This window comes from Oncorhynchus masou, chromosome 19 (genome assembly GCF_036934945.1).
Source record: "Oncorhynchus masou masou isolate Uvic2021 chromosome 19, UVic_Omas_1.1, whole genome shotgun sequence".
Lineage (NCBI taxonomy): Eukaryota > Metazoa > Chordata > Actinopteri > Salmoniformes > Salmonidae > Oncorhynchus > Oncorhynchus masou.
In genome coordinates, this window is record NC_088230.1 from 28991321 (window position 1) to 29063409 (window position 72089).

Sequence of the window (72089 nt, forward strand, 5' to 3'; positions counted from 1 at the left end):
GCAGGAACATGAGAAGGTTAATCCTCTTTAGAATGAAATGCTGTGTGGCAGTATTCTGTTTACAGGGGTGCCCCAGCGAGAACTGCAGAAATATTTTCGGGGGACACTTTCAAACAGTGCTGAGTGAGTGTGAGGCGAGACCGCTGTCGCAAATAACAGCTATGTCTTCCTCTCAGCTTCCCCACTGATCTACAAACACATTTTAACGAGTCTCTTTCCCCTGTAACACTGAATGAACAACAAGAAATACACTTCTATGCAATCCCTCAAAATATTCCAAATGCTAAAACACATCACCGATACTCCAGAACATCAACCCATTCCTCCGAGGCAAAAACATGAAGATGGTCGAAGATCAAATGCAGAGATTAAACATAGAACGTGGAGTAGAGAGCAGCAAGCTTCTTGTTGGCCCGTGTTGGACTGAAGCCAGGGATCCTCTTTGGTTCAACGAGATCAGACCAGCTGAGATGATCAAACAGAGAGGGATGCATTCATTCCGTGAGCTTCTAAGATTATGTCAGGAAAGTATCTCATTATGCCATCAAGCCACATGGCCTTAACTTGCCTGTGTGCTTTGATATCACCTGGGATAGTGTCATAGTGGAGAGGTATTGCTGTAAACGGATAGCCCTGGCTTATATCTGAGATGCCCCAGGAATGGCATGCCAGGCATTTATTTACTGGTAAACCAAAGCATGTTAGAGCCCTGTAATCAGACGCCTACTGTTTTGTCCTCTCCACAAAAAAAAGCTAATTTGATGACAGTGAGAGATAGAGTTTGTGGCCGTTAAATACACAGTCACGCTTTGCGTGTTCCAACATCCACAGCGAGCTGACGTCAACGTGACGTGTGCCTGACCGCATCCACACTCAGACACTCAGACACTCAGACACTCAGACACTCAGACACTCAGACACTCAGACACTCAGACACTCAGACACTCAGACACATGCTCAGACACTCAGACACTCAGACACTCAGACACTCAGACACTCAGACACATGCTCAGACACTCAGACACTCAGACACATGCTCAGACACTCAGACACTCAGACACTCAGACACTCAGACACTCAGACACTCAGACACATGCTCAGACACTCAGACACATGCTCAGACACTCAGACACTCAGACACTCAGACACTCAGACACATGCTCAGACACTCAGACACTCAGACACTCAGACACATGCTCAGACACTCAGACACTCAGACACTCAGACACTCAGACACATGCTCAGACACTCAGACACTCAGACACTCAGACACATGCTCAGACACTCAGACACATGCTCAGACACTCAGACACTCAGACACTCAGACACTCAGACACTCAGACACTCAGACACTCAGACACTCAGACACATGCTCAGACACTCAGACACTCAGACACTCAGACACTCAGACACATGCTCAGACACTCAGACACTCAGACACTCAGACACTCAGACACTCAGACACATGCTCAGACACTCAGACACTCAGACACATGCTCAGACACTCAGACACTCAGACACTCAGACACTCAGACACTCAGACACATGCTCAGACACTCAGACATACAATTAACTGTAAGGTCCCTCAGTTGAGCAGTGAATTTCAAACACAGATTCAACCATAGAGACCTGGGCGGTTTTCAAATGCCTCGCAAAGAAGGGCAGCAATTGGTAGATTGGTAAAAGAAGAAGAAAAAGCAGACACTGAATATCCCATTGAGCATGGCGGAGTTATTAATGACACTTTAGACGCTGTATCAATACAACCAGTCACTACAAAGATACAGTTGTAGTGGGCCGTAATACTTGACGTGTATACAGTAGGCTATATGTGATATTAGAAATACCTCATATGCGACCCGTAATAAGACTAAGCAATTAGTCTATTAAAATGTTTCTGACTTCACACAGATAATTAAAATACAGAGAATTGCCTATATCAAAAGCAGATATTTCATTAACATTGGACAATGAATGGATTCACATACAAAGCACAAAGCTTTAACAAGCCCTACAGGGCATTATTCCAAGCATATAGATCCTAAGGTTAACAGGTTAACTTACAGGACTAAGCTTTAACAAAGAGATACATTTTTTTTTTACCTTTATTTTACTAGGAAAGTCAGTTAAGAACAAATTCTTATTTTCAATGACGGCCTAGGAACAGTGGGTTAACTGCCTGTTCAGGGGCAGAAGGACAGATTTGTACCTTGTCAGCTCGGAGATTCGAACATGCAACCTTTCGGTTACTAGTCCAACGCGCTAACCACTAGGCTACCCTGCCGCCCCAGGGTAGCCTAGATGGTTACTAAGCCAGAGGTTTAGAAGCCTAGGAAATGAGAATTGATCATACAATCTTCAACCGTGGCTTGAAACAGGATAAGAGACAACGGAGGCATTTAATTCCATTTCTAACATTTAAAGGTGTAACCTTTCAACCTAAAGCCAACCACCATTGACCAATACAACGATACGTAATTTAGAGTTCACCCTGTCCAGATACAAGTAACCACAGAGATAATACACCCATATAGAGAGAATCAGAGTTATCCTCAGATATATTATCCATCTACGGTTTCTATCATCCTGTAACACAGACACATTTTGGCCCCTCAGAGGGGGAAGGGCTGACTAGTCCTTGGGCATTGTCCTTTGTTCCTGGACCATTTGCCATGCAGCGCCAGGTGACAGAAGGAAACCTCTCAGGGATTTCAACATCAGGCCAATGGGGACTTTAAAACAGTTACAGAGTTTAATGGCTGTGATAGTATAAAACTGAGGATGGATCAACAACATTGTAGTTACTCCACAATACTAACCTAGTTGACAGAGTGAAAAGAAGGAAGCCTGAAGAGAATTTAAAAAAATTCCAAACATGCATCCTGTTTGCAACCAGGCACTAAAGTAATACTGCAAAAAATGTGCTATTATCTTTTTGTCCTGAATACAAAGAGTTATGTTTGGGGCAAATCCAATACAACACATTACTGTCTACCACTCCATATTTTCAAGCATAGTGGTGGCTGCATCAGGTTATTGTAATTGTTAAGGACTGGGGAGTTTTTCAGGATAAAAAAGAAACTGAATGAAGCTAAGCAAAGGCAAACATGATTTATTTATTTTATTTAACCAGCCAAGTCAGTTAAGAACAAATTCTTATTTACAATGACGGCCTACCCCAGCCCAACCCGGACAACCCTGGCCAATTTGGCGTCATCCTATGGGACTCCCAATCACGGCCTGTTATGATACAGCCTGGAATAGAACCAGGGCCTGGAGTGACACCTCTAGCACTGTGATGCACAGTTCCTTAGATTGCTGCGCCTCCCGGGAGCCTGAGTGGCTCAGTCTGCTTTCAGCAGTACAATAACTTAAAGCACAAGGCCAAATCTACACTGGAGTTGCTTACCAAGAAGACAGTGAATGTTCCTGAGAGGCAGAGTTACAGTTTGACTTAAATCTACTTAAAAATCTATGGCTCAACCTGGAAATGATTGTCTAGCAATGATCAACAACCAATTTGACAGAGCTTGAAGAATTTTGAAAAGAACGATGGGCAAATGTTGCAGAATCCAGCTGTGGAAAGCTCTTAGGGACTTACCCAGAATGCTGTAATCCCTGCCTCTACAAAGTATTGACTCAGCGGTGTGAATACTTATATAAATAAGATATTTTTGTATTTCTTTCAAGACATTTGCAAAAAATCCTAAAAACATGTTTTCTCTTAGTCATTATGGGGTATTGTGTGTAGATGAGTGAAAAAACAATAATTTAATCCATTTTAAATTCAGGCTGTAACACAACAGCCTGAATGGTGGGTGGGGGGCAGTCAGCTTCTTTCCCCCAGATTGGATGGGGGGTGCCAGACAGCTTCTTTCCCCCAGATTGGTTGGGGGGGCCAGACAGCTCCTTTCCCCAAGATTGGACTTTAAACCAGCCAATTACTCGTTTCACACATAAGGACCATTGTGCAGGTCACACATTAATTTGGGAAATGAGCAGGAAAAGTGAAAGCCAGAGAGGGGGGGGGTATTGAAAGATGGAGCCCAGTCTCCTCAACAACTCCAAATTTAGCAGAGAGCAATAACCCTGAAATCTGTAGATACGGGGCTCCACCACCGCCCCCCTTTTATACATACGAAAAATCATCCAATTGGTTCTCCTTTGGCTTTGAAGGCTTTTTGATTGGCTGGGCTGGTCTTTGGTCTGACAGATGGAGGCTGGATTCTGACAGCTGTTGAATTCTCCTCTTATCCTCAATGTGTCTTGAATTTCTTTCTCTCCCCTCCTGTTTTTCTGTTTTAATGACTTAGTATTGTGTGTCTGAGAGAGTCTGTGTGTGTGTGCGTGTGCGTGTGCGTGTGCGTGTGCGTGTTTGTGTTTGTGTTTGTGTGTGTGTGTGTGTGTGTGTGTGTGTGTGTGTGTGTGCGTGCGTGCGTGCGTGCGTGCGTGCGTGCGTGCGTGTGTGTGTATCGCTAGTACATATAATTAGTGTTTAAGCCATTGCATGCTGTCACACTTTGCCAACACAAGGATCCCTTTTCCAGCTTTTCCCACCATTGCTATAACGATGGAAAGCAACAGAACAGAACAGTAAATATCTGCAAGCTTGTCTCATAGAACCGTTTCTGGAAATTAATATGACATTCATATAGGGAGAGAAAATTTGTAATGTTGCTATGCAATTAGAAAATTAATACGCAATGTTCAACTTTATATGTTTTGCAAAAACAATCAAATAGATATGTAGAAAAACTATTTTTTTTAAATCCTACATTTGGAAAATAAAAGCATAAATGAGCCAAACTAATTTTAGGAACAGGAAGCTTTAAGTCCGCAGCTCTCAAAAGACTAAGAAACTATTGAAAGCACTAGGAAAATGTGCAATTTAAAAGCAGGATCCATCCATGACCAATCAATCTGATCAATGCACTGCATCAATACAGCTCTCAGAGGAGGAACAAATAGATTGACCAATTACACTTTGAGATAAACAACTGAAGAAAAACTAAACAAATAACTTGAGAATGTTAATGTCTGAAATTGCTACCTACACTACATGGCCAAAAGTATGCGGACACCTGCTTGTTGAACATTTCATTCCAAAATCAGGGCTGGCTCCCAGTCGGCATTCCAATTCATCTTAAAGGTGTTCGATGGGGTTGAGATCAGGGCTCTGCGCTGGAAGTCAAGTTGCTCCACACCAATCTCGACAAACCATTTCTTTTTGGACCTTGCTTTATGCACGGGGGCACTGTCAGGCTGAAACAGGAAAGGGCCTTCCCGAAACTGTTGCCACAAAATCGGAAGCACAGAATTGTCTAGAATGTCATTGTATGCTGCAGCGTTAAGATTTCACTTCACTGGAACTAAGGGGCCTGAAAAACATCCCCAGACCATTATTCCTCATGCACCAAACTTTCCAGTTGGCACTATGCACTCGGGCAGGTAGCGTTTTCCAGGAATCTGCCAAACCCAGATTCGTCTGTCGGACTGCCAAGTGGTACAGCGTGATTCACCACTCCATAGAATGCGTTTCCACTGCTCCAGAGTCCAATGGTGACGAGCTTTACACCACTCCAGCCGACGCTTGACATTGCACATGGTGATCTTAGGCTTGAGTGCGGCTGCTCGGAAAATGGAAACCCATTTGGAAACCCATTTCATGAAGCTCCCGACCAACAGTTCTTGTGCTGACGTTGCTTCCAGAGGTAGATCAGAACTCTGTAGTGAGTGTTGCAACCGAGGATAGACCATTTGTAAGTATTGACATAATTGAAAAGCAGATGCCTGTCTTGTGTTCAACAAACTGCGATTGTTTATTGAAACCATTCTATACTAGACAACCTTCATCACTTTCTTCCCTGCAGTGAATTTCAAGCATTCTCAGAAACACATTTGTTCACCTGAAAGCAGTGCTCACACTCGACGGTGCACATCAAAACAAAAATTAAACTTCTGATTTGGGATGCGGGACGCGGGTGAAAACAGGGAGGAAGCCCTTTCCTGTTTTTATATTGCTCCTTTGTGGTGAGCCTGGGGGGCCTGAGATCACATGTTCTTCCCTCCTAAGAACAGTGTCATAATGTTTGATTATTTCAGAAACACCCTTTCTGAATTTAAAAGTTGTCATCTGGTTATGTGTAATAATAATAATTATTATAATAATATTATATTATAATAAATCTGTAATCTGATTACAATATTTTAGCTGGTAACATAAGTGAGTACAGTCACAGTTGTTTTGTAATTAGATTGCATGTAATCAGTCCCAACCCTGATTTTTAAAATAATTACAAACCATACACTATCTTCTGCAAAGTAAATAGTACGGTTAGATTATTTACAGGTAAACAAAAAACATGCATAAAGATTCCCCTTTGGGATCACAGTAGAAAAAGGAGAGTGCCAATAAACATGTCTAGATGCAATGAAAGACTTTGGTGGATAAGCTCCATAGAAGGCCAAGCATCTTGCTCTGATCTGTCTGTCTTATCTGCACTTACAATCAGCAGGAAGTGACAGAAAGACTGGCTGATCCTTTTTTCTGCCTAGGAGAGAGGGGTTAGCTGCCTGACTGCCTGCCCGCCCGCCCGCGTGCGTGCGTGCGTGCGTGCGTGCGTGCGGGCAGGGGAGCGTGACACAAGGAGACGAGGAGCCTGGTGAGCTGTAATGCAGCAGTGCAGGTGAGGTCTGACTCAACAGGAAGAGTCCTCAGGAAACCAGTGTGACCCTTCTGGAGCTGCTCAGGCTATCATAACAATAGTGCCATCGCCAACACTACAAATGTGTATGGCAAACAGCAGCCCTGTGGCCATTTAGGATCAGATCGGATCAAATCAACTAAAGCATGATTTGATCGGGTAAAGTCTTTTACAATTATAGTGAGATACAGTATTAAGAGTTTGAAAATAAACACGGCGCAAAGCACATTTGAGGTTCACAATTGCATGACAATTCAACTTCACATAATCAACATCCAGATTGTTACTTTTAGTGGTAAATTGTTATCATTGTGTGCCAGGCTTACACTAGCTAGGTCTATGGTAATCCATTCATACATAACATTTCACATATCAGCACAAGGAGAAATTCTTACGTCCTACTCTCTGGTGTCTTTGTTGGTCTGGGATCCTACAACCTGCAAAGGGAAAAAAATAGGTTTAGTGACTATTACAAATAGGTACAGGCCAAAATTATATATTTTATCTATTGGCATATGGTTTCCATGAACTATAAGGAGTACCACAGATGGAAACGGGTGATATTCGTAGAAAAACACACATCTTACCTAATGAGAAGCCGAGGTGCAGCCTTGTACCTCTTTGTAACAGAATAGCACAGTGGCCGTCTGTGTGCATGGCATTGGAGAGGGCTACATCCCAAATGGCTCACTATTCCCTTTAAAGTGCACTACTCTTGACCAGAGCCGTATAGGCCCCGGTCAAATGTAATGTATTATAAAAGGAATATAGTGGCATTTGGGACGTAGCCCAGGAGTGTCAGAATCAGAATCACCTATATTCGCCCAAGTACATTTGCACATACTCAGAATATTACTTGGTAATATGGTACTAGACAACATTTAGAGAAAGAATACAAACAGCGGAGTTTAAACAAAGTTAACATACATTATCTACAACTAGGTAAAGAGAGCATAGCGCTGTTAGAGAATGAGCAGATATACAGTTGATATACAGTGGGTACACAGTTGATATACAGTGGGTATACGGTTGATATACACCAGGTACACAGTTGATATACACCGGGTACACAGTTGATATACAGTGGGTATACAGTTGATATACAGCGGGTACACAGTTGATATACAGTGGGTATACGGTTGATATTAAGCGGGTACACAGTTGATATACACCGGGTACACAGTTGATATACAGCGGATACACAGTTGATATACAGTGGGTATACAGTTGATATACAGCGGGTACACAGTTGATATACAGTGGGTATACAGTTGATATACACCGGGTACACAGTTGATATACATCGGGTACACAGTTGATATACATCGGGTACACAGTTGATATACAGCGGATACACAGTTGATATACAGCGGGTATACAGTTGATATACACCGGGTACACAGTTGATATACAGTGGGTGTGTAATTACACAGTATCAGTACGAATATATCTAAATCCACAGAGAGATGAACAGAGTGCAATGCAGTATAGTGCAGCTAATTTTGTGTACAGTTCAGAGATGTCTTGATGCAGTGTGCAGCATAGATTGCATAGTCCTTTAGTCTCTAAGTACCAGATGGCCAATTGGGGAGGGCCACAGCCCAGGGAAAGAAACTGTTCAGGTGACGGGAGGTTTTGGTCATGATTGACGGGGTGGGAGGGGTCGGAAATGATCTTTCCTGCACTCTTCCTTGCCCAGTGTCCTTTTAACCCCCATCTGGAATTGTTCCTAACACATCCTCTGACATGGAGTCCATTTTCAGGAGATGGGTGGAGTTAATATGGGCAGTGCTATCAGGGATCCTTGGGACATCCCTACCCCATTGAAGTTGAAATATAAAATGGTTAAGTTAATGGTTAAGGCTAGGGTTAGGTATATGGTTACGATTAGGGTTAGGGTAGGATTAAGGTTAGAGTAGGGACATCCCAAGGAACCCGTATAGCACTGGCTGAGTTGGTACGTTTCCACTCAGCAAATTTAGGAGCACAGCCTAGCCTCCTTACAAGCTACTTGGGACCTGTTCAAAGTGTAGCTTCTATCATCCATTCTTAAAGGAAAATTCCACTAATAAATAGCGTTTGGTATTTGTACCATGAGTCTACTTTTTTTGCATGTCAACAAACAAGTTAAGATATAGAAATGTTTAAATATAATGAATTTACTGTGTTAAATGAGGCCTCACCTCCTGGCTACACTAGTGACCATATCCCCCGTGCATCCCGCAAAGGCGGAGGTGTTGCTAACATTTACGATAGCAAATATCAATTTACAAAAAAAAATATGCCGTTTTCGTCTTTTGAGCTTCTAGTCATGAAATCTATGCAGCCTACTCAATCACTTTTTATAGCTACTGTTTACAGGCCTCCTGGGCCATATACAGCGTTCCTCACTGAGTTCCCTGAATTCCTATCGTACCTTGTAGTCATAGCAGATAATATTCTAATCTTTGGTGACTTTAATATTCACATGGAAAAGTCCACAGACCCACTCCAAAAGGATTTCGGAGCCATCATCGTGGGTTTTGTCCAACATGTCTCTGGACCCACTCACTGTCACAGTCATACGCTGGACCTAGTTTTGTCCCATGGAATAAATGTTGTGGATCTTAATGTTTTTCCTCATAATCCTGGACTATCGGACCACCATTTTATTATTATTGTTTGCAATTGCAAAAAATAATCTGCTCAGACCCCAACCAAGGAACATCAAAAGTCGTGCTATAAATTCACAGACAACACAAAGATTCCTTGATGTCCTTCCAGATTCCCTCTGTCTACCCAAGGACGCCAGAGGACAAAAATCAGTTAACCACCTAACTGAGGAACTCAATTTAACCTTGCACAATACCCTAGATGCAGTTGCACCCCTAAAAACTAAAAACATTTCTCATAAGAAACTAGCTCCCTGGTACACAGAAAATACCCGAGCTCTGAAGCAAGCTTCCAGAAAATTGGAACGGAAATGGCGCCACACCAAACTGGAAGTCTTCCGACTAGCTTGGAAAGACAGTACCGTGCAGTTCCGAAGAGCCCTTACTGCTGCTTGGTCATCCTATTTTTCCAACTTAAAATAAGAACAATCCGAAATTCCTTTTTGATACTGTCGCAAAGCTAACTAAAAAGCAGCATTCCCCAAGAGAGGATGACTTTGACTTTAGCAGTGATAAATTCATGAACATTATGATTATTAGAAAGCAAATTACGGACTCCTCTTTAAATCTGCGTATTCCTTCAAAGCTCAGTTGTCCTGAGTCTGCACAACTCTGCCAGGACCTAGGATCAAGAGAGACGCTCAAGTGTTTTAGTACTATATCTCTTGACACAATGATGAAAATAATCATGGCCTCTAAACCTTCAAGCTGCATACTGGACCCTATTCCAACTAAACTACTGAAAGAGCTGCTTCCTGTGCTTGGTCCTCCTATGTTGAACATAATAAACGGCTCTCTATCCACCGGATGTGTACCAAACTCACTAAAAGTGGCAGTAATAAAGCATCTCTTGAAAAAGCCAAACCATGACCCAGAAAATATAAAAAGCTATCGGCCTATATCGAATCTTCCATTCCTCTCAAATTTTTTAGAAAAGGCTGTTGCGCAGCAACTCACTGCCTTTATGAAGACAAACAATGTATAGGAAATGCTTCAGTCTGGTTTTAGACCCGATCATAGCACTGAGACGGCACTTGTGAAGGTGGTAAATTACATTTTAATGGCATCGGACCGAGGCTCTGCATCTGTCCTCATGCTCCTAGACCTTAGTGCTGCTTTTGATACCATCGATCACCACATTCTTTTGGAGAGATTGGAAACCCAAATTGGTCTACACGGACAAGTTCTGGCCTGGTTTAGATCTTATCTGTCGGAAAGATATCAGTTTGTCTCTGTGAATGGTTTGTCCTCTGACAAATCAACTGTAAATTTCGGTGTTCCTCAAGGTTCCGTTTTAGGACCACTATTGTTTTCACTATATATTTTACCTCTTGGGGATGTTATTCGAAAACATAATGTTAACTTTCACTGCTATGCGGATGACACACAGCTGTACATTTCAATGAAACATGGTGAAGCCACAAAATTGCCCTTGCTAGAAGCATGTGTTTCAGACATAAGGAAGTGGATGGCTGCAAACTTTCTACTTTTAAACTCGGACAAAACAGAGATGGTTGTTCTAGGTCCCAAGAAACAAAGAGATCGTCTGTTGAATCTGACAATTAATCTTAATGGTTGTAGAGTCGTCTCAAATAAAACTGTGAAGGACCTCGGCGTTACTCTGGACCCTGATCTCTCTTTTGAAGAACATATCAAGACCATTTCAAGGACAGCTTTTTTCCATCTACGTAACATTGCAAAAATCAGAAACTTTCTGTCCAAAAATGATGCAGAAAAATTAATCTGTGCTTTTGTCACTTCTAGGTTAGACTACTGCAATGCTCTACTTTCCGGCTACCCGGATGAAGCACTAAATAAACTTCAGTTAGTGCTAAATACGGCTGCTAAAAGAATTGGATCATATTACTCCAGTGCTAGCCTCTCTACACTGGCTTCCTGTCTAAGCAAGGGCTGATTTCAAGGTTTTACTGCTAACCTACAAAGCATTACATGGGCTTGCTTCTACCTATCTCTCTGATTTGGTCCTGCCGTACATACCTACACGTACGCTACGGTCACAAGACGCAGGCCTCCTAATTGTCCCTAGAATTTCTAAGCAAACAGCTGGAGGCAGGGCTTTCTCCTATAGAGCTCCATTTTTATGGAACGGTCTACCTACCCATGTCAAAGACGCAAACTCGGTCTCAACCTTTAAGTCTTTACTGAAGACTCATCTCTTCAGTGGGTCATATGATTGAGTGTAGTCTGGCCCAGGAGTGGGAAGGTGAACGGAAAGGCTCTGGAGCAACGAACCGCCCTTGCTGTCTCTGCCTGGCCAGTTCCCCTCTTTCCACTGGGATTCTCTGCCTCTAACCCTATTACAGGGGCTGAGTCACTGGCTTACTGGGGCTCTCTCATGCCGTCCCTGGAAGGGGTGCGTCACCTGAGTGGGTTGATTCACTGATGTGGTCATCCTGTCTGGGTTGGCGCCCCCCCTTGGGTTGTGCCGTGGCGGAGATCTTTGTGGGCTATACTCAGACTTGTGTCAGGATGGTAAGTTGGTGGTTGAAGATATCCCTCTAGTGGTGTGGGGGCTGTGCTTTGGCAAAGTGGGTGACCCTGTCCGAGGGTGTCCTCGGATGGGGCCACAGGGCCACAGTGTCTCCTGACCCCTCCTGTCTCAGCCTCCAGTATTTATGCTGCAGTAGTTTATGTGTCGGGGGGCTAGGGTCAGTTTGTTATATCTGGAGTACTTCTCCTGTCCTATTCGGTGTCCTGTGTGAATCTAAGTGTGCGTTCTCTAATTCTCTCCTTCTCTCTTTCTTTCTCTCTCTCGGAGGACCTGAGCCCTAGGACCATGCCCCAGGACTACCTGACATGATGACTCCTTGCTGTCCCCAGTCCACCTGGCCGTGCTGCTGCTCCAGTTTCAACTGTTCTGCCCTATTATTATTCGACCATGCTGGTCATTTATGAACATTTGAACATCTTGGCCATGTTCTGTTATAATCTCCACCCGGCACAGCCAGAAGAGGACTGGCCACCCCACATATGCTCTCTCTAATTCTCTCTTTCTTTCTCTCTCTCGGAGGACCTGAGCCCTAGGACCATGCCCCAGGACTACCTGACATGATGACTCCTTGCTGTCCCCAGTCTACCAGACCGTGCTGCTGCTCCAGTTTCAACTGTTCTGCCCTATTATTATTCGACCATGCTGGTCATTTATGAACATTTGAACATCTTGGCCATGTTCTGTTATAATCTCCACCCGGCACAGCCAGAAGAGGACTGGCCACCCCACATATGCTCTCTCTAATTCTCTCTTTCTTTCTTTCTCTCGGAGGACCTGAGCCCTAGGACCATGCCCCAGGACTACCTGACATGATGACTCCTTGCTGTCCCCAGTCTACCAGACCGTGCTGCTGCTCCAGTTTCAACTGTTCTGCCTTATTATTATTCGACCATGCTGGTCATTTATGAACATTTGAACATCTTGGCCATGTTCTGTTATAATCTCCACGCGGCACAGCCAGAAGAGGACTGGGCACCCCACATAGCCTGGTTCCTCTCTAGGTTTCTTCCTAGGTTTTGGCCTTTCTAGGGAGTTTTTCCTAGCCACCGTGCTTCTACACCTGCATTGCTTGCTGTTTGGGGTTTTAGGCTGGGTTTCTGTACAGCACTTTGAGATATCAGCTGATGTACGAAGGGCTATATAAATACATTTGATTTGATATAGAAAGTGTCATAGTTTGATGCACATTTTTGGCACTGTCAACAGTGGACTAATGAAACAAATACCAAAAGACTGAGTGGACTTCCCTTTAAAACCTCTACAGGGACAGTTGAGCTAATGTAGGCTAATGCGACTAGCATGAGGTTGTAAGTAACAAGAACATTTCCCAGGATATAGACATATCTGATATTGGCAGAAATCTTAAATTCTTGTTAAGCTAACTGCACTGTTCAATTTACAGTAGCTATTACAGTGAAAGATACCATGCTATCATTTCAGGAGAATAAAAAGTTATGAACATGTATTAATTAAAGATGGCATCCCTTCAGCTACAGATAGACAAGTGGGTCCACTGTATGACACTAACACATTGACACAATATTAAATCCTGGACATTACTTTCCTCAGCAAGAAAACAAAAGAAAGTCACTTAAACAGACGGGGGAACTAACAAAGACTGACTGACCAACAACCAAAACTAAACAGGTGGGGTTTTAGGAGGGGTTCACTGAAAGTTACACAGCAACAACTGGGACCTTAAAGACACCCACCATGAGTGCCCACTAAATTTGCCTAGGCAAAGAAAAACACACAACAAACTTAGACAGAAAGCAAAAGGAAATCAGACAAAGGATTAGGGCGCGCCACTGCATTTTTTCATTGTTCCCCTCTAATCAAGGACTGATTTAGACCTGGGACACCAGATGGGTGCAATTCATTATCAGGTAGAACAGAAACCCAATAGGCTCCGGACCTCGTAGGGTCAGAGTTGAATACCCCTGCGAGTCGAGCCTATTAAATTTCCTCACAACTCATGACATTCCATTAGGCAGCCATTTTAACACAGCTACAATGAGACTTAATGGGAGTCGAGTCTGGGCCGTCTGCCGCCAGGACAAGGTTAGACGTGATACACAGTCATTGATTTACCATTTCTGCAGCGTTGTGAAGTGCAGCAGTGTCATGTCAATAAAGATAAATACCTGTCCTGAACCCGAAAGTGCTCCTCTTCTCTCCGCTCTCCTCTCGTTTCATCTGCTTGCCTTTCATTTCCTCTCATTTCATCTGCTCTCCTCTAGTTTCATCTCCTCTCTCGTTTCTTCTGCTCTCCTCTTGTTTCATCTCCTCTCCGCTCCTCTCGTTTCATCTCGCTCTCCTCTCGTTTCATCTGCTCTCTTTTCATTTCCTCTCATCTCTGCTCATCTCCTCTCTTTCATCTGCTCTCCTCTAGTTTCATCTCCTCTCTCGTTTCTTCTGCTCTCCTCTTGTTTCATCTCCTCTCCGCTCCTCTCGTTTCATCTCGCTCTCCTCTCGTTTCATCTGCTCTCCTTTCATTTCCTCTCATCTCTGTTCATCTCCTCTCTTTCATCTGCTCTCCTCTAGTTTCATCTGCTCTCCTCTTGTTTCATCTCCTCTCCGCTCCTCTCGTTTCATCTCGCTCTCCTCTCGTTTCATCTGCTCTCTTTTCATTTCCTCTCATCTCTGTTCATCTCCTCTCTTTCATCTGCTCTCCTCTAGTTTCATCTGCTCTCCTCTTGTTTCATCTCCTCTCCGCTCCTCTCGTTTCATCTCGCTCTCCTCTCGTTTCATCTGCTCTCTTCATTTCCTCTCATCTCTGCTCATCTCCTCTCTTTCATCTGCTCTCCTCTAGTTTCATCTCCTCTCTCGTTTCTTCTGCTCTCCTCTTGTTTCATCTCCTCTCCGCTCCTCTCGTTTCATCTCGCTCTCCTCTCGTTTCATCTGCTCTCCTTTCATTTCCTCTCATCTCTGTTCATCTCCTCTCTTTCATCTGCTCTCCTCTAGTTTCATCTGCTCTCCTCTTGTTTCATCTCCTCTCCGCTCCTCTCGTTTCATCTCGCTCTCCTCTCGTTTCATCTGCTCTTCTTTCATTTCTTCTCATTTCTGCTCATCTCCTCTCTTTCATCTGCTCTCCTCTAGTTTCATCTGCTCTCCTCTTGTTTCTTCTCCTCTCCACTCCTCTCATTTCATCTGCTCTCCTGTCGTTTCATCTCCACTCCACTCCTCTCGTTTCATCTGCTCTCCTCTCGTTTCATCTCCTCTCCGCTCCTCTCATTTCATTTTCTCTCCTCTCATTTCATCTCCGCTCCTCTCTTCTCGTTTCATCTCATTGCCGCTCCTCTCTTCTCATTTCATCTCATCGCCACTCTTCTCTTCTCATTTCATCTCATCGCCGCTCCTCTCTTCTCGTTTCATCTCATCGCCGCTCCTCTCTTCTCGTTTCATCTCATCGCCGCTCCTCTCTTCTCATTTCAACTCATCGCCGCTCCTCTCTTCTCATTTCATCTCATCGCCGCTCCTCTCCTCTTTGCTCATCTGCTTTCCTCTCCACTCCTCTCATTTAATCTCCCCTTTGATCTCCTTTGCTTTCATCTCCTCTCTGCTCCTCTCCTCTGTTCTCTGTTCATCTCTCCTACCCGCTCAGCTCTTCTCCTCCCCTCTCCACTCAAAACATTCACAGCTAGGGTTCCATATCCAAAGGCTTCAATCATTGTAGCCTTAAAAAAAACAATGTGAGCCTTGTGCATGTGATGTCTGTTTACCAGTAAAGATGTGTGTCCAGGCCCAATACAGTTCCTTGTACAGTGGGGAGAACAAGTATTTGATACACTGCCGATTTTGTAGGTTTCCAACTTACAAAGCATGTAGAGGTCTGTAATTTTTATCATAGGTACACTTCAACTGTGTGAGACAGAATCTAAAACAAAAATCCAGAAAATCACATTGTATGATTTTTAAGTAATTAATTTGCATTTTACGACCCGCAACAAGAAGAACAGACTTGCTTGGGCCAAGAAACACGAGCAATGGACATTGAGACCGATGGAAATCTGGAGACCGATGGATTTTTTTTTATTATTGGTTCCAACCGCTGTGTCTTTGTGAGATGCAGAGTAGGTGAAAGGATGATCTCCGCATGTGTGGTTCCCACAGTGAAGCATGGAGGAGGAGGTGTGATGGTGTGGGAGTGCTTTGCTGGTAACACTGTCAGTGATTTAGATTTAGAATTCAAGACACAGTTAACCAGCATGGATACCACAGCACTCTGTAGCGATACGCCATCCCATGTGGTTTTCACTTAGTGGGACTAGCATTTATTTTTCAACAGGACAATGACCCAACACACCTCCAGGCTGTGTAAGGGCTATTTGACCAAGAAGGAGAGTGATGAAGTGCTGCATCAGATGACCTGGTCTCCACAATCACCCAACCTCAACCCAATTGAGATGGTTTGGGATGAGTTGGACCGCAGAGTGAAGGAAAAGCAGCCAAAAAGGGCTCAGCATATGTGGGAACTCCTTCAAGACTGTTGGGAAAAGCATTCCAGGTGAAGCTGGTTGAGAGAATGCCAAGAGCTTACAAAGCTGTCATCAAGGCATTTTTTCAATTTAATTGTATTTAACTTTATTTAACTAGGCAAGTCAGTTAAGAACAAATTCTTATTTACAATGACAACCTACCAAAATGCAAAATGCCTCTTGCAGGGACAGGGGCTGGGAATTAAAATCAAAATAAATAAAATAAAAATATAGGACAAAACACACATCACGACAAGTGAGACAACACTACATAAAGAAAACAATATAGCATAACAGCAACACATGACAACACAGCATGGTAGCAACACAACATGACAACAACATGGTAACAATAGAACATGGCAGCAGCAAAACATGGTAGCAGCACAAACCAGGGTACAAACATTATTGGGCACAGACAACAGCAAAATGGGCAAGAAGGTAGAGACAACAATACATCACGCAAAGCAGCCACAACTGTCAGTAAGAGTGTCATTGATTGAGTCTTTGAATGTTAAGGTTTAGATAAAACTGTCCAGTTTGATTGTTTGTTGCAGCTCGTTCCAGTCGCTAGCTGCAGCGAACTGAAAAGACGAGCGACCTAGGGATGTGTATGCTTTAGGGACCTTTAACAGAATGTGACTGGCGTTGTATGTGTGTTGTATGTGGAGGATGTGGGCTGCAGTATATATCTCAGATAGGAGGAGTGAGGCCTAAGAGGGTTTTATAAATAAGAATCAACCAGCGGGTCTTGCGACGGGTATACAGAGATGACCAGTTTACAGAGGAGTATAGAGTGCAGTGGTGTGTCCTATAAGGAGTATTGGTGGCAAATCTGACGGTCGAATGGTAAAGAACATCTAGCCGGCTTGAGAGCACCGTTACCTGCCGATCTATAAATTACGTCTCCGTAATGTAGCAAGGCAAAGTGTGGCTACTTTGAAATATAAAATATATATTTTGATTTGTTTAACACTTTTTTGGTTACTACATGATTCCACATGTGTAATTTAACAGTTTTGATGTGTTCACTATTATTCTACAATGTAGAAATAGTATAAATAAAGAAAAACTCTTGAATGAGAAGGTGTGTCCAAACTTTTGACTGGTACTGTAAATATTTATTTATTCAAACCTCATGCGTCATCCATATGACGGTAATCCATCGCAGTGACAGAGAACTTTAACCCCTGTATTTGGGACTCAGTTTAAGTGGAGTGACTACATGGAGCCCTGTCAAAAGTCAGGTGGGTAAATGCAGGTCTTAGCTTTTCATCAGTGAGCTAGGCTCTGTCACAATGGGACTAAATTGTTTTAAATGCACAGCAATTAACTGGGCTGAGGTACTTGAGGAAAGCGGATGAGAAAGTGTGGTGTCTCTATTAAGAGCCTTTTGTATTGGGGATTTGTTTGGCGTGCCCCGGTCTTTAAAACTGGCCAACTTAGTAAAAACAAGGCTTATGGTAAATCGTACATGCCGGGTACAGTGCATACATCTGAAATGTAACCCTATTCTCTATGTAGTGCACTACGTTTGACTAGAGCCCAGGAAAAACTAGTGCACCATTATAGGGAATAGGGTGACATTTGGGATGAAGCCAGTCTCTAACTAGCCAGCCCGGCCACTCAGTCAGATGTGATTTGCTGGATTACCCAGTCTCTTAATTAAGAATTCAACATAACAAAGGTGGTTTAATGATTAATCCATTTTACACTACTTTGGTTTGGGATATTAAGGACAGAGAGCCTCAGACTGCTTCCCAAATTGTACCCTATCACTATAGAGTACACTACTTTTGTCCAGTGCACTTTATAAGAAATAAAGTGCAATTTGGGATGCATTCTCCCTCCACTTGAAGTGGAGCTCCTTTTAAAACATTTTGGGGACACACCTTTGACTGATATAGTTGCTTGAGGCTTGAATTTAACTACTAAAACATCCTGTTCTTGTGAATCCCCACCTGCATCCTAGCAGCAGGTGCCTCCATGAGTTATGGACATAATTTCAGGCTTGAGACAGACGACCCAGTTTGGTTTGATCACATGCAATCAGGGATTCTGTTAGCACATGTATGTATCACATAACCAACATTAAAGATGTCTGCTGTCTGGGGTGTCTCTATGTCTGTTCATCTGTCCCCTAAAGACCACCTTCACAGGCGTGGAAAACTGTTGGCCATGGCCCCTAGCTTATGGCAGGTACTCACTTGTGGCCCCTAGCTTATGGCAGGTACTCACTTGCTCCACTGTGCAGCACCTTGGCTTTGCTGGAGCAGCTTTGCCTGTTGTTTTCTTGTCAAGCTGAAGAATCTGTGGTAGAATAAGAAGATTACTTTATTGTTACTATGAGAAACGGATATGTTTTTGGGGGGGAATATCTCTGGTAGACATATGGATACAGTACAGACACATAAACATGGTAATGTGTGGCTCAGTTGGTAGACCTTGACACTTGCAGGGTTGTGGGTTCGATTCCCACGGGGGACAAGTACAAACAAATAAGAACATGTATGCACTCACTACTGTAAGTCACTCTGGATACATTTTTTTTAAAGAAGGAAGCCAATGAGAACCAAACCAAACATAAAGTGTGTCCTAAATTGCTCCCTATATAGTGCACTACTCTTGACCAGAGCCCATGGGCCACTATAAAGAGAATAGGATGCCATTTGGGATTCTGTTAAGGAGGGGGTCTGAGCTGGGGCCTGGGGTAAGAACTCCCAACTGTGGGATAAACTCCCTCAGAAACCGACCTGCAAATCTGCTTATTTCAGAGTTTTAGAGCTACATGGCAAAAGTTTACAACAACAACAACAAACCATACCTCATTTGAACTAAAACACATAGAGAAGATAGTGTTGGTATCACCAAGGTTTGTAAATTCAATTCCCCCAATGGCCACATAGTATGCTGAATATTTGCATATAACCATTAAAGCCAAATTAGTTCATAATAATAAAACCTCATTTGAACCAAACACAAGTGAGAAAGGAAAGAAAGGAAGATAGGTTTAGCAATATCAAGGGTTTATAAGTTTGATTCCCACCATGGGCCACATACAGTATGCTGAATATGTACATTTACTCTAAGTCCCTTTGGATAAATAACCACTCAAATCAAATTAGTTCCTAATACAATAAAAGTCTGCGCAATTAGTGATTTGTTTTGTTTTCCATGAACCTCTAAAAACCCTCGTAATGATCTGTCCTTTCTCCTTAAATGTTACTTCCTGACTTCAAAAGCAATTTAAATGAAATCACATTACAACAACAACAAAGTAATTTGATGGAAAAAGTGCCTATGAATAGCCTTGACATCCCTTAGAACAGTTGTAATGGTCATTCCTCAGCTCAACTTCTCTACAATGACTGCGTCTGAAATTACACCTACATAGTGCATAACTTCTGACCAGAGCCCTAGGGTGTTATTTGGTATTCGACCAGTGACAGAGTTAAGAGGAAGACCAAGGGGGCATATTTAACTGAGCCTTCTTGGATTTGTCTTAGATGTTTCTGACAGGCAGGGACATCTAAACCTGAGGAGATTGTGATATTACACAGATTATAAAATTATGAATTAAACACAGTGTAATAATCCAGACAAACATGCATTGCAGAGGAACCTCATTTCGGACCTTGGTTGGTCTGGATTCTGGAAGGCACATTGCGTGTCCCAAATGGCACCCTATTTCCTATATAGTACACTACTTTTGACCAGGACCCATAGGGCTCTGGGGCCTCAATTATAACCTTTGTGTATATTTTACACTAAATATCTGCATGTGCCTTTTCTGAAAAGACTGCACATGCGCAAACATATTGAGATTTATAAACTTGGCAAACATACGCATGTTTCCCATTATAAATCAAACCTGTCATAAAACTGTGCATCCGTGAACGAGCATCATAACTCTGCCTGAAAAACGGCCATCATTCTCCATTTATGGTGACAAAAACACCCTTATTTGCTGTATACTTCAGAAGTATTGGAATTATGCCAAGACAGTATCTAAAATAAATAACAATGGTGAACTTGTTCAAATGTCTTTGGAGGTGTTGGCAGAATGTTTTCTTTTGCAGTACCATTTGCTGTAAACTATCTGACCGCTTCTGAAATACAAAAACATTTGCAAATTGTTGTTGACCTATCAACAAATCATTTGAATTTGCATTTACTTTTTTTCCAAAGCTAAATATGCTACATTACCCACAAATTCTAAAGCATTGTCTACTCGTATACATTTTTTTTTACTAGAGTAGGCTATACTTACAGTGGTAGTCTACGCACTTCTATGCAAAATATCAACTGTCTGTTCACCTGTTCAATTCTACTGTATGTTATGAACCATCCTCCTGTTCTCAGAGGAAGGAGAACAAAAAGTAGAAATTATAATAGCCTATCTAATAGGCCCAATTAAATGAGAGATGCCATGGTCATTTGTTTTATGGCTACTTCGGGAATATGATCTCATCATGGCCATAAATGGTGATGAATTTATTCTGCAATCGTTATGATGTACCACCGCTAACTAGCGCGAACCACCGCTAACTAGCTAGCCATTTCACATCGGCTACACAAAGAAGGGCACCTATTGGTAGATTGGTAAAAATAAAAAGCAGAAATTGAATATCCCTTTGAATATACCTTTGAGCATGGTTAGTAAGTTATTCATTACACTTTGGATGGTGTATCAATAAACTCAGTCACTACAAAGATACAGGCGTCCTTCCTAACTCAGTCGCCAGAGAGGAAGGAAACCGCTCAGGGATTTCACCATGAGGCCAATGGTGACTTTAAAACAATTACAGAGTTGAATGGCTGTGATAGGAGAAAACTGAGGATGGATCAACAACATTGTAGTTACTCCACAATACTAACCTCATTGACAGAGTGAAAAGAAGGAGGCCTGTACAGAATACAAATATTAGAAAACATGCATCCTGTTTGCAACAAGGCACTTAAGTAATACAGCAAAAATGTGGCAAAGCAATTAGCTTTTTGTCCTGTTTGGGTCAAATCCAATACAACACATTACTGACTACCACTTTCCATGATTTCAAGCATTGTGGTGGCTGCATCATGTTATGGGTATCCGTGTAATCGTTAAGGACAGGTGAGTTTTCCTAGAGAAAAACCTGGTTCGGTCTGCTTTCCAACAGACACTGGGAGATTAATTCACCTTTCAGCAGGACTATAACCTAAAACACAAGGCTAAATCTACACTGGAGTTGTTAACCAAGAAGACAGTGAATGTTCCTGAGTGGCCGAGTTACAGTTTTGACTTAAATCTGTTTGAAAATCTTTGGTAAAAACCTGAAAATGGTTGTCTAGCAATGATCAACAACCAATTTGACAGACTTTTAAGAATTTTTTTGAGAATAGTGGGCAAATGTTTCACAATTCAGGTCTGGAAAGCTCTTAGAGACTTGCACAAAAATACCAACAGTTGTAATTGCTGCCAAAGGTGATTCAAACATGTATTGACATCTACTTATGTAATCAATATATATTAGTTATATATTTTTACAAATGTTATAATTTTTCTTCCACTTTGACTTTACAGAGTATTTACAGAGTATTTTTGATCGTTGTCAAAAAAAGGACAATTATATCCAGTTGAATCCCACTTTGTAACAAAACAAAATGTGGAAAAAGTCAAGGGTTGTGAACACTTCATGAAAGCACTGTATGTATGATGTATTATGTTAATAACCTGCGCTTTGGATCGGATCGCATAAAGAAAAATACTTGAAATAGCTTATCTATTTACTCAGCTACTGGGAAGATGGTCCAGTTAAATGAGAGATGGAATGAACGGTAGCCTATCCTAACTTATTGTAGGCCTATAGGCTAATTCGCAAGTATGAAACCATCACAGTCAGAAAAGGTGAGGAATTTATTTTGCAATGATCATGGAAATGAAATAAATATAGGAAATAGATGCATATTTCTAATTATTTTAGAATGCAAAGATAAAATAAATTGATTTTAGCTGCTCTTATGATAAATGATTGTATCTTATCATATTTAGCTACCCGTTTATTGTTATGAATAAGTGTCATCATATATTTAGCTACCTGTTTTATTGTTATGAATAAGAGTGTTATCAAATATTTAGCTACCTGTTTTATTGTTATGAATAAGAGTCATCATATATTTAGCTACCTGTTTTATTGTTATGAATAAGAGTGTCATCACAAGGCTACTACTTGGCAATTGCTTTCATGCAATGCAATACATCAACCACTAGAAACAGTATGTACGCATGGTCTAAAGTTTGCGGGAGGATATGCACATTCTCAAGTTTCGTTTTTATAAATGCCAAATTTTGCATGAAAACTGGCACACATGTTTTGACGCATATTTTGTACAAACGCAAAGTTTATAAATGAGGACCCTGGTCAAAAGTAGTGCACTATAAAGGGAATAGGGTGCCATTTGGAACATAACCTTGGTGTGGTTGGAGACAGAGGTCACTTCTTTTAGAGACTAAACCCCCTGAAGGCCTGAGTCTTGCATTCATCACAATGAACCCCTGTAGCACACTCAGCTTCCTGTGCTAATCATGCAGCGAGCCACAGCACCAGATCGACTTTCAAATTAGAGCCACTGACTAACACTGCTTGTGTCTCAAATGGCATCCTATTCCCTATATAGTACACCACTTTTGACCAGGCCCTGGTCAAAAGTAGTGCACTATGGAATATGGTGCCATTTGGGACTTACTACTGAGTGCTGATGCAACTGGGGAGTAGTTGAGCCACTCGCTCTGACAGGGTAACCTGGGCAACCTAAGGAATGGTGAGAGGGGGAGCCACATAATGAGAATTACAATGGTTGCCTTGCCGTGTGCACACAGTGGAATTGGGCGTGTATTAGATTTGAAATGAATTTCAATGGGGAGTTCACTGGCCAAGTCAAAATAACATTCCCTTTGGTAGTGGTTCTGAGGATAGCCACATGGAAGGTGGTGTTATATAACAATAGAAAATAAAGGTTTTATCATCTACTGTTTAGCCTACTCGTCTTTGCTTCTTTTGCTGCTTTACCCAGAAAAGATAATGCCGTTGGAGGAGATAAAGTATCATATCATCAAGCTTCCTCAATTACAAGCATTGCACATTGTAAAGCAACACAACACAGTTTATTATATAATTTTCTTTACAGCAGTCAAAAGATGGGAAAAGAAGAAAAGGGGCTGTGCAAGGATCTTTGAGTACACTGAATGGTGACATACAGCACTGCTCTCCATGAAAAGAACAGGGACTGTATAATCAAACCCTTGCATCTTGGTGGCAGGCAAGATAGTGACTTTCCTCATATGCGGCAAAGGAAGGAGTGAGCTTGGTCATATTCATTTGGACCAAAAGGAAGAAAACAGACTGAAACAGGGAAGGACTACCTGAGCTTTTCCAATAACAAACATACATTTTTCTTTTCCATTGCAAAATGTTTTGCTACGGTATGCACTAATGAATATGACCCTGGGCTGGTAAGCTGTTATACAATCGGTATGGACCACTGGACAGGCAGGGAGACTGGTTCCACAATCCAATGTAGGGATTATTTTGTTTAGTTTGAAATTCAGGCATCACTGTACATTGGTTGGAAGAGCACCGGTAGACCTAACTCAGGGATGGGGAACTGGCATGCGGATCAATTTCCTAAAAAATAACAAAATTATAAATAATAAAACTCAGTTAGGGTCTCAACTTACTGTTGCGAGGTAGAGTAGTGGAATACACAAGGTACAATTTAGAAATTTGGTTGTGCATCAACAGTTTTTCTCTTGTTATGTCATAAGTCACTCAATTAGCCCATGTCAGCTAACAATTTTTAGATTAGTAAATTAGTCTAGTCGCCAGCTATCTAAATTTGTAGTAATCAAGGTCGAATTAGAGCCCAGGGGGACCCCATTATTTTGTTAGTCAACTCAGACAGAATATTAAAAACTGCTAACATTTCTCTCCACCCTATGGCAAAATGAGTAGAATTGAAGGAAATTAGCTGAAAACTGCTCATTTTTCTCTCCGTCCCATGGCAAAATGAGTAGAATTGCACGAAATGAACACGAAAACATACAAATTTGCATGAAATTAGTTATAAAATTACTCATATTCTCTCTATCCCATGGTAAAATGTGTAAAATTGCAGCAAACTAGCTTTAAAACAGCAGCAACATTTGCTCTACACCCCATGGCAAAATGTGTAGAATTGCACAAAATTAAGGAAGGGGAGTAACTGCGGCTCCTCATCATGAATTCAGATTTTCTGTGGCCTCCACCCCCATCAAAGTTGCCCGTCTCTGGCCTCACCGATGAGGATTATTAACATAATACAGATCATAATAGATTAAACAGATAAACTCTTTATCTGATCCATGAGACTATATTCTGTTCCATTTGTTCTGAAGATGCACGCGGCCACAGCCACACCACAAGAAACAAATTATTTCCATATCATTGTGTTCTGCTGGTGTGTGTGGGACAAATCACAGTCCATGTCTATGTCCCAAATGGCACCATATTCCCCTATAGAACCCTGGTCAAAACTAGTGCACTAAATAGGGAATAAGGTGTCATTTGGTACACAACCCATATGGGACGGGGGCAGAACTAAGTGTTGCAGGAGCAGGAAGGACAGCTGTAAAATTGCAAATAAATACATCACATAAACAACAATTAGTCCACAATGTAATACATTTGCAACTAGGCTGAACAAGCCCTCTCTAGCCTCTCTCCACTAAATAAAAATCAAGCCAAGCGTAGATTTTCTAAACAACATTAGGAGAGTAAGAGCCTTGAGCTTCATCTGTGTGCGGTGTTTGCTAATGATTTCAGGCCGTTCTTTCTTGAAGTTCTGTGGGTTACTAGATCTGCTCTCTCCTCGCCAGCAATTTTTCTCCGACAGGAAGAACATCTTATGTCAATAAGAGAAGCAGCACAAAGGACTCTGACCCAAAGGAAATAACACACACACACACACATCTTGTGTGGTAGTGCTATAGCTGATACATTCAAATGCACATATAAAGTATGACTCCCAAATGGCTATTCACTCTTTATCCCATCAATGATTATATTCTCACCAGAGGCCTTGGTCAAAAGTAGTGTACTATATAGAGAATAGGGTTCAATTTAGGAGGCATACAATAACACATATTGTGTGGTAGGCTAGAGCTGATACACATATACAGTGTCTTCGAAAAGGATTCAGACCCCTTGACTTTTTCCTAATTTTGCTCCGTTACAGCCTTATTCTAAAATTGATTAAATAAATATAAATCCGTAATCAAAACACAATACCCCATAATGACAATGTGAAAACAAGTTTAGACATTTTTGCTAATAATTTTTGTTAAAAACAACGTATTTACATAAGTATTCAGACCCTTTGCTGTGAAACTCAAAATTGGACTCAGGTGCATCCTGTTTCCATTAATCATCCTTGAGATGTTTATACAACTTGATTGGAGCCCACCTGTGGTAAATTCAATTGATTGGACATGATTTGGAAAGGCACAAACCTTTCTATATAAGGTCCCACAGTTGACAGTGCATGTCAGAACAAAAAGCAAGCCATGAGGTTGAAGGAATTGTCCGTATATACCCCCGGGACAGGATTGTGTTGAGGCAAAGATCTGGGGAAGGGTACAGACACATCTCTGCAGCATTGAAGGTCCCCAAGAACACAGTGGCGTCCATTATTAACTGAAAGAAGTTTGGAACCACCTAGACTCTTCCTAGAGCTGGCCGCCCGGCCAAACTGAGCAATCGGGGGAGAAGGGCCTTGGTCAGGGAGGTGACCAAGAACCCAATGATCACTCTGACAGAGCTCCAGAGTTCCTCTGTGGAGATGGGAGAACATTCGAGAAGGACAACCATCTTTGCAGCACTCCACCAATCAGGCCTTTATGGTAGAGTGGCCAGACAGAAGCCACTCCTCAGTAAAAGGCATGACAGCCCACTTGGAGTTTGCCAAAAGGCATCTAAAGGACTCTCAGACCACGAGAAACAAGATTCTCTGGTCTGATGAAACCAAGATTGAACGCTTTGGCCTGAATGTCAAGTGTCACGTCTGGAGGAAACCTGGCACCATACGGGGAAGCATGGCGATGGCAGCATCATATTGTCGGGATGTTTTTCAGTGGCAGGGACTGGGAGACTAGTCAGGATCGAGGGACAGATAAACTGAGCAAAGTATAGAGAGGTCCATGATGAAAACCTGCTGCAGAGTGCTCAGAAACTCAGACTGGGGTGAGGGTTCACCTTCCAGCAGGACCACGACCCTAAGAACACAGCCAAGACAACGCAGAAGTGGCTTCGGGACAAGTCTCTGAATGTCCTTGAGTGACCCAGCCAGAGCCCGGACTTGAACCCGATCTAACATCTCTGGAAATACCTGAAAATAGCTGCGCAGCGACACTCCCCATCCAACCTGACAGAGCTTGAGAGGATATGCAGAGAAGAATGGGAGAAACTCCCCAAATACAGGTGTTCCAAGCTTGTAGCGTCATACCCAAGAAGTCTCAAGGGTGTAATCGCTGCCAAAGGTGCTTCAACAAAGTACTGAGTGAAGGGTTTGAAATGTTTAAAAACCTTTTTTTGCTTTGTCATTATGGGGTATTGTGTGTAGAATGCCAATGGAAAAAACAATTAAATAATTTTAGAAGGTTGTAACGTAACAAAATGGGAGAAAAGTCAAGGGGTCTGAATACTTTCCGAATGCACTGTATGCATATACTGTAGACTCTGAACATACTGTACATTCAAATGGGATATCCTCATGTTAAACTGGGTCAATACGTCCTATCCCTTCATACACACTTAGAATAGCCTTTCAAACAGCTACAAACATTTTTGTGGGTGTTCATTTATATCTATCATTTCAGGGCATATGGCAGACAGGCCTACTATATCAATGGCTATGTGGATGGATGGTATGTTGATGCAATTAGACACAATAAGCAAAACAGTACACAACTAATTTTGGTTTTATATTGAAGTACTAGGATGAGGATAAGAATTTGGAAGGAGCTGAGCAGAGGCTGGAGAATACCGGATGCTTTTTGAGAGTGGCCTGGTTCCCACGTGTTGACTACTGCAGCCGGTCTTGTGTTACTATGAAAAAGTACCTGTTTTCGTATCCATCAAAAGGCCATGGAGTTGGACTGGACAACACTCTTACTCTTACCATGGCTTGGTCAAAAGTAGTGCCCTATATAGGGAGGCAATTGGGATGCATCCAGTGTCTTTACTGTCACCCAGAGGTGAAGATGCCACCAAAATATGGCAAGTACTACATACACACACTAACACACCCCATACACACACTAATTGCATCTAGGAATATGCAGCTTTTGGGATTTTGGGGCTCTGTGAGGATTGAATTGTGTCTATCATCATGGTAAAGCAAATGTAAAGTACATTTAAATGGCTGTATGGATACAAATTGTAGGTTATCGGCTATCCGGCTCAAAACAAGTGATAATGGTATGGTATTAATGGTAAAACAGAGTGAAAGTTAGGCCTAGATTATCTAATGTTTTGAAGTGAGCTTTGCTACCAAATGTGACAGAGAGCTATCCCCAGTGAAGAAGAGTCATCATTCTGAAAAAGGCACCATATTGCATACTCTACTTCCCAAAGCGTACCACATTAGGAGTCATAATACCCATAAAACCTACCATACATTTTTCCCATAGGGGATTTTTAGAAACATTTAAAATAAGGGCTGTTTTGTGTAGGTTTACCCTGGTGTTTCGTTTTGATACCATGTAAATCTCTTTAGGACAAGGTGACTTTTATCAATATATTCGCCTGTATTTACCCCCCAAAATGAAATGCTAATTAGCTGCTAATGTGGCTATCATAAAGAACGACAAATGCCAGGATGATCTGGACGAGACTGCCGAATCGAGGCAAAGGTAAGAATCTCTGGATTACCCATCTTTTAGCGAAATGTAGTAATTAATAAATTGGCTACATTTCTTTAAATGGACAATTCTGTGAACTGTCTTGTGACAGTTTTAAATTGACACAATACCTGTTGGCAAAGGAGTCAGATAGAGATGGAGTGCAGTTGCTTGCAGATATGTATTTCTTCTTGGATACTAATTAGCAATTTTCAAATCTGAGAGTAAAATAGAGCCAAATATATTGATTAAAGTCACCTTGTCTGAGATGTACATGGTTATTAAAACATCATGCCAGGATAAGCCTACACGAAACACAGCCCTTAAGTATTTCTAAAAAAAGAAATGTTTTTAAATGTTTGGAACCATTACCCTTTTTGGCCACTAGGTTTTATGGGTATTATGACACCTCCACTGTGGGGCTCTGGTTAAAAGCAGTGTACTATAGGGAATAGGGTGCCATTTGGGTTGAAACCAGTGTCGTCATTCCACCCCAGTTGGTCATGCTGACATCAGGAGGGGAGGTGGAGACCAGAGTATTTTTGACTCACCAAGTTAAGTCTCTTTGGCGCTGAATACTGTACTTCTTTGGCTTCATGTAGTTGAAGGACATTCTCAGGAGCAACGTTTACCACCCTGCAAAGTCATAAATGGGAATATACCTAAATTGCCTAGAATAATTAAGGATTCCAGCTTCATTACATCAAATTTGTCATCGACTAAATGTATATGTGTGCGGTTAAATGTTTTAACTTTAGGTGCACACATGCTCCTTGTAAAAATTGGTCAGCGTAGAGCCCTGGTTTGCTGAAGTTCAACCATCACTGCATCTAAGGTGTCATATCAGTGTACTTCTCATGCATGTGAAGGTCTCACAATAAAATGCCCTATTCACACTCAATGAAGACACTACAATCACATGCTATTTGAGATCATTGAAACAAGAGTCGTCTTTACAGCAGCTACACGTTCTCAAATAAGCTCTAAAATTCCAATAGTGTTTGTCAATGATGTCCCCATAACAAAACATGCAAATTCAGTTGAACCAGTTCCAGCTGATTTATTTAGTTTTGTCAAGATACAGCCTTCAGCATGACGACACGTAACGCAGATGATCCATTTAAGAGTAGCCTATATTGCACAAAATAATGAAGAAAACAATGTGCCATTAAGATGATAAAATGCAAGAAAATGCAGTTTCACACCTGCTGTCTGGGACCCATTCACACCGATATACATAAACGCCTAACTTTACTATTTTACAGAACATATACAATCTTGAATCTAGTACCAGCAACGAGGTCTATATTCCCCAATTGCAACTTAACTCCTTAAAACACCCCAAATCTGATCTAGTTCTGTACATACATAGCTTAAAATAAACGCAAGGCATTTAGATGCAAATTTATATTGTTTAACCCTTGTGTGCTAAACTAAAATGAAACCAGGTAGAACTAGAAGTGCCTGAAAAAAAACTCACTGAAAGCACAGTAAGAACATTCCCTTAGTTTAACTGTACAAAAATATGCCTGAAAATATTTTACTTTTTTTTTTAAGATGAGGTATGTTGGTTATGTATCAAAATGCTGCTTCCTGCCATACCTGTGTTCTACAGCGGGTTTAGCCTACTTTTCCATACCAGTAGGGATTCGGAACTGATAAGAAAAAAACTGTTTTGTGAAATACAGAAAAATCACATAAAACCTTTTGAAAAGTTACACATCCTGAATGAACAGTGTCTCAGATTTAGCCTGCATCTGCCCAGTCGCGCTTTCAGAACCCAAGTGGTTACAAGTAGGATGGGAATGCATAGTTCAGATTCTACTCTTTGTGGTCCACTTTTTATTTGAGCAGTTTCACTGCAGACCCGAAGAAAATCCATAAAACCCTGTCAGGGTGACATGAATGTCACTTTTTTTGCAATGGTACCACATTGTAACGAATCTTGGTTCAGTTCATGGAGGACACCCTCCTTCCCTCCATGGTAATAACAGCGCTGGGGAGGGAACCGGCTGATCATAACGCTGTCCCACCTACTACCGGAGGATGACTCCTTCTGTACTTAGTTAGCTAGTAGGTAAATACCAAATCTGAAAAGTTAGCCTCAAGCCAATCCCCTGCGATCATTTCGCTCAGCTCGGGGGTGCAATAGTCTGGGAATTCAAAGTGAGAGCTGAGGCTGCCCTCACTGAAAGAGTCCAAGTCCTTATCCACAAAGGAAAGAGAGAGATTCCCTGAATTCGAGTTCCCCAGCTCCGCTCCGTGAGCACAGGATGCTAAATTTAAACTGAAGTCAACCAGTAAATCATCCGCGTCTTCACTGGAGCTGGACGAGCTGGACACGGACCTGAATGAAGATGCTGGTGAGAGTGAAGCAGGACAAGTTGTGCTCTGCTTGGTAATGTTCTTGAAATTGTAGAACAGTCTGTTGGAAGCTGTGTTCGGATTCCGAGACTCGTCGTACATGCTCGCGCCCTCTGTCTCGGCAGTGGAGCTCAAAGTGGGGCTCGCAGGCACTTTGGCGATGTTGTACGGTATCGGTTCCTCGTCCTCCTCCACTTTAATCCGAGAGGACAGCTCCTCCTCGTAGTCCTCTTCGTCATCCTCATCGTCAGTATATTCCCTTTTTACGGACTTGCTAGTAGTTTTAAAGCTGGTGAAAACATAGTCGTAGCGAGGGTCGTGAGACGGTCTCGTTTTCACCACCTTAGTAGTTTTCAATTTAGTGAATTTCTTACTGGGAGCTTTTACATGTTTGAGGCTGGTCTTCTCCGGTGACTGCACCGCTGGTTTAGTGAAACTGTCGAGCTTTGGTTTCTTCTTGGGTCGGTACTTGTAGTCGGGGTAATCAGCCATGTGTTGTAGCCGGAGCCTCTCGGCTTCCCTGATAAACGGGATCTTTTCACTGTCCTTCAGCAATTTCCACCGCTTTCCAAGTCGTTTGGAGATTTCCGCGTTGTGCATGTCCGGAGACTGCTCCATGATCTTTCTCCTCTCGACTTTCGACCACACCATAAATGCATTCATGGGTCGTTTGATGTGACCGGTTGCTGTCTTGCACCAGTCGGCTTTCACGGGTTTCAGTGGTACCGGGCTGCACGCCATCATTTCGCTTTCCTCCGTGTCTGTAGCTTCCCTGGACATGCTACTCTCCGTCTCGCTGTGTTCTGTTTGCTGTACCATGTTTCCGTCGTATGTTTCAAAGGCACTGCAGGGTTTCAAATACCCACAGTCACTTTCTGCTAACTCCTTGCTTTGCTAACTAGTTTTTGGTCACTCTACACCTCCAGCTCATTCAAACAACTCTTTCTCAAAGTTATCAACTGCCCTCTTAACTAGTTCTTTGGGCATTCATATCGGTTACGTCATTTTTTTAGTACCCAATCACGGCTCTTAACTCCTCCCAGCGGCCGCCAGACATTATTTTAACCCTTTGCTGCCACACAAGATTTCATTGGTGGTGGGGGCATGTGGGCGGAATTATTCATGCTGTCTGGATTTATACCTCAGTGGGTGTGCGAGACAGGAATATTGAATGCACTGATGGTAGGGATTAGATGGGAAGATAGGGAAGATACTACATTGGGAAAGTCAAAAATAAGTGCATCAGTTTTTAGACAGTCCATAAAACAGTATTATTGTATTGCATTGTTTTCAGTGGTGTAAAGTACTTAAGTAAAAATACTTTAAAGTACTACTTAAGTCGTTTTTCAGGGTTTTTGTACTTTAGTATTTATGTTTTTGACTACTTTTACACTACATTCCCAAAGAAAATAGTCTACTTGTTTACTCCATACATTTTCCCTTAACACCCAAAAGTACTCGTTACATTTTGAATGCTTATCAAGACAGGAAAATGGTTAGATTTACGTACTTATCAAGAGAACATCCCTGGTCATCCCTACTGCCTCTGATCTGGCAGACTCACTAACACACATGCTTCATTTGTAAATTATGTCTGAGTGTTGGAGTGTGCCACAGGCTCTCTGTACATTAAAATAACAAGAAAATGGTGCCATCTGGTTTGCTTAATTTAAGGATTTTTGTATTATTTATAATTTAACTTTTGATACTTAAGTATATTTAAAACCAAATACTTTTAGACTTTTACTCAAGTATGATTATTGGGTACTTTTTCCACCACTGATCTCTGGCCAAACAGGTTGCTATATTATTGAATGGATAAGACACTGATGGTGGCACCTGACCTCAATAATATATATTATTTAGGCAGCAACCATAAGAGTGTTTATGGTGTGTATTTCACTCTTCTTTTGTTTAACAGACATCTGATGTATACAACATATTTCTTTATTACATTATTTTACTTTGAGATTTGTGTGTATTGTTGTGTATTGTTAGATATTACTGCACTGTTGGAGCTAGGAACACAAGCATTTCACTACACCCGCAATAACATTTGTTAAATATGTGTATGTGACCAATACTATGTGATTTGAGGACTATTACTCTAGTTTTATAATGATGTGAATTGAAGCCCTATTGTGTTGAAAATAAAACAGAAGTGTGATCGTCATTCATTTCTATTGTTTGTTAGTTTCTTCCCACTAGGATGGCAACTGTACTTTTTATGCATTCAGTGACAGACACAGTCCAGGTGAGTGTATTGGTGAGAGAAATATAACCTATGTTACATCTCTATGTACTAACTGTGCATTTATCCCGGAACACAAATGCATTCACACACACACACACACACACACACACACACACACACACACACACACACACACACACACACACACACACACACACACACACACACACACACACACACACACACACACACACACACACACACACACACACACACACACACACACACACACACACACACACAGAGAGAGAGAGAGACATTATGAAAGACTGGCACATAGATTGCTGTGTCAAGGAACAAAACAGCCTCTCTCTAAAGACCACCCCAACATCAGTTCTTATTTGCCCGGTGCCAGATTCCCCTCTTGTAAGGCTTTTTCTAGCTCTCTTTTTGGCCCCTAGAGGGCATTCATTTACCAGCACTCCAGCAAAACCACTCTTCTACTCTACCTTCCCCCCATTCAATATCATGTGATGGCACATTAGAAATGCAGAGAGAGAGATAGGGGGAAGGGGTATAGAGGGGGGAGAGCACTCACCAGCATTAATTTTCCTCAGGAAGTACACCGGGTAGTGTGGCAGGACCCAGCTTCAAGTGCGTTACCAAAACAGACAACTCAGGCCCCAGTGTTCTCATCAGATTAGGCTGGTTACATATGGCTCACACACACACAGTGACATATTGTCCAGTTTGACAATTTTGCAATAGGTGTGTGTATGTGTGGCATATATAGCAGAACCCTAAATAATTGTCTATCTAATTTAGTCATACCTGTCTGAAAGAATGACTAGCTGTTGCTAGCTGAAGTGTTAGCTGTAATTAGCTGAAGTGTTGCATCATATTTGTGTTTATAGCCTTCTCTGCTTTCATCAGCCCTTTAGTGCTTGTTAGCAACAGCCAAGTTAGATATGTGGCATGAGAAATGCAAAAAGCTATCATCCCATTAGATTACTGTAGTGTAACATATTCATATTTCAAAACAACAACAACAACACCTGGTGCAAAAAAACACACAGCTTTCTCAAGTAGCATCAATGATATCCTGTGCTTTGTTAGATTAAGAGCTTTTTTAATATCAAGATAGCATAAAACACAAGTGAAGACTGAAAAGGCAAAGGATTCTATATGTGAATGTTTTCATCTCTCTCCACAGTGCTTATCAGTAAGACTGAAAGCAGAGGATCAATACCAGAGCTCTGACTGTGGGGCCCATCTGATATTGAAGATCCTGGGATGGACTTCTTCTGAATAGCCTCCAGACAGGTGTACTCCATTTGCTTTCCTTCACCTTCTGTGCTCACAAAGGCAAGTCACCTAGAGGAAGAGGGGAGCTAATGGTGACCATTAGGGCTGTTAACAGAAGATCTCTTGTGTGGGTATGGAGACAAGCAGTTGGGGATTGCTTTATCACCGTTGTTTTGGAAGCAAAGCTGTATAAGCAAGCTGTTCTCCCTGGAATGTGAGTGACTGGTGTGTGGTGGATGAGCGCTAGGTGGCTGGAGTGGCTGTGGGGATAGTGGATGCATACCAAATGGGACCCTGTTTCCTTTATAGTGCACTTATTTTGACCAGGGCCCTGCTGAAAAGCTGAACAGCATCCTATTACTCCTTACTGGGGAGTCTCTTCATCTCACGGAAGAAGTCGTTCTGAGTCTGAGGTGTTCATTTGAGTCAATGAAAAGCACTCAGACTACTGAAATATCAGTTATTACAGTTCAATGCAGTTTACTGCAGTTTTAGTACATTTCATGAATCAAATGAAAAAGTAGCAACAGCATCTTTAAAATAAAAATATATATTTAGCTCTGTTCACATTATCTAGGTAATTTGTTTTGAATAGCTTAGCATTGTGCTTGTTGCTAATGGTCCTCAAAACAGATTGCGTTAGAGGCAATATGTTGTTTGCAGTTTTTCGCTATTTGCAAGGCAGTAGGGCAATAATTCTGTAGGCTATGTATGAGACAGCTGAGATTATAGCCCGACAACAATCAGTTACAGGAAGTGTGGAGGTTGTAGACTAGAACACTCTGTCATCAGGATTAGTGCTGAGAATGTCACAAAGCCATACATACTGTAATGAAGCTGACCTGCTGTTGTCTCCACCACATTCTCCAGGTGTATGTCCCAAACGATACCCTATTCCCTATGTCGTGCTCTACTTTTGACCAGGACCAAATAGGCTCTGGTCAAAAATAGTGCACGACATAGGGAACATGTGTACTATTTGGGACACATACCAGGTCTGACACTTCGCAGACCTTTAAAAACTGGAGGGTCTTGTCATGAATGCAAACAGAGTCTACTTAACACTTTAGAGTGTTTGTCACAAGCAGACACATGCAAACAGCACAGCAGAGGGGCTGTAAATCTGCTCTCTCAGGTTCTCCCCTCCTACCTTTGCGTGTGTGTATAGAAGAGGGTGGCAGGGGGCATCTTATTAGCATCAACTAGCAGCTTCCTGTGTCTTGGTCTGAATTACAATCACCTGAAGTGAAGTCAGATAGGCCTACTGTCTGTTAATGCAACCTATTCCACACAAATAAAAATACATTCACACACTCATCTCTCTTTTCTGTGGATATATTTGACCTGCGTTTCAGCTGAAGAGCCTTTATCAAGGTGTGATGAATGTAACCTGTTTCACCACCATCAGGCAGCAGACTGATCTTGTATTAGAGTTAGTCTAACATAGATGGATATTTAGTGAATTGTATGTGGTCATTCCTTCACATCCCACCTGCTCCGTGTGAAATACACAGAGAAAACTCAGGGGATGCATATTGCTCACAGTCTACCCACACAAGTGGGGCAGAGGTGGCAGGTAGCCTAACGGTTGGAACAGTAACCGAAAGGTTGCTGGTTTGAATTCCCGAGCCAACTAGGTGAACAAATCTATTGAAGTGCCATTGAGCAAGGCACTTAACTTAATTGCTCCTGTAAGTTGCTCTGGATAATGTAAATGTGTGAGCTCAGAGCAGACTACTTGATGATGTCTTGTAACCTGTTGTTGTGTCTGAGACTCAACAAGGAGGTGTTCAAACTAGGCATGGCCGGGGCACCCACTGACAACAGCACTGTTTATCTATGTGTTTCCCCGCAGCCACATTGTTTACCCCTTTGTCTTGTAATAGTAAATATGTATTCAGGAGCTCTCGGGGTGCTGACCTGCTATAATGAGAGTGTGTTTAGTCTGAAGACCAGGCCCTCCGTTGATGGATTGTTCTGCCTGCAGGGAACTTTTTTAGTGAGACTCTGTATGGTGAAGGCACATAAGGTGTGCGTCCCAAATGTCACCCTATGTTTCCCTATGGGCCCTGGTCAAAAGTAGTGCGCTACATAGGGAATAGGGTGTCATTTGGGACAGAGTCAACATGCGGGACTGTCGTAGTGGACATAGATTCGTGTGTGAGCCTGCCCTTTTCAGACTATTGATTCCTGTAGCCGGCTCGGTGTCATAGGGTTTGTCCTAAATGGCACCCTATTCCCTATATAGTAACCAGAGCCTGGACAAAAGTAGTGCACTATGTAGGGAATGGGGTGCCATTTGGGACACATAAAATAGTTGTATGTGCCATGCATACGGCCAGTGAGCCAGAAGGGCCTGACAAAGCCCAGCGATGAACATATCTATCAAACACAATTGCCATGGTGATTATCCAGCTCAATACGGATGAATGAAATCACATTTATTTGTGTTGGTTTCTTAAGGCAAATTGCAAGTTCCATGATTAAAAGTAGAGAGGGACTTATGGCTGGGAAACCGTAGCATGTAAGTCTTATACAGAGTAGTGGTTGCTCAAGCAAAAATAACTTGTGCTACGAGTTTCCCTCCTAAGCATCACAAAAGTAAATAATCCGAAAAATACTCAAAACTCCTTTACCCTTTGAACAAATGAAACAGGAGACACTTTCAGAAAAGGCCTTTTGATAGCTGACTACAAACCTAATCAACTTCTTGTGCAGTGTCTTTCCACCTTACAAGTCTTGACATGTCTGGTAAGGGCAGGAGGTAACATAAGATGGTTAGTGCTGTGTTTTAAATGCTTGCAGATCTTTCAACCACAGTCAACCTACATGCATGTCCTGAACGCATGTCCGAAGAGGCCTGCTATACGGGACCCATTCGCCTCTTATAATGAGAGGTTGGAGCTGGAGCCTCAATACTGCTGTGTTTTATCCTAATGTTGATGTGTTTATGTTGTATTATGTTGTATTCTGTAGGGACAGACTTTCTTCCTTCTTTGTGTTCTTAATGCTCCTGTAAGCAGCGTATTACTCTCTACATTCTGTACTGTATTTATTTAAGCAATAAGGCCCGAGGGGGTGTGGTATATGGCCAATTTACCACAGCTAACGTTTGTTCTTAGGCACAACACAACGCAGCCCTCACGCAGCCCTCACAAACACCTGGGTTGCCTTATTGCTATCATAAACTGGTTACCAACGTAATTAGAGCAGAAAAAATACGTTTTGTCATACCAGTGATATATGGTCCGATATACCATGGCTGTCAGTCAATCAGCATTCAAGGCTCAAACAACAGAGTTTATAAAAAACAATTAATTTATGGTATATCAGCAGGAGGAGACTATGGGTTGATAAAATATCTCCCTCCCTCATACTGGTATCTTTCATATGTCCGATTTTACTGTGCACCTCCATGAATTCATTTGAAGCTAAACAAATGAATTAGAAAGCTGTCATGGACTTACTCACAAATTGCTTCCAGGTACTTGATTTGAAGATTCCGGCAAGCCTCTTCAGAAAGACACTCCATCCCAGAAGCATGCTCATTTAAAGGTAAGTATAGGATGTCATAAATTGTGAGCAAATAAGACAATGGTGGGAGGTTGGTCGGAAGAGGGGAGGTAAAGGTGTTGGACAGGAGGCGAGGGAGAGGAGGAGGAGAGGAATAAGGTAAGGAGAGGAGGAGGGGATGGAGAGGAGGAAGGGAGGGAGAGGTGGAAGAAAGGGAGAGGTAGAGGGGAGAGAAGTAGGGGGTGGAGAGGAGGAGGAAGAGAGGCAGAAAGTAGGGAGAGGAGGAGGGGATGGAGAGGAGAGGAGGAAGGAGAGGAGGAAGGGAGGGAGAGGTGGAGGGGAGGGGAAGAGGGGTGGAGAGGAGGAGGAGAGGAAGAAGGTAGGGAGAGGAGGAGGGGATGGAGAGGAGAGGAGGAAGGGAGGGAGAGGTGGAGGGGAGGGGAAGAAGGGGTGGAGAGGATGAGGAGAGGAAGAAGGTAGGGAGAGGAGGAGGGGATGGAGAGGAGGAAGGGAGGGAGAGGTGGAGGGGAGGAGGGGGTGGAGAGGAGGAGGAGAGGAAGAAGGGAGGGTGAGGTGGAGGGGAGTATATGGAGATGGAGAGGAGGAGCAGAGGAAAATAAAAATACAAAGATAATGATCATGACAAAAGAAGCAATTATTTAAACCTAGTTCATCTGGTGTTGACATTCCAGTTAATTATGAAGGGCCTGGAGAGGGCCTGGTTCCTGAGCAGGAGCATGACAAAAACAGCTAGGAAAAGCCGCCGGGCTCGACCACAGTACGGCAACCAGCGAGTGAGGGTACTTACTCAGGGACAACCAACCCGACTGCAGGTAACATTGTGTCTGGCCCCCAGCAAACGGCCACATTCACTGTGTGTTCCAAATGGCACTCTATTCCCTATAAAGGGCCCTACCTTTTACCTAAATCCTATGTAGTCCACTATACAGGGAATAGTGTGCCATATGGAATGCATACTCCAAATGGCACCACTTTAGACAGTTTTTGTAGCAACTATAGCACTTTTGTGTGTGTGTGTTCTTATCGAATATCTTCAATGTGGTGGAAACATGGTTGAAATCAAATGAAAAGTTATTGGTCTCGTACACATATTTTGCAGATGTTATTACAGTTCAGTGAAATGCTTCTGTTTCTAGCTCCAACACTGCAGTAATACCTAACAATACAAAAAATACACACAGATCCCCCGAAATGTAAATAAAGAAATTAAGACATATCCGAACAAACAATGTCATAGTCCAGAATATATAAGCTGTATATACAAAAGTATGTGGACACCCCTTCAAATTAGTGGATTTGGCTATTTCAGCCACAGCCGTTGCTGACTGATGTATAAAATCGAGCACACAGCCATGCGATCTCCACAGAGTAGTGGCAGTAGAATGGCCTTATTGAAGAGCAGATTCTGTGTTTCCAACTTTGTAGCAACTGTTTGGGGAAGGCCCCTTTCTGTTTCATCATGACAGTGCCCCTTCGCACAAAGCGAGGTCCATATAGAAATGTTTTGTCAAGATTGGTGTGGAAGAACCTGACAGGCCCGCACAGAGCCCTGACCTCAACCCCATCGAACACCTATGGGAATTGGAACGGCAACTGTGAGCCAAGCCTAATCGCCAACATAAGTATCCGACCTCACTAATGCTTGTGGCTGAATGGAAGCAAGTCCTTGCAGCAATGTTCCAACATCTCGTGGAAAGCCTTCCCAGAAGAGTGGAGGCTGTTATAGCTGCAAAGGAGGGACCAACTCCATATTAATGTCCATGATTTTGGAATGAGATGTTCAATGAGCAGATGTTCACATACTTTTGGTCATGTCACCTGTCAGCAAAGTTCCTTGGTGTCCACATCACCAACAATCTAACATGGTCCAATCAAACCAAGACAACCGTGAAGAGGGCATGACAACACCTATTCCCCCTCAGGAGACCGAAAAGATTTGGCTTGGGTCCTCAGATCCTCAAAAGGTTCTACAGCTGCACCATCGAGAGCATCCTGATGGGTTGCATCACTGCCTGGTATGACAACTGCTCGGCCTCCGACCGCAAGCCACTACAGAGGGTAGTGCATACAGCCCAGTACATCACCGGGGTCAAGCTTCCTGCCATCCAGGACCTCTATACCAGGCGGGGTCAGAGAAAGGCCCTTGTCAATGACTCCAGCCACCCCAGCCACCCTAGTCATAGACTGTTCTCTCTGCTACCGCAGAGACTTCCAAACAGATTCTACCCCCAAGCCATAAGACTCCTGAATCACTACACAGACAAATGGCTACACAGACCATTTGCACCCCCTTATGCTGCTAATACTCTGTTATTATCTATGCATAGCCACTTTAATAACCCTACCTGCATGTACATAATTACCTCAATACCATTGCGGCCTGCACATACATACCCCCTGTATATAGCCCCGCTATTGTTATTTACTGCTGCTCTTTAATTGTTTGTTTTTCTTATCTCTTACTTTTTTTTAGGTATTTTCTTAAAACTGCATTGTTGGTTAAGAACTTGTAAGTAAGCATTTCACTGTAAGGTCTACACCTGTATTCAGTGCATGTGACAAATAAAATTAGATTTGATGTTGTATATATAGACTATATATAGATTATATATATATAGATTATATATATATATATATCACAAAAGTGAGTACACCCCTCACATTTTACTTACTGGCTTTATTGTCCCCATGGGGAAATTTTGTTGCAATGTTATGTACACATTTAAAGTGGCGTTTAAATACAAAACAAAATTGACAATACAACTTTCATAACAGCTACGCACCAATAAAAATAATAATAGTAAGAAATAAGAAGTAAAACATTAAATAAAAAAGAAGAAAAGACTAGCCTGCTGGCCTGACGGAGTCAATGGGAACATTCGCCTGAGCTATTAAGAGGGATATCACACCTGGCACAAATGATTGTCTCGTTCTATTTTTCCTGCTGTAAATATTTGAGTATATCTTTTCATGTGACAACACTGAAGAAATTACACTTTGCTACAATATGAAGTAGTGAGTGTACAGCTTGTATAACAGTGTACATTTGCTGTCCCCTCAAAATAACTCAACCCACAGCCATTAATGTCTAAACCGCTGGCAACAAAAGTGAGTACACCCCTAGGTAAAAATGTCCAAATTGGGCCTAAAGTGTAAATATTTTGTGTGGCCTCCATCATTTTCCAGCACTGCCTTAACCCTCTTGGGCATAGAGTTTTACAGGTTGCCACTGGAGTCCTCTTCCACTCCTCCATGACGACATCACAGAGCTGGTGGATGTTAGAGACCTTGCACTCCTCCACCTTCCATTTGAGGATTCCCCACAGATGCTCAATAGGGTTTATGTCTGGAGACATGCTTGGCCAGTCCATCACCTTTACCCTCAGCTTCTTTAGCATGGCAGTGGTCGTCTTAGAGGTGTGTTTGGGGTCGTTATCGTGTTGGAATACTACTAGTTAGCACTAGTAACCGAAAGGTTGCAAGTTCAAATCCCCGAGCTGACAAGGTACAAATCTGTCGTTCTGCCCCTGAACAGGCAGTTAACCCACTGTTCCTAGGCCGGCATTGAAAATAAGAATTTGTTCTTAACTGACTTGCCTAGTTAAATAAAGGTAAAATAAAAAATAAAATAAAAAATCCATGACCTTAGTCTGCTTGTCTTCAGCAAACTGTTTGCGGCCTTTCTTGTGCATCATCTTTAGAGGAGTCTTCCTTCTGGGACGACAGCCATGCAGACCAATTTGATGCAGTGCACGGCGTATGGTCTGAGCACTGACAGGCTGACCCCCCCCCCCTCACTACTCATACGTCTTCGGTCGACCATGGCGAGGCCTGTTCTGAGTGGAACCTGTCCAGTTAAACCGCTGTACGGTCTTAGCCACCGTGCTGCAGCTCAGTTTCAGGGTCTTGGCCATCTTATAGCCCAGGCCATCTTTATGTAGAGCAACAATTCTTTTTTTCAGATCCTCAGAGAGTTCTTTGCCATGAGGTGCCATGGTGAACTTCCAGTGACCAGTCAGTATGAGGGTGTGTGAGAGCGATGACACCAAATTTAACACACCTGCTCCCCATTCACACCTGAGACCTTGTAACACTAACGAGTCACATGACACCGGGGAGGGAAAATGGCTAATTGGGCTCAATTTGGACATTTTCACTTTGGGGTGTACTCACTTTTGTTGCCAGCGGTTTAGACATTAATGGCTGTGTGTTGAGTTATTGAGGAGACAGCAAATGTACACTGTTATACAAGCTGTACACTCACTACTTTACATTGTAGCAAATTTTCATTTCTTCTGTGTTGTCACATGTAAAGATATACTCAAATATTTTTTTTCAAATGTGAGGGGTGTACTCACATTTGTGACATACTGTATATGTATACATACATACACATATGTATGTATAATGTTGTATATAGACAATATGGACAGTGTATGGAATAGAAAAAGGTGTGTACAGCAGTAGTTATATAAGATGAGCCTTGACTAGAATACAGTATATACAGTTGAAGTCGGAAGTTTACATACACCTTAGCCAAATACTTTAAACTCAGTTTTTCACAATTTCTGACATTTAATCCTTGTAAATCCTTGTAATTCCCTGTCTTAGGTCAGTTAGGATCACCACTTTATTTTAAGAATGTGAAATGTCAGAATAATAGTAGAGAGAATGATTTATTTCAACTTTTGTTTCTTTCATCACATTCCCAGTGGGTCAGAAGTTTACATACACTCAATTAAAGTATTTGGTAGAGTTGCCTTTAAAATTGTTTAACTTGGGTTAAATGTCAGGACTTTGTGATGGCCACTCCAATACCTTGACTTTGTTGTCCTTAAGCCATTTTGCAACAACTTTGGAAGTATGCTTGGGGTAATTGTCCATTTGGAAGACCCATTTGTGACCAAGCTTTAACTTCCTGACTGATGTCTTGAGATGTTGCTTCAATATATCCACATAATGTTCGTTCGTCATGATGCCATCTACTTTGTGAAGTGCACCAGTCCCTCCTGCAGCAAAGCACCCCCACAACATTATGCTGCCACCCCCACAACATGATGCTGCCACCCCCACAAAATGATGCTGCCGCCCCCACAACATGATGCTGCCACCCCCACAACATGATGCTGCCACCCCCACAACATGATGCTGCCACCCCCACAACATGATGCTGCCACCCCGGTGCTTCACGGTTGGGATGGTGTTATTTGGCTTGCAAGCCTCCCTTTTTCCTCCAAACATAACAATGGTCATTATGGCCAAACAGTTCTATTTTTGTTTCATCAGACCAGAGGGCATTTCTCCAAAAAGTACGATCTTTGTCCCCATGTGCAGTTACAAACCTTAGTCTGGCTTTTTTATGGTGGTTTTGGAGCAGTGGCTTCTACCTTGCTGAGCGACCTTTCAGGTTATGTCGATATAGGACTCGTTTTACTGTGGATATAGATACTGTTGTCCCTGTTTCCTCCAGCATCTTCACAAGGTCCTTTGCTGTTGTTCTGGGATTGATTTGCACTTTTTGCACCAAAGTACGTTCATCTCCAGGAGGCAGAACGCGTCTCCTTCCTGAGCGGTATGACGGCTGCGTGGTCCCATGGTGTTTATACTTGCGTATTATTGTTTGTACAGATGAACTTGGTACCTTCAGGCATTTGGAAATTGCTCCCCAGGATGAACCAGACTTGTGGAGGTCTACAATTTCTTTTCTGAGGTCTTGGCTAATTTCTCTTGATTTTCCCATGATGTCAAGCAAAGAGGCACTGAGTTTTAAGGTAGGCCTTGAAACACATCCACAGGTACAGCCCCAATTGACTCAAATGATCTCAGTTAGCATATCAGAAGCTTCCAAAGAAATTACATCATTTTCTGAAATTTTCCAAGCTGTTTAAAGGCACAGTTAACTTGGTGTATGTACACTTTTGACCCACTGGAATTGTGATACTGTGAATTATATGTGAAATAATCTGACTGTAAACAATTGTTGGAAAAATGACTTGTGTCATGCACAAAGTAGATGTCCTAACCGACTTGCCATAACTATAGTTTGTTCACAAGAAATTTGTGGAGTGTTTGAAAAATGCATTTTAATGACTCCAACCTAAGTGTATGCAAACTTCCGACTTTAACTGTACATGTGAAGTAAAACAGTATTTAAACACGATTCAAGTTAAAGCTGATGAACCAGACTGGGATCTAGCCTCACTTGTCCACGTCACCGTTACATAAAGTCAGAGTCAATTCCATCTCATCTGCTTTTTAGAAAGGGAAACATATCTACATTTGAGGATTACACGATTCATGTCCTATATACAAAGAGCTAAGTGTCTCAGGGATATCCTAACACCCAGATATGATGATATGATCAATATAAGATATATGGTTGTGGAAATGTTTTCTTTCCCTTTACACAGGCATACATGTTCACACAGCTTGTGGGTGAATCTCACGGATGTTGAATGTTGAATGCTTTTCTCATGTTAAAGAACTTGGAGACCTACAATGTTAAGCGAACCTCCCAATGAGATTTTCTCTATATTAATCTTTGCCTCTTCGTTTCAGAGGGTACAATAGGTAATATGGAATAGGGTTTCAAATAATGCTATACAGGTCAACGGATAAAATGTTACGCCTGAATAAATATGCACATATAGACCGCTATTTTCCACCTTTCCATGTCAAAGGTCAGCATGGTTTTAGAGAGGCCACTTTCTATTTTCTCCAAACATATCCATCACTCAGAGATTTTTTTGTATTACTTGTTAAACAAAATCTCTTTCTCTGAGTATTAGTATAAAATATTATAATGACCCATTTTTTTTTACAATACAATATAACTCAGTATAAAAAAATAAAAAAATGTATACAGTCATTTTTGCTCATCTTTATTTTAAATGTTTTATTTAAGCTTTATTAAACTAGGCAAGTCAGTTAAGAATGACGGCCTACCCCGGCCAAACCCGAACCCGGACGACGCTGGGCCAATTGTGCGCTGCCCTATGGGACTCCCAATCACGGCCGGTTGTGATAAAGCCTGGAATCGAACCAGGGTCTGTAGTGACGCCGCTAGCACTGAGTTGCAGTGCCTTAGACCGCTGCATTATTTACACCCTTATCAAGGGTGTCAATAACTTTGGACTCCACTGTATATAATATCCAATTTCAAAGAGCATCAATATAACACAGGCATCTGAGTTATCACCAGTATTTAAACTTGTAATGTACTTACTACTCTAATTCAGACAGTATAAAAAAAAGGTTATTTGCTCAAAATTGTTTCTGGTATGACATCCCGACGCACCATTTCAGTTAGTGAAACTCCCTGACACACTGAAACTCCCTGCAGTTTTCACTCTATTTCATCCCAGCATTACAACGACTTTCCTCGTTAATCGCCAATGAGTCTCTCTGAAATGCCTGCGTGTGTCAGGTGAGTGAGTCGAGACAGAACCGGCATGACGGAAAGGCTGACTAATAGAGGAGAAGATGAACGGGGGTTGTCGCCCTTCCACGTGAAACACACTTGTAATTTCCTCAGGTCATCTGCACTTATATGTTGTCATTTTTCATGTGCATAGGAAAAACCAGAGGGGGTCACATGATAAGAGGACATACAACGTGGCCCACCACCGAGAGATTGATGGCTAAAGTGGAGTGGTTGGGAAATCTATGCTAAGCCAAATGAGTCACGTACTACCGGTACCTACACCCGGGTGGGTGAGGGGCTTTACTAGAGATAAAATTGACAATAAATCATCTTATCGACTAACCTATTAGTGGTAATTAATACAGCGTGGCACCCTGATCGCAGTTTCCTCATTTATTACAGTAGCACTGGGAGATCTCTCAAGGGAAGTCTGCAGCTGTATGCAGGGACTCAGGGAGCTGTCCTAAAGCCTGGCTGTTTCCCAAGTAACGCACTATCCCCTATATAGTGCCCATAGGGCTCTGGTCAAAAGTAGTACACTATGTAGTGAATAGGGTGCCATTTGAGACGCAAATACTGTGTCAGTCAGTCAGGTGGGTCTTGTATGGGGATGTTTTCTCTTGTGTAAAAATATATATTTTTTAAGTGAATGTGGCCATTCAGCACAGCCGTAATGTGAAGGGCACACCTGACAGCTCTGTTTCTTCCTTTGCCAGATGTTTGACTCCTCATTACCCAGATTAAAAATGTCTCATGCTTCTGCTGCTGCTGTCTGCCTTGTTGCCGTGGTGACCTCTGGTTGTCAACACCCCTCCTGTAACAATGCCGGCTGATGAATGATGTCATCCAGCCGTTCCTAAACATACCTCATCCAGCAGTTCCTAAACATACCTCTCCAGTTGTGACTGCCCAGGGCCTCCATGAGTCATATACTGTGTTCCAAATGGCACCCTATTCCCTGGGCCCTGGTCAAAAGTACTGCACTATAAAAGTACTGCACCATTTGGGACTTATCCATAATTTACCTCAGGGGGAATGTCATACAGGCTGTGTTTGACCAATCAGGAGGCAGAGCTTGTTAACTCCTGGCTGGCATGATTTACTGGTTGCATTAATTAATTATCAACCATAGGAGGGTGTAGGGAGTTCACATTATGGCAACTTCCCTATAACATTGACTGTTGTTAAATACATGTCAAAGACTATCAAGGGCTGTGAAAATGAAAACAGTTTTTTCCCTTCTTGTAATGGCAAGATGATACCAGACATGGTCATTTTTTGGGGGGCTAATGTAAAACAACTGTCACAGGTGTTGGTGTAGCGGACATGAGTCGGTCGTGGTCATGTGATGAGGTAGCCTCGCCTGAGAACTTCAAAACCAGTGTCTACCCTTAGTCCAAGGGGGCATTTCCTCTTGGTCTAATGGTCCAAGATGTTGAATACTCCTGTGGGAAACCTGGGTTCATATCCTGCTTGTTACAGCTCGGAAAACCACGGAAATGCATGACTTACATCGTCCATGGCAACAACCTATTATTAATAGCATGTGTCTGAGAGAAAAAAGAGAGGTGTCACACACTATGTTAGGTTAGGGAATCCTGGATTGAAGAAAAGCACCATCTTATTAGCTGTTTTGACGTCAAAGACTGGTGAGTTACAACCAAGTCCCCTCTGGAAAATCACCTTCTCCTTAAGTAGGACTCCGAAGATGAGGTGTGAGAAAAACACCAAGGAAGCAAAACGAATAGACATTTGTACTGAAACCACCTACCTGGTCTCTTATCTACTTTGTACTATTTGTCGAAAATATTATGGTGGGAGTAGATGTATAAGTATTATATATTCAGAGCACCACAACCTTGATACCACACCCCTTTTTGAATCTATACTTTCTCGCTAGCTAAATTATGCAAAACATTTCCTTATCTCCAATCAGATATGATATTCCCTGATATTCCTTCCTTGTTAATTGTTAACCGCCAATGTTCATTATATAACCTTCTGTCTGATATTCACTCCACACACAGGGAGGTTGAAGCTACTCAAAGAGGTTCTGTATGTCTGGTCGTTAACCACTGACAAGACAGAGCTGTTGGTTGCAGAATATTTGCCGCTGATCGTTATGTGGCATGTAGTAGAGGGAAGGAAGTGAGAGACTCAGGATGTGTCCCAAATGGCACCCTGTTCCCTATGGGCCCTGGTCAAAAGTAGCGCCATATGAAGGGAATAGGGTGCCATTTGGGATGCAACCTATGTAAGCTTCTCAGCTGTGCTGCCGTTATTCCCCCACGTGTGAAATATGCTCAGACAGATCCCTGTCCTGACGTTACCCCACAAGGTCATCTGGGTGCATTCTAAAAGGGAGTGAGCGATGAGAAGGAAGGATCAGATATAAGACAGTAGTTTGATTTATGTAGCTAGCTGGCATGTCATCTTCATTAAGAATAAGAATGATCCTGCAATCTCTTTCAATTTGCGGTAGAAAGACGTGATCTAGTCAGTTATCCAACACATCCGGTACCCTGGCTACTCCATAGTGGCCTTCAATGGCAAAGCTTCACATACTGGTCCCCGCACACACACCTCTTCCGCCTCCTCTCCTTCTCCTGGTCTCTGTGAGTGTTTCCAGCTGCTGATACGTATTGAATATCCCCCTATACCTCTGGTGGAATGCATGCCAGTTGTCTCCAGTTTCTCCACCTCTGCCTGCGTTGTCCCACCAGCCCTGCCTACTAAACTAAATCCCTGCCATTTGATTTGACATCCTCAGCTGGAAAGATGTGGGTGATGATTTATAGAGCATGTCCAACTGGTTGTATGTGCCACACCAGGCAGGGTGTCACACGTCTGTTGGTTGATACATTAGGGTTGCATCCCGATTGACACCCTATTCCCTACATAGTGCACTAAATAGGGAATAGGGTGCCATTTGGGGTGCATACTAGGTATACGGGGCCAATGAGGGGCCCCCACAGCTGCCTTTAAAACAGCACAGGAAATCGACTTCCTCGTCAGAGAGTTTTAAGCGGATGCTTTGTGTTAAGCTAATTCCATTAAAATAAGCATAGAGGCCAGCTAACGGCACAGCTTTAGATGTGTAGAAGGAGGAAGGTAGGAGTGATACGTTACAAGTGTCAGCTGCAAGGACTCGCCAACCCTCGCCAAAGCTGCTTGTTATGAAATCACCCATATAAAGAACACCAGTGAATTTTTGAAAACACCTTTTCTGTACTCTTTTAGATTTTATTGGTAGCTGGACCTTAATTATTATTATATATATATATATATATATATATTTTTTTTTTTGAGACTGTCATGGCTGGTTAAATGCAAAAATGAATAGAGAACGGTGGTTCAAAATGGAGGAGCTGGTTGGCCCAGAGAGATGGAATAGTGGAATCCTATTATAACATGACTGGAACAGTGGGAGGGCTCTTTTGGTGCAACTAGGCTTACATATGCAGCCCGAGGCAGGCCCCGGCTGGGAGGAGGAGTGTGCTGCTGGGGTGCCTTCCCTGGGCTCCAGTCAATAGGATGAATGGCATAACCACAGCTGCCTGCTGGAGCTGCATTCAGGGCTTCTGGAGACACGCTGACGGCCTGTCTGAGGTATGGCTCCACATTTAGAAAGCTCTAAGCTCCTTTTGTCACCACCAACAGTGGTGTGTGGGTGGATCCAGGGCCACAGCTGTCCCGGTTACAACAAGAGGGAGAGGCTGCACAACCACAGAGAACTGTTGGTTACACACTGACAGAGAAGTTATACACTAGAGCATGTATTATTTGCTCTGACAGTCACCACAGAGAGAGGGAAGAGACAGGGAAAAGGTCACAGAATATTGAAACACTCAATTCACAAACTATTAAAATATTACTTACAATCCTCAACACAGTGACCAATGGAGAAATGGAGTTGAAAATCTATATAATGAGCTTATTCCACTGCATTGCTATGTGAGCGCTATGCCAGGCCTTGCTGTGGTAGGTCTGAACTTGGTTTTTATCCCAAATGGCACCCTATACTCCCCATAGTGCACTACTTTTGCCATTTGAGACGCAACCACGGTCCCTGTCCCTTGCAGGCTGCTCTGCATTCATTGTGCGGCTGTCCAGAGCCTAGCCAAGCCGGTAGCCCATCAAAGTGACAGCTCGGTCAGGGGCCCAGGAGATATCACAGGTCCCAGATGAGTGTGAAATATATTTCCCAACGACCAGTATAAGCCTCTCTCTCTCTCCTTGTCTCTCTCTCTCTCTCTCTCTCTCTCTCTCGCTCTCTCTCTCTCTCTCTCTCTCTCTCTCTCTCTCTCTCTCTCTCTCTCTCTCTCTCTCTCTCTCTCTCTCTCTCAGTAAATGACAAGTTTCTGTAGTTTACTTCTTATTATTAAAGTGTAATTTTAGCAATTATCTTCATAGAGTGGCTCTTAACTAACAGCAGTGTATTCCACTCCTGTCCCTATGCTATGTGGAAATGTTACATAAATAAGGAACTTATGCATATTCACAGATTCTCTCTAAACAAACCAAAAATAAACAAAAATGAATGTAGGGGCATTTCCTTTGTCCCTAATATAACCCTTGTATTTCACTTGTAAAGGCCAGAATGGGAATAAAAATATCCTGTGAAATTAAAGATAAAAGTAAATCAAATGTTTGACAAGCGTCCGAATGCGAGACAAGAACAACAGGAGTGACGCAGGAGGAGAATGAGGAAGAGGAGGAAGAGGAGGAGGGGTGAACAGGAAACATGTCCTTTCTTTCTTTTAAAAAACTTTTTTATGTTCTAAAAAAACACACAAAAAAAAACAAGTCAGACTGTTATAGCAGCAGAGGAGTTTAGAATAGCCTTTAACATCCCCATGGTTCAAGAGGAAACCACTGAAAAGAGAGAAAAAGGAGAGATGAGTTTTATCTGAACTTATCCCACACAAGTGACACTTAACTCTGTTGGTCCTTTGTAGCTCAGTTGGTAGAGCATGGTGCTGTTAATGCCAAGGTAGTGGGTTAAACTCCCGGGGTCACCCATATGTAAAATGCCTGCATGACTGTAAGTTGCTTTGGCTAAAAGCATCTGCTAAATATCATTTAAAAAAGTCTGGTGCAGTCAGGAGAATAATGGCCCCATTGATTTCCACTGTGTCCCTATGCAGCTCCTATTGACTTCCATACTGCTATAGCATAAATCTGGACCACAATAGGACCCTAATGCAAATTACAGCTACTGTTAACTGCTCTAGTCTAATTGGATAAGACCTGAGAGCTCCACTCAATGTGTCACAAAGCAATAAGAGAAGCCAAGCACAGTTTACACCATAGAATTGGAAGGAAGGTTTTATTCATTCTATTTCTATGGTTTTACCCTAATGTGGAGTTCTATTTTGGAATAGGCAGTGGGGTGGGTCTGAGTTTATGATTTAATCTGACCCCACAGGTCATGTGATTCTGTGGCGGTGCGGCAGTAACCCAAATAAACATGTCAGGGACATTTCCTGATTCAAGTAAAATGGGGGAAGTACATGGGTGTAGCGCAGCGGTAGCAGTCCAGGGGTATCTTACTGATTGTAACATAGTCTGAGTCCTTTCCCACAGTAAAGTATAGTAGACCTGGGTTCAAATAGTATTTGAAATCTTTAAATAAATACTTTGTGTTTGAGCCTGCCTACGGTGGTAGGTTGGCGGGGTTTGCATTGTTGGGACTATTCCATGGGTTCCATTCCGCCAGCAAGGCAAACTCAATAGAGCTCAGTTGTGAAAGATTTCAAATACTATTTGAACACAGATCTACAGTGTAAATGGGTTCACTGTACAGCATGAACAGATTCATCACGTGAGGCACAGTTCATATAGCCTCACTCATTGGTTCCAGACACTATGTTCCATTGTAGTTACCACTGTAAGAGCCCCACAAAGTGAAAGCCATCACTATACTCATCTTTAAGTTTAATTCGAAAAGGGCCCATGAAGGAACAGAGCAGTGTGGTCCACCAAGTCAAGCACATCTTTCTCTCAACACCTCATCAGGACATACAGTTATCAGATAAGTACCACAGGCAGATAGGTAGACTCCACTCAGGGACATTTGCTTCTGTCTCCCTCCTCAAACAAACCCCTTGGTGCGACTCTGCCAAAGATGGCATCTGATATCCTTTAATAGCTCTCACCTCAAGCACCCCTTAATCTCCATTCATCTGTGACTGTGTCCAAAATGGCAGCCTATTCCCTACATTGTGCACCACTTTTGACCAGGGCCCTATAAGAAGTAGTGCACCATTTAGAGAATAGGGTGCCATTTGGGATACAGCCTCTGACTGGAGAAATCAGAGGAGATGAGCCCCACGCACTCAAAAGAAATCAAGGAGGCAACCTTGGTGTGTTTGAATTATGCTGAGCTATGTCTGTGCCACTTCATACAGGGTTCTCTTCCATCATTCACGTGTTGTCCTTTGATTTTTGCCGTGCTTGTTTGGAGATACGAAAGTGACTATTACATTGGTCTGACTGTTGCAACAACAACAGTCGCCAAGTCATCTGGTGTCACAAAACAATAACCATTCTATGTACACTTGTAGAAGCTATTCATCCAGTTTCTTCAAATCTCCAGCAATGGTGACAATTCTATTCATGCCAAAATAAAAATACTAAATTCTGATCTTTTTTCCACTAATTGTTTTTTTGGCCAATCACATCGGATCTTTTCACATCCAATCTTTTTCAGAGCTGATTTGATTTGTCAAAAGACCAATTAGTGAATCATATTTTTTTGAATTGGGCTGCCCGTCTAGAGGCAGATATGGTTACCAATTTTGATTTTATAGGTCCGCCAGCCTTTTCTCACATGTTTTTAACACAAATTGACCAAATTGGCCTTTGATTTTATGGACCAGACACTAAACACTATACACATGTGGACGGGGACATCCAGAGAGACCTTGACTATTAGCACCTCCATGCCCCCCGTTGTCAGCATACTCTGGACGCGTTTGAGTTTGGCTACATTGCAATCAACAACTGCAGACTGACTGATCAGTAAATCACTGAACACCCTTAATGACTACTCATTATGATTTGTACATCAGACATTTTGCACTCGCCCGACTGCAATGTAGTTGATCTCAAACACGCATTTTCTCTCATTTGGCAGACTGAGAGGAAGTCTCAACCAACCATGACACAGTGTCACCTTATCAGTGACAGACACAAAGCTACACGCTTCTGGATACTCCCTGCATGGAGATGAAAAAACGTTCTTTCTTTCTTTCCGGTCTCTATATCTTTATATGTCTGTTCTCAAAGCCCCCCAGCTTCTCCCTGGGTTGCCATAGTTGGACCCTCATTTCCTGCCTCTGAATGGTTTGAGCTCCTTTAATTGACTGACTTTTTTAACTGGCGTTGAGATATTTAAATGGGAACCAAATGCTGACGGCAGCGCAGACTAAAGCCATGACCATCTGATAAACTTTGACACCGGCCGACAGACATGACAACAAGAGAAGGATTCGACTGACCGGGGTGGCTCAGCGGCTGTTGCTTGGTGTTTATGATAACATTGGCTCCCTTATTACTGAAGCAAGAGCAGATAGTTCTCAACAAACGTTGTGGTTGGCAAGTGTCCCTGGTGATTTACATGCAGATAAACATTATCTTTACAGATCAGATATGAATGCTACATCAGAAGATATCAATGTTCAATGCAGGTCGTGTTTATGACATGAAATACAGAAGATAAAACAGAGACTATGAAAACCAGGTTGTGGTAGTATCTCATCATGTTTTATTGAACAGTTAAATAAGTACTGTTAAAACCGCTATTCACACAGTCCCTCATGCAAATTAAAGTCGCTGGGTCTTTGAACAGCCCTTTAGTGTTCTCTGATTGCATTGATAACAACATGCCAATTAAGTGTGTTTTGGCTGCTTACATTTGAACAATCTCCTAGCCTGCCAACAATAGATCCTCCTTCAATGCCACTGTTTTCGTTGTTCCAAAATTAGCATACGTTGAAAAGAGTTGAAGGAACTCAGAGGAATCAAATTGCTTATCTAAGGAAATGAAGTAATAGCCTGATTTTATAATCAGATAAAATGGGAATGAGTCTCAGGCAGGAAAACAACAGTCCACTGCCAGTTCACCCCTCCCCCTTCTGCCCCCCCCCCCCCCGGTCTTCCCCTCTCACTCTCCCCCCTCCTTCTGGTCTCCCCCTCTCCCTCTCCCTCTCTCTCCCTCCCCCTCACTCTCCCCCTCACTTTCCCCCTCTCTTTCTCTCTCGTTTTCCCCCTCTCTCACTCTCCCTCTCTCTCAACATGAAGGAATAGCTAATGTTTATATTGGTAATAGAAACAGGCTTCCTGTTCATTAAAAGGACACGGTCTGTTCAGTCTGGAGACATGCTAATGCTAATAGCTGGGATAAAACCATTACTAAATCAATGTAATCTCACCATGCTGACTACAGACTAGACTGTGGCGATGTGATATGGTCATATGTCAACTTTGCATAGCATCTTATAAAAACAAAGAAACATTTCCTACTCTGCTTGCTATATGAGCCACTTTGCACCTTGCCTGGATCACATTGAACAGAATAATAACACAATTTCATCTCACAAGTGACAAGTAGATGGCAAATCCCTAGGCTAGGAGGACAATACACACTCCTGGCAGGCTGCTAGTCAGTGTGACTTCAGGGAACAGAGGTGGAAGAGTTCTCTGTGTGACCAGCTGTGCTCCCTCATCACAGACATGCCCCCTTTCACCTGTGCTATGTCCCAAATGGCACCCTATTCCCTATATAGTGCACTACTTTTGACCAGAACCCTAGCGGATTCCGTATGGGCTCTGGTCAGAAGTAGTGCACTATATAGGGAAGAGGGTACCGTATGGGACATAACCCTTGTCCTGTTGGCCTGCTGCTCCTTCATGTCTGGCCTGATCCTGGATTTGTCAGTGGCCACGAGGGCTAACACCATACCTGTCATCATCACAGCCCCTGACTGGCTGACTGGCTATGTGCACAATGGGGCCCCCTGTCACGAAGTTAGGGGACTGGGTAGGGGACTGGGGTACGAACTCTGGTGCTGCATGGGGCTGGGGATAGGGTTGGGGGCAGGGGTTGGAGAATAGGGCTGGGGCTACATGGGCCTGGGAAATAGGGTTGGGGGTAGGGGTTGGAGAATAGGGCTGCATGGGGCTGGGGAATTGGTGTGGGGGTAGGGGTTGGAGAATAGGGCTGCATGGGGCTGGGGCATTGGGGTGGGGGTTGGAGAAAAGGGCCGGGGCTGCCTGGGGCTGGGGCATAGACCAACTATATATGAAAAAGCATTCAAAAGACCCTTTAAAAGCCATTAGCGGGACATTAAAATCCACTGAGCAGCAGCCCTTTGATGCCCTCCTTGTTAGTGTTAAGAGAACCTGTAAAAGTGGAAATGTGAGTTGAGGCCTATTTCTAAAGCCGCAGGTGATTTGGTTCTTCTCTGCGGGGTTACCTATAAGACCGTCTAGGCAACTGAAACATAACAGTGGCCTCTCGTGGGTCAGAGTCCGTCCCAAATGACCCCCTATTCCCTATATAGTGCACTACTTTTGACCAGAGCCCTATGGGATTCCCTATTGGCCCTGGTCAAAAGCAGTCCACCATAAAGGGGAAAGAGTGCCATTTGGGACGTAACCTCACAGAATGATTCATTGAAAGGGTGAAGTTTTAGTAAATGCATCAAAGGTGTTTTACACATGGATCTGAATTCAGACACTTTCTGAGAGTTATTACAAGCTTGTTTGTAAAAAAAATGTGTTACTACTCCCCATCAAAGGAATTAGTTAGAGAATCCTTGTTTTAGAGAACCGTCAGTTTTTTACTCTTCACTTCATTTGGCTGAAATGTTCCATAAATATTTGGTTTCCAGTTTTGAACATGTCTATAATTTGAACAGCCGTGTCCTGAATAGCTATTTGTTAGTAGGAAATAGGGCAGGTGGGATTAACTGAAAGCATACAGATGTCTTAACCTGAGGCTGGCCATCTGGTGCCGCTCTGGGTACAGGGAAAGTGGATAGGGGTACAGGGAGGGAATGGGAATGGATAGATGCTACATTCCCCGCCGACCACTCACCTGCCTCCTAAACACATTACCTTTATCCTCTATCAGTATGCACATACAGTACCATTGTTAGCCGATGGGTATTATTCACTGTAGTTTATAAAGAAGGGAACTTGGGTGGCTCAGTTGGTAGAGCATGCTGCTTGCAAAATCAGGGATGTGGGTTAGATTCCCATGGGGGACCAGTACAAAGAAAATGTATGCATTCACCACAGTAAATCGCTCTGGATTAAAGTGTCGACCAAATTACTTTAAAAAAAAAAGAATAATAATAATATGGACCTTAAAGTGTTGTGTATCATTGTTGGACCTACTTGGATAATATATATATACACAAAAGTATGTGGACACGAATCCCCCAATTTTTCCATTAAGAAATATCAGAACAAGCAATGTCATAGCCCAGAATATATACACTATATATACAAAAGTATGTGGACACCCCTTCAAATTAGTGGATTCTGCTTATTCAGCCACAACCGTTGCTGACAGGTATATAAATCCGAGCACACAGCCATACAATCTCCATAGACAAACACTGGCAGTAGAATGGCCGTACTGACGAGCTCAGTCACTTTCAGCGTGGCACCGTCATAGGATGCCACCTTTCCAACAAGTCAGTGTGTCAATTTTCTGCTCTGCAAAGCAGTCACATTTAGGTACACAGATCTCAATACTTTTCTAGTCACCTCTTTCTAATGAAACTCAGGGAATGTCTTACATTTTCAAGTACACAGAACAAAAATATAAACGCAACATGTAAAGAGTTGGTGCCATGTTTCATGAGCTGAAATAAAAGATCCCAGAAATGTCCCATACGCAGAAAACGCTTATTTCTCTGAAATGGCCATCTTCTTCCAATTTGTAAGTCGCTCTGGATAAGAGCGTCTGCTAAATGACTTAAATGTAAATGTAATGTAAATGGTGTGCACACATTTGTCTACATATCTGTCAGTGAGCAGTTTTCCTTTGCCAAAATAATCCATCCACCTGGCATAGGAAGAAGCTGTTTAAGCAGCATGATCATTACACAGGTGCACCTTGTGCTGGGGACAATAAAAGACCACACATAAAGGTGCAGTTTTGTCACACAACACAATACTACAGATGCAATTGGCATGCCGACTTCAGAAATGTCCACCAGAGCTGTTGCCAGAGAATTTAGTGTTTATTTCTTTACCATAAACAGCCTCCAATGTCGTTTTAGAGCATTTGGCAGTACTTGCAACCAGCCTAACAACCACATGTATGGAGTCGTGTGGGTGAGCGGTTTGCTGATGTCAAAGTTGTGAACAGAGTGCCCCATGGTACCAGTGGGGTTATGGTATGGGCAGGCATAAACTACGGACCACAAAAACAATTACATTTTATCAATGGCAATTTGAATGCACGGAGATACAGTGATGAGATCCTGAGGCTCATTGTCGTACCATACATCCGCCTCCATCACCTCATGTTTCAGCATGATAATGCACGGCCCCATGTCGCAAGGATCTGTACACAATTCCTGGAAGCTGAAAATGTCCCAGTTCTTCCATGGAATGCATACTCACCAGACATGTCACCCATTGAGCATAGGGCACTCTGGATCGACGTCTACGACAGCGTGTTCCAGTTCCCGCCAAAATCCAGCAACTTTGCACAGCCATTGAAGAGGAATGGGACAATATTCCACAGGCCACAATCAACAACCTGATCAAGGAGATGTGTCGAAGGAGATGTGTCACGCTGCATGAGGTAAATAGTGGTCACACCAGATACTGACTGGTTTTCTGATCCACGACCCTTTCTTTTTTAAAGGTTTCTGTCACCAACAGGTGCATATCTGCATTCCCAGTCATGTGAAATCCATACATTAGGCCCTAAGGAATTTATTTCAATTGCCTGATTTCCTTATATGAACTGTAACTCAGTAAAATCTTTTAAATTGTTTCATGTTGCGTTTATATATTTGTTCAGTGTACTTTTTTTTTTACATCACAGTCTACTCTAATCATGTAGAGGGTTTAACTGATGACAAGAGATTGAGGAAAGGGTGGTAGGATTGTTGTTCAACGGGGAGAATGACCAGCATGGCCCACATCGGTTCAGACCATGGTGGCCCTTGAGTATGCTGGGCTAAGCCTGACAAAATACACAGGAGGCTGGGAGTTTGTTGTGTATGTGTATGTGTGTGTCTGCGTGCATGCGACACGCTACTGGTACCCCGTGTGTGGCTCAGTCGGTAGAGCATGGCGCTTGCAACGCCAAGCGTCGTGGGTTCGGTTCCCGCTGGGGCCACCCATATGTAAAAAGTAGTGGCCCCAGCCGACTTGTAAGTCGCTTTGGACAAAAGCGTCTGCTAAATGGGATATATTATTATTATTATTATTATTATGCGTGCGTGTGGAGGGGGTTGGGATTGTCCCATGTAAATCATCCATGCCATCCTGGAGGCCGTCGAGGACACACATTCATTTGCAAAACACTGGGGAATGGCCCATCTATCCAGAATCTTCACTCACACACCCCCCTGAAGAGACGCCATCTTGTCGCCTCAGTAACGGCTAGTGCATTCACAAAAAGGCTTCAGCAGCTCTGTTGATGAATGAATTAAAATATGGGGGTGTTAGGATGGGAGGTGTGTGTGTGTGTGTGTGTGTGTGTGTGTGTGTGTGTGTGTGTGTGTGTGTGTGTGTGTGTGTGTGTGTGTGTGTGTGTGTGTGTGTGTGTGTGTGTGTGTGTGTGTGTGTGTGTGTGTGTGTGTGTGTGTGTGTGTGTGTGTGTGTGTGTGTGTGTGTGTGTGTGTGTGTGTGTGTGTGTGTGTGTGTGTGTGTGTGTGTGTGTGTGTGTGTGTGTGTGTGTGTGTGTGTGTGTGTGTGTGTGTGTGTGTGTGTGTGTGTGTGTGTGTGTGTGTGTGTGTGTGTGTGTGTGTGTGTGTGTGTGTGTGTGTGTGTGTGTGTGTGTGTGTGTGTGTGTGTGTGTGTGTGTGTGTGTGTGTGTGTGTGTGTGTGTGTGTGTGTGTGTGTGTGTGTGTGTGTGTGTGTGTGTGTGTGTGTGTGTGTGTGTGTGTGTGTGTGCGTGTGTGTGTGTGTGTGTGTGTGTGTGTGTGTGTGTGTGTGTGTGTGTGTGTGTGTGTGTGTGTGTGTGTGTGTGTGTGTGTGATGGTCAAGATCCCTACTTAGAACCAGATAACTACTGAGAGTGGCTTGAATGATAGATGGAAGCTTTGCTTGTAGGATTCACAGACTTATCTGACTGCATAGAAGAAATGTAAACTGCAGGGGGGGCAGAGATTTAAAAAAAGATATATACATCTGTCTTCATTTCTCATTTACTATGAGAATGAAACTGACAAAAACTCTAAACTCTATTCCCACATAAAAAAACGAAAACAAATAAAATAAACTTGTAGCTTATCATTATGTGGTCCTGGTAAAGGGGATCTCATGTTATATTGTGCTTCTAATAAACTTGAAACGCTATGCCCCACAACCACAACACATGGCAGCACAGCCTCTGGGTTATTTGGTTGGACTAATAGAGGAGTCCTTGAGGAGGTAAACAGGAAGGGCATTGAGCACATCCCCAGCTCACATGTTGAGACTTGAATCCAAACCCTCCCTAGCTTCCACCAGGTTGGAATATGAGCTGAACCCACATTCAGTAGCTCAGTCCCAAATGCACTCTATTCCCTATATAGTACACTACATACAGTAGGTCCTGGTTCAAAGTGATGCCCTAGGGTGCCACTTGAGACACAGCTGGAGAGAGGGAGAGGTCTGTGAGGTTGCTTCCTGAAAGGCTGCTGGATCAATAACAAAGCGGGAAGCAAACACCCCTAAGGAAATCCATTTTGGTCAAATGAGATCCATAGTTCTCCCACTAAGATATGCTGATGTAGGGAGAGAAAGTGGCCTGCAGGTGACAGATAAGACTTACATGACATCTGAAGATTTTTCTAGCCTTCCTGACAAAGTATTTATCATGATAAATGATACCCAGACTATCTACATTGACCCTTTTTGCACTAACCTTTTTGACTCATCACTTATGCTGCTGCTACTGTTCATTATCTGTCACTTTAGTCCTCGTTATATGTACATATCTACCTCAATTACCTCCTACCCTTGCACATCGACACGCTACTGGTACCCCGTGTATATAGCCAAGTTATCGTTACTCATTGTGTATCTATTATTTATTGTCCTGTCGAGTTGACATGGGGAGAACAAGCCAGGACTGTAGTACAGCTAGCTAGCGTAATGACGTGCTGTATGCTAAGGACACACTCCAGCAATCTCCCTCCCAGCATTAGCCTACCTAGCATAGCGTCGTGGTGTAGGCTAAGGACACACTCCAAAAATATCCCTCCAAGCATTAACCTAGCTAGCGTAGCGACGTGGTGTAGGCTAAGGACACACTCCAGCAATCTCCCTCCCAGCATTAGCCTACCTAGCATAGCGTCGTGGTGTAGGCTAAGGACACACTCCAAAAATATCCCTCCAAGCATTAACCTAGCTAGCGTAGCGACGTGGTGTAGGCTAAGGACACACTCCAGCAATCTCCCTCAAAGCATTAGCCTAGCTAGCGTAGCAACATGGTGTAGGCTAAGGACACACTACAGCAATTTCCCCCAAAGCATTAGCCTAGCTAGCGTAGCAACGTGGTGTAGGCTAAGGACACATTCCAGCAATCTCGCTCAAAGCATTAGCCTAGCTAGCGTAGCAACGTGGTGTAGGCTAAGAACACACTCCAGCAATCTCCCTCAAAGCATTAGCCAAACCTCTACACAAATCCCTGCAAATCAGCCCACAGAAAAGAATGATGCACAGCCAAGAGCATTGGGCTGGTTCAAATATCCGAGCTGACAAGGTGTAAAATCTGTCGATGATGTGCTCTTGAGCATGGCACTTAAACGTAATTGTTCCTGTAAGCCGCTCTGGATAAGCGCATCTGCTAAATGATTATACATATTTGTGTGTGTCTGGAATAGCCTGGTTTGACCACTGAATTCCCTATTTGTCATATTATAACTTGGACTTTGATTATGATTACAGTTGAAGGTAGATTCAGCGATATGACGTAGACACAGAAAGTAAGCAGCATACTGGCTCAATATCTGGAACAACTAGCAGCGTTGAAGCGAACTCGTGCACACGCGCAGATACTGTATGTGTCACGTTCTGACCTGTATTTCCTTTGTTTTGTCTTTATTTATGATCTTTATGATCTTCCTGTCTGGGTTGGCGCCCCCCCCTTGGGTTGTGCAGTGGCGGAAATCTTTGTGGGCTATACTCGGCCTTGTCTCGGGATGGTAAGTTGGTGGTTGAAAATATCCCTCTAGTGGTTTGGGGGCTGTGCTTTGGCAAAGTGAGTGGAGTTATATCCTTCCTGTTTGGCCCTGTCCGGGTGTGTCCTCGGATGGGGCCACAGTGTCTCCTGACCCCTCCTATCTCAGCCTCCAGTATTTATGCTGCAGTAGTTTATGTGTCGGGGGGCTAGGGTCAGTTTGTTATATCTGGAGTACTTCTCCTGTCCTATTCGGTGTGCTCTCTTTAATTCTCTCTTTCTCTCTCTCTCTCGGAGGACCTGAGCCCTAGAACCATGCCTCAGGACTACCTGACATGATGACTCCTTGCTGTCCCCAGTCCACCTGGCTGTGCTGCTGCTCCAGTTTCAACTGTTCTGCCTTATTATTATTTGACCATGCTGGTCATTTATGAACATTTGAACATCTTGGCCATGTTCTGTTATAATCTCCACCCGGCACAGCCAGAAGAGGACTGGCCACCCCACATAGCCTGGTTCCTCTCTAGGTTTCTTCCTAGGTTTTGGCCTTTCTAGGGAGTTTTTCCTAGCCACCGTGCTTCTACACCTGCATTGCTTGCTGTTTGGTGTTTTAGGCTGGGTTTCTGTACAACACTTTGAGATATCAGCTGATGTACAAAGGGCTATATAAATAAATTTGATTTGATTTGATTTATTTAGTTGACCAGGGCGTGAGTTGGGGTGGGCAGTCTATGTTTTGTGTTTCTATGTTTGCTTTCTGTTTCTGTCAGGACCCGGTTTCGAACCTGGGTCTCCGGAGTGAGAAACAGTCACTTAACCAACTGAGCCACGAATAGTCAGCAGAACCCAGAAGATGAGGCAGACACAGCAGTACTTAAGACGGTGTATTTAATAAAGAAAAAATCCTTAAATACAAAAAAATGGCAAATCCAAAAGGTGGTAGGAAAAGCACAAAAAGGCCTCAAAAGAAACTCACAAAAAATAAACAAAAACAAAAAAAACAGAATACCACAAGAGCGTCACCCGGAATCGACAAGAGTACACAGAACACTAGGGCAGGGTGCTAACATACAAACACAGAGCACAGAACTGAGGGAAACTAAGGGTTTAAATACAATTAGAGGAAACGAGGCACAGGTGCAAATAATTAATGGGGATCAAGGGAAAAACATAAGGACAAAAAGCACAATGGGGGCATCTACTGACCAAAACCCGGAACAACCCTGGCCAAATCCTGACAGAATCCCCCCTAGGAACGGCTCCTGACGTTCCTACCAGCTCTCTCAGGGTGGAGGACCCTGAACTGACGAATGAGGTCAGGGTCCAGGATGTCTTTGGCAGGAACCCAGGAGCGCTCCTCAGGACCGTAGCCTTCCCAGTCCACCAGATACTGCCAGGACCGCTGCACCCGGCGGGAATCCAGTATCCGGTGGACGGTATAAGCCGGCTGGCCTCCAATGACACGAGGCGGAGGGGGAGGTCTGTCTGCCGGGACAAGGGGAGAAAAAACAACAGGTTTTAACAATGAAACATGAAATGTGGGATTAATCTTAAGGGATCTGGGTAAGTGTAGGCGATAAGAAACTGGGTTAACTCTCCTGGCAACCTTGAAGGGACCGATGTATTTTTGGGACAGCTTTGCGAGACTCCACCCGTAGAGGTAAGTCTCTTGTGGAGAGCCAGACTCTCTGGCCGGGGCGCAGGGTAGGCCCGGGACGGCGACGTCTGTTGGCTTGTTGTTGATACCTCTGTGAGGAACGCATAAGATTAAGACGGGTCTTCCTCCACATAAGCCGACAGCGTCTGACGAACTTCAAGGCTGAAGGCACTCTGACTTCTGCCTCCTGGTCCGGGAACAATGGAGGAGCATAGCCAAACTGACACTCGTGCGGGGACATACCAGTGGAGGAGGAGCGCAAGGTGTTGTGCACGTATTCGGCCCAAACAATAAAGGATGACCATGTGGACGGGTTGTCACGAGTCATACATCGGAGGGTGGTTTCCAGCTCTTGATTCATCCTCTCTGTTTGGCCGTTGGACTCCGGATGGTACCCTGAAGATAGACTGGCAGAAGCCCCCATGAGTTGGCAGAAGGCCTTCCAAAACCTTGAGGCGAACTGGGGACCTCTGTCAGAAACCACATCTTGAGGAATGCCGAAGACTCGGAACACATGATTAATTACCAACTCAGCCGTTTCCTTGGCAGAAGGTAACTTAGTCAGAGGGACGAACCTGGCCGCCTTTGAAAACCTGTCGATTATGACTAGGATAGTAGTATTGCCATGGGATGGAGGAAGTCCAGTAATAAAGTCCAATGAGATATGGGACCAGGGTCTGTGGGGAACAGGTAAAGGGTGAAGGAGTCCTTGAGGGCGGAGGTGAGAAGATTTGCCCTGGCAGCACACGGGGCAGGCATTGACGAAAGTGGCAACGTCTTTTCTTATGGTAGGCCACCAGAACTTACGCTGGATGAACTCCAAGGTGCGACCTACGCCCGGATGACAGGTGAGGCGAGAGGAGTGCCCCCACAGAAGGACCTGAGTCCTCACTGCCTTGGGGACAAACAACCGATTGGCAGGGCCTCCTTTAGGGTCCGGTTCGCTAGCTTGAGCACGTCTCACGGTATCCTCAACTTGCCACGAGATCGGAGCCACAATCTTAGCAGCAGGAAGGACAGGCATGTCCGTGTCATCTCGAATGGCAGGAGCGTAGACTCGGGACAGGGCATCCGGTTTGAGATTCTTCGACCCGGGCCGATAGGTGAGGATAAACTGGAATCGATTGAAGAAAAGAGACCATCTAGCTTGTCTAGAGTTCAATCGCTTCGCCTGCTGGATATACTCCAGATTTTTGTGGTCCGTAAGCACTTGAAACGGGTGAGAAGCCCCTCGAGCCAGTGTCTCCATTCCTTCAATGCCATCTTAACCGCTAGGAGTTCACGATCCCCCACATCGTAGTTCCTCTCAGTCGGGGTAAGCCGGTGTGAGAAGAAAGCGCACGGATGAAGCTTCTTGTCTTCACCCCTCTGAGACAGGACAGCTCCAACACCAACCTCTGATGCGTCTACCTCCACCACAAATGGTTCATCCGTAGTCGGTAGTATCAGGATGGGAGCAGAGAGGACGCGCTGCTTGAGTCCTTGGAAGGCTGTCTCAGCTTCTCTTCCCCACAAAAACCTTGCATTGCCACCTTTGGTTAAAGCTGAGAGAGGAGCTGCCACCAAACTGAAGTTCTTGATGAACTTGCGGTAAAAGTTTGTGAAGCCCAGGAAACGCTGAACATCCTTAACGGATTTGGGGGTGGGCCAATCCGCTACCGCCCCTCCCTTCCTAGGGTCCATTTGGACTCGACCGGGTTCCACTACAAATCCCAGGAATTGTACTCGGGATGAATGGAATTCACATTTTTCCGGCTTAACGTACAGATGGCTGTCTAGGAGGCGTTTGAGTACTTGTCTGACATGCTTAGTGTGTTCTTGAAGGGAGCTCGAAAAGATGAGGATGTCATCCAAGTAAACGAACACAAATATGTTAAGCATATCCCTAAGCACATCGTTTATGAGCGCTTGGAACACCGCTGGGGCGTTGGTCAGGCCGAAGGGCATCACCAAGTATTCATAGTGACCAGTAGGCGTGTTGAAAGCGGTCTTCCACTCGTCACCAGGTCTGATCCGCACAAGATGGTATGCGTTCCGCAGGTCAAGCTTAGTGAAAACAACTGCTTCCTGGAGCAGCTCGAAGGCTGTGGCCATAAGGGGTAGCGGGTAACGGTTACGGACGGTTATGGCATTGAGTCCCCGGTAGTCGATGCAAGGACGTAATCCACCGTCTTTCTTGGCCACAAAGAAAAACCCTGCTCCCGCCGGGGAGGTGGATGGACGCATGAGGCCTGCTTCCAGAGCGTCCTTGATGTAGGTATCCATGGCAGCTCGTTCGGGTGGAGATAGGGAAAAGATCCGACCCCTGGGGGGGCAAGTGCCCGGAAACAGGTCGATGGGGCAATCGTAAGGTCTATGGGGTGGTAGCATGGTGGCCCTCTTTTTGCTAAACACCAGTTTGAGGTCATGGTAACACTCGGGAACTCGGGTCAGGTCGATGGATTCTAAAGACTCGGGAGTAGAACTCGGGGAATTCTGGAAAATACAAGTAGCTTGGCACGTAGGACCCCACTGCTTGATAGTGCCCACAGACCAGTCGATGTGAGGGTTATGGCTGTGAAGCCAGGGGTATCCAAGGACGAGAGGGAACTCGGAACAGGAGATCAAATGAAAGTTCATCAATTCCTGGTGTTGTGAAACTGAAAGTCGCAAGGAGGTAGTGACATTAGTGACAAGTCCAGATCCCAAAGGGCTTCCATCCAATGTAGTGACCCTCATGGGTTCACTTAGAGGTTCAGAGGGAACGCCATTCTCCTTCGCCCAGACACCATCCATGAAGTTACCTGCGGCTCCAGAGTCTACCAAGGCTTGAAGGTGAAGCTTGTGGTTGTCCCAGGAGAGGGTGACTGGAATGAGCAGACGGGAGTTGGACGGATGGGAGGAGGTTATGTTTCCCGTTACAGTTCCCCCGGTCTGTACGGGACAGAGCGTTTCCCTGGAGCCCGGGACACGTGGAACGGAAATGGCCCGGTTTGCCGCAATATAGACAGCGTCGCTCCCTCATCCGGCGGTCTCTCTCAGCCTGGGAGATGCATCCAATCTGCATGGGTTCCGGTGGAGCCAGCAATGATAAAGGTGGGGACTCGGAGCTGGGACTGATAGGGGCTAGAGGTCTACGGTTGAGTTCTCTCTCTCTCAGACGCTGGTCAATGCGTGAGGCCAACTTGATCAGGGACTCGAGATTGTCCGGTGGTTCCCGAGTGGCCAGTTCATCTTGGATAGTGTCGGAAAGGCCTTTCAGAAAGCACACCGTGAGCGCCTCATTGTTCCAGCCACTCGCTGCTGCCACCGTGCGGAACTGGATGGCATAGTCCGTCACGCTGCGCCAACCTTGATGGAGAGTCAGGAGCTGTTTGGCTGAGTCAGAACCACTGCTTGGGCCTTGAAACACTCGTTTGAATTCGTCAGCAAAGGCAGAGTAGCTGGCACAGCAGGAACTATGGGCATCCCACACAGCAGTAGCCCAGGCCAGGGCTTTTTCCGACAGCAGGGTGATGATATATGCGATCTTAGACCGGTCGGTGGGAAACGACGAGGGTTGCAGCTCAAAGGAGAGAGAACATTGAGTGAGAAACCCTTTACAAGCACTTGGATCACCTGAGAACCGTTGGGGAGGTGGAAGACGAGGTTCAGCCAGGGGGTTAACTGCCATGGGTACGTGAACCTGAGGTACTGGGACTGGAACTGTTGCCGGGGTAAGTCGATCAGATATTTGCTTAATGGAAGTCAGCATCTCCGACAGAAGATGAGAATGTCTAGCCATTAAGGCCTCTTGCTGAACCAGGGCGGCTTCGTGGCGTTGGACAGTCTCCTGGTGGTGGGACAGCGTGGCAAAAAGGTCCTGGGAACTGGCTGCCTCTGGGTTCATTTTTGGCTCTGTGTTTCTGTCAGGACCCGGTTTCGAACCTGGGTCTCCGGAGTGAGAAACAGTCACTTAACCAACTGAGCCACGAATAGTCAGCAGAACCCAGAAGATGAGGCAGACACAGCAGAACTTAAGACGGTGTATTTAATAAAGAAAAAATCCTTAAATACAAAAAAATGGCAAATCCAAAAGGTGGTAGGAAAAGCACAAAAAGGCCTCAAAAGAAACTCACAAAAAATAAACAAAAACAAAAAAAACAGAATACCACAAGAGCGTCACCCGGAATCGACAAGAGTACACAGAACACTAGGGCAGGGTGCTAACATACAAACACAGAGCACAGAACTGAGGGAAACTAAGGGTTTAAATACAATTAGAGGAAACGAGGCACAGGTGCAAATAATTAATGGGGATCAAGGGAAAAACATAAGGACAAAAAGCACAATGGGGGCATCTACTGACCAAAACCCGGAACAACCCTGGCCAAATCCTGACAGTTTCGGCCTAGTATGGTTCTCAATCAGAGGCAGGTGTTGTTAGTTGTCTCTGATTGAGAATCATACTTAGGTAGCCTGGGTTTCACTGTTGGTTTGTGGGTGTTTGTTTCCCGTGTCAGTGTTTATGCTACACGGGACTGTTTCAGTTTGGTTTATTTTACGTTATCGTTTATTGTTTTGTATTTCATAGTGTTCAGGCTTTTCTTATTAAAATCGTCATGGACACTTACCACCCTGCATATTGGTCCGATCCTTGCTACACCTCTTCAGACGAAGAGGAGGAAATCTGCCATTACAGTATGTGGGTGTGTGAGAGATCTTGCATCTCACTCATCTCAATATCAGTGGTGCTGCTCATGGCAACGTCATTTCGCTGTCTACGTTGAAAAATCCAGTTTGTAATTTTTGTTGGTGACCCGACCAAATTCGCATATACAGCGCCTTTAGAACATATTCATACCCCTTGACTTATTCCACGATTTGTTGTATTATTGTTGTATTATTGTTGTATTATTGTTGTATTATAGCCTGAATTCAAAATTGATTAAATAGATTTTTTTCTCACCCATCTACACACAATATCCCCTAATGACAAAGTGAAAACATGTTTCTAGAAATGTTAGCAAATTTATAGAAACAGAAATATTGCATTTACAAGTATTCACACCCCTAAGTCAATACATGTTAGAATCACCTTGGCAGCAATTACAGTCTTTCTGGGTGCGTCTCGAAAAGCTTTGCACACCTGAATTGTACAATATTTGCACATTATTCTTGAACAAGTTATTCTAGCTCTCTCAAGTTGGTTGTTGATCATTGCTAGACATCCATTTTCAAGTCTTGCCATAGATTGTCAAGGCTATTCAGGTAAAAACTGTAACTAGGCCACTCAGGAACATTCAATGTCATCTTGGTAAGCAACTCCAGTGTAGATTTGTCCCTGTGGTTTAGGTTATAGTCCTGCTGAAAGGTGAATTAATCTCCCAGTGTCTGGTAGAAAGCAGACTGAACCAGGTTCTCCTTGAGGAATTAGCCTGTGCTTTGCTCTATTCCGTTTCTTTTGGTATTCAGTGATGCCTTGTGTTGGATTTGCCCCAAACATAACACCTTGTATTCAGCACATAAAGTACATTTCTTTGCCAAATGTTTTGCAGTTTTATTTTTGTGTCTTATTGCAAACAGGATGCATGTATTGGAGTATTTTTATTCTGTACAGGGTTCCTTCTTTTCACTCTGTCATTTAGGTTAGTATTGTGGAGTAACTACAGTGTTGTTGACCCATCTTCTGTTTTCTATAACTGTTTTAAAGTCCCCTTTGGAAACCCTGAGCGATTTCCTTCCTCTCCGGCAACTGAGTTGCGCCTGTATTTTTATAGTGACTGGGTGTATTGATACACCTTCCAAAGTGTAATTAATAACTTCACCTTACTCAAAGGGATATACCATGTCTTATTTTTTTATATCTGTACCCATCTACCAATAGGTGCCCTTCTTTGTGAAGCATTGGAAAACCTCCCTGGTCTTTGTGGTTGAATCCTGCTCGACTAAGGGACCTTACATATAATTGTATGTGTGGGGTACAGAGATGAGGTAGTCATTCAAAAATAATGTTAAACACTATTATTGTACACGGAGTGAGTCCATGCAATTTAGCTTTTCATTTGTACTTCATTAGTAAAAATGTCAAAACATGTCTAAAATGTCCACTTGGACATTATGGGGTATTGTGTGTAGGCCAGTGACACAAAATCTTTAAATTCAGTCGGTAACACAACAAAATGTGGAAAAGTCAATGAGTGTAAATACTTGCTGAAGGCTCTGTACATGTGAGTTATAGATTCATACATGTATGGGTGGTCCCGGGAATCAAAACCAACCATGTTGGCATTGCAAGCACCATGTTCAACGAACTGAGCTACAGATCAGTCAATGAAAGCAAGTCTAATAACTGTTCTATGTGCACTAAGATATTTATAACTAACCCTTCTGTCTGTGCTGTTTCTATGCTTTCCGACCTTAAGTTTCACTTTACATCTTTTCACTTTCGGTTTTATACACCTGACAGCTGAAAATAATATATTTGTGAATATTAAAAAGATATTTCACAGTGATTTAGATTGTACAATGGTTCTCTATACATTGCTGTTTTGACACAAACTTAAATTAGATGGCCATGATATCATTTCAGCAACTAGGTAGTGGTGGAGCGATTTCTAAACTCAGCAAAAAAAGAAACATCCTCTCACTGTATAATAAACAACATTTATAAACTGCGTTTATTTTCAGCTAACTTAACATATGTAAATATTTGTATGAACATAACAAGATTCAACAACTGAGACATAAACTGAACATATTCCACAGACATGTGACTAACAGAAATGGAATAATGTGTCCCTGAACAAAGAAGGGGTCAAAATAACAGTAACATAACAGTAACAGTCAGTATCTGGTGTGGCCACCAGCTGCATTAAGTACTGCAGTGCATCTCCTCCTCATGGACTACACCAGATTTGCCAGTTCTTGCTGCTTTTTTTCAACCTTTTTACTTTTATTTAACTTTTACCTTTATTTAACCCATAAGTCAGTTAAGAACACATTCTCATTTTCAATGACGGCCTAGGAACTGTTCAGGGGCAGAATGACAGATTTGTACCTTGTCAGCTCGGGGATTTGAAATTGCAACCTTTCGGTTACTAGTCCAACTAGGCTCCCCTGCCCTGTGAGATGTTACTCCACTCTTTCACCAGGGCACCTACATGTTCCTGGACATTTCTGGGGGGAATGGCCCTAGCCCTCACCCTCAGATCCAACAGGTCCAAGATGTGCTCAATGGGATTGAGATCCGGGCTCTTCGCTGGCCATGGCAGAACACTGACTTTCCTGTCTTGCAGGAAATCATGCACAGAACGAGCAGTATGGCTGGTGGCATTGTCATGCAGGAGGGTCATGTCAGGATGAGCCTGCAGGAAGGGTACCACATGAGGAAGACGTCTTCCCTGTAACGCACAGCGTTGAGATTGCCTGCAATGACATCAAGCTCAGTCCGATGACGCTGTGACACACCACCCCAGACCATGACGTGTTACTCCACCTCCAAATTGATCCCGCTCCAGAGTACAGGCCTCGGTGTAATGCTCATTCCTTTGATGAGAAACGCTAATCCGGCCATCACCCCTGGTGAGACAAAACCACGACTCATCAGTGAAGAGCACTTTTTGCCAGTCATGTCTGGTCCAGCGACGGTGGGTTTGTGCCCATAGGCGACGCTGTTGTCGGGGATGTTTGGTGAGGACCTGCCTTACAACAGTTCTACAAGCACTCAGTCAAATCAAATCAAATTTCGTACATCAGCGGATATCTCAAAGTGCTGTACAGAAACCCAGCCTAAAACCCCAAGCAATGCAGGTGTAGGAGCACGGTGGCTAGGAAAAACTCCCTAGAAAAGCCAAAACCTAGGAAGAAACCTAGAGAGGAACCAGGCTATGAGGGGTGGCCAGTCCTCTTCTGGCTGTGCCGGGTGGAGATTATAACAGAACATGGCTAAGATGTTCAAATGTTCATAAATGACCAGCATGGTCAAATAATAATAATCACAGTAGTTGTCGAGGGTGGAGCAAGTCAGCTTCTCAAGAGTAAATGTCAGTTGGCTTTTCATAGCCGATCATTAAAAGTATCTCTACCACTCCTGCTGTCTCTAGAGAGTTGAAAACAGCAGGTCCGGGGCAGGTAGCAGGTTAGGATTCCATAGCCGCAGGCAGAACAGTTGAAACTGGAGCAGCAGCACGGCCAGGTGGACTGGGGACAGCAAGGAGTCATCATGCCAGGTAGTTCTGAGGCATGGTCCTAGGGCTCAGGTCCTCCGAGAGAGAGAAAGAAAGAGAGAAAGAAAGAGAGAATTAGAGAGTGCATACTCAAATTCACACAGGACATCGAATAAGACAGGAGAAGTACTCCAGGTATAACAAACTGACCCTAGACCATCAACACATAAACTACTGCAGCATAAATACTGGAGGCTGAGACAGGAGCGGTCAGGAGACAATGTGGCCCTATCCGATGATACCCCCGGACAGGGCCAAACAGGAAGGTTATCACCCCACCCACTTTGCCAAAGCACAGCCCCCACACCACTAGAGGGATATCTTCAACCACCAACTTACCATCCTGAGACAAGGCTGAGTATAGCCCACAAAGATCTCCGACACGGCACAACCCAAGGGGGGCACCAACCCAGACAGGAAGAACACGTCTAGCCTCTCTCAGCCTATTACGGACAGTCTGAGCACTGATGAAAGGATTGTGCATTCCTGGTATAACTTGAGCAGTTGTTGTTGCCATCCTGTACCTGTCCCACAGGTGTGATGTTCGGATGTACCGATCCTGTGCAGGTGCTGTTACATTTTGTCTGCCACTGCGAGGACGATCAGCTGTCTGTCCTGTCTCCCTGTAGTGCTGTCTTAGGCATCTCACAGTACAGACATTGCAATTTATTGCCCTGGCCACATCTGCAGTCCCCATGCCTCCAAGCAGCATGCCTAAGGCATGTTCACGCAGATGAGCAGGGCCCCTGGGCATCTTTTTTTGTGTGTTTTTTTCAGTCAGTAGAAAGGCCTCTTTAGTGTCCTAGGTTTTCAGAACTCTGACCTTAATTCCCTACCGTCTGTAAGCTGTTAGTGTTTTAAAGACTGTTCCACAGGTGCATGTTAATTAATTGTTTATGGATCATTGGACAAGCATGGGAAACTGTGTTTAAACCCTTTACATTGAAGATCTGTGAAGTTACTTGGACTTTTACAAAAAAAAATTGAAAGACAGTCATGAAAAGGGACGTTTCTTTTTTTGCTGAGTTTATATATTGCACCTTTAAGATTGTCTTCTTAGGGGGAATTAGTTAGGTGTCCATCTGACATGAACTTGATATGGGCAGATGAAAATAGAAGGGGAAAAAACATGTAATCAGCATATTTGGTCAAGTCTAAGGAGCTGTAGTAATACCACAGATTCATTTCTGTCTGCAGATCAAATTAGTGTCTGTTATGTTCTGCACAGTCAGGCTAATTTATCTTGCATGCCAGTAACAGAAAGACCTTTTACAAACCCAATATTAAACACTGACCACAGACCCACAATTGCAGGCTGGAAATCCCCCTGCAAGGTTTGCGGTAGCCATCTTTAGTTTCATGATGACAGCAGATATGCAATCAGTGTAAACAAGATGTAGACGTATGAATCTCTGCCGTAAACAACTAACCACAGAGCCTCATTACGCCCTTGTGTAATTATCTTATGGCTCCCTGGCGACGGCAGGTACCCCACTCACCCTAGTCCCCGATGTGGGAAGAGGGGCGTCTGTCTGGGTGACTCAGCAGTCCCAAATGACACCCTATTATATTCTCTATAGTGCACTTCTTTTGACCAGGTAGTGCACCATGTAGGGAATAGGGTGCCATCTAGAGCAGCTGAGGAGAATCATGAACAGTTCTCATGTAAGAGTTATGAGACTTGTTATGAAACATGGTTCTGGAAATTATGCCAGTCAAGAGGCAGTCAATGTTATTGAAAGTTTACTCTCACCAGACAGATTATTAGGTACACCACTCCATTCACGGAGTGGATTTCTCTTAGAG

The 72089-nt window shown here is 43.4% G+C and overlaps 1 protein-coding gene across 1 annotated transcript; it reads right to left on the reverse strand.

Annotated features, from left to right (window-relative positions):
• Positions 1–29304: 29304 nt before the first annotated feature.
• Positions 29305–31591, reverse strand: LOC135506118 (transcription factor SOX-11-like). Its single transcript, XM_064925565.1, has one exon. The coding sequence runs from the start codon at positions 31440–31442 to the stop codon at positions 30330–30332; it is 1113 nt and encodes a 370-aa protein (XP_064781637.1). The 5' UTR covers positions 31443–31591; the 3' UTR covers positions 29305–30329.
• Between the last annotated feature and the right edge of the window lie 40498 nt (positions 31592–72089).

Coding starts and splice junctions, on each gene's coding strand:
- LOC135506118 (XM_064925565.1), bottom strand. CDS start 31,442: ATGGTACAGCAAACAGAACACAGCGAGACGGAGAGTAGCATGTCCAGG.